We start from the raw sequence: 72,089 nt of genomic DNA on the forward strand, positions 1-72,089 counted from the left end.
CAACACGGCATTCCTGGAAAGATGAGGAGATTATAAGAAAAGCTCATGAGAGATTACAAAGCAATTGGCGGAAGATCAAGAAAAACAATACCTTGTGGAGTGACGAACGAGAACGTCATCCTCCAGGGCTTCAAAGGCCTGACGATCGGCAGGCGAAAGACTGAGAGAGCTCCATTCGGCAGCCTTCTCAGGATCCTGTGTTGCCCGATCGGTCCGTGTCAGCGTCCATTGAGGCATGAAGATCTCCTCGGAGTCTCTATTCTTTTTGGATTTCTTCGAGGCGGAGCATCAGCTAAGTCATGCTTCCTCTTAGTTCGAATGGGAGAGGGGATATCTACCTCTTCCATTGGTTTTTTCCTCTCCCCAAAGCCTCAACCACGGGCTTCAAGTTCCTGATACCCTTGTAGGGTCTGGAGGTGGTGCAGAAGCTACTTGTTCTGCAATCAAGGCTCGAGGAGACCGTTGTTCAATAGTCACAACAACCTTGACAGCCTTTACCCGAAGACTTTCAAGATTCATTCTTGGAGGCACTGCAAAGAAAAACGAGAGTCAGAGTTGAAAGAATTCACAGTATCATCAAGAAAGTGAAACTTGGCGGTTAGGAAGCTCACGTTGAGCCAACCCCCAGTACTGAAGGATGGAGTTGTACTCCATCTCATATCCATGTATCTCTTGATACCATGGAATTGACTTGATCTTCCCGACGGTCGCTCTGTCTTCTTTAGATAAGGAAAGGACTCGGTTACTCTCAGAGTATGAAGTGTATTGCTTCCAAACGATCGGGAAGTTAAGATCTGATTGAGGCGCTCGGCAGAAAAAATACCGCTTGCGCCATCCTTTATGATTGGAAGGGCAGGTTCCTTTGGCAAGAATGCTACCCGTCCAGTCAAGCTCCACTTTATTGCGCTTGGAAAGCACAACCCAACCGAGAAGGATGGGAAATAAAAAGAACATGAAAATGTACAAAAAGAGGAAGAGAAGGCGTGATGCCAAGTTCAAAGCACAAACCCAAGAAGCCGACGATGAGACGCCAGCTATTGGGAAGAAACATTCCAGACAAATGTCCCAATGATTCAGAATGGCTGCAAACAATGGATTGAAGAAAGGAAAGCGAACCCCGCTTTCCAGTGCATCTATATACAGGGAAAACTCACCCGGAAGGGTCGAGTCGACTCTCTCATCAGATTTGGGAGCCCTAAGATGGTACGAAGAAGGAAAGTCAAAACCCTGGATAGCTAAAGGAAGATTTTCCTCATTATAGGAAGAAGCAACAGAATCAAGTCCACCAGCGGATTTGGTAGGTTGTCTTGACTGCCCAGAAGACTCGGCAGTCACCTTAGGAGTCATGGATGGTCCAAACTCAGGAAGGGCAGAAGAAGTCTCAATTTTTTCTTCTACTCTTTTTTGGCTAACTTCTGCGATGTCACGCCAGAGAGCAGTTAGGGTTTTATTGTCACTATCCGACTGCTCAAAGGGGATAGAATCAAAGGCCTCATCACCACTATCGCTTTTACCAGCGCTAGGCACAGGGGAAGTCTCAGAAGAAACCCTACTATCTTCCATTGCTAAAAGGTCTGATGGTGGTTTCCAGAGAAAAAGAAACCTGAAGACAGAAAGTAAACTTTGCAAAGGGATCAGTAAACTTACTGAATCACTAAGGCAAAGAGCTCGAGAACGAGAGAATCGTAAAGGCGCGAAGAAGACAACGAGGTTTCAAAATTCCAAACAAGAAGAATGAAACCTACGAAGACAACGAACCGCTTTTGAGCACCCGCACGAGTGTTCGAGGACATGAACGATCGAGATTAATTCGGCATCAACGATCGAGATTTGAAGACGGTTCGAAAGTTTGAACTCACGAATCCAAAACAGGCTTTCAGAAACCTTCGTTTTGATTGCGTGAGCCACGATAGTTCCGACTGCAAGAGGATGCGTGGTGGCACCCTCACAATGCTCAAGGAAAAAGTGACACAACCGCATTAAATGTGAAATGACATTTAATGGATTATGCAAAGACTATTACTTGACGAAGAACCTAGTTAAAAACCAAGCCCTCGGGATCGATTGAACGCTTGGTCTGGGGGGCTCGTGATATGGAGAAAATATGATCGACCTTGGTTCATTCTTGGTTCGACCCTCGACCCCGGTTGAGACGAAAGGAATCGACTAGCTTCCGAGCGAGCCGGGTTCAGGAGGTAGCTTGCTGAGGAAGAAAACTAAATCAGCCACAAGCACGCCCTAATCCGATACTTTTGGAGTAGGTTAATCAACCTAATGACGGCTAGCAGTTTCCGGCGGCTGTCACTCATCACTATCATATGGATAACCTTTAGATAACAGTCGGGTTATCCTAGGAGTCCTCTACTAGTCCAAACTAGTAGAAGTCTATCACTCAACGGATCTATCTGTTAAGATCCAACGACTATCCGAAGAAGGCTCAAATTCATCCAACGAAGAAGATTCAAAGGTACACTCTATATAAGACATTACCTCCCCACAAAGGAGAGGACGGACGAAAACACTCAGATGCTTACTATCTGAATCGTATTCTTGTTATTCATTCCTTAGCTCTGTGCTCTAGCAGAGCCATTTGTGATTAAGTTCATCAACTGACTTAGCCTTCGGAGGTGGACTCCCGATCCCAGCGGTCGGGCCACATCTGACGCTTTATTTTGCAAGTCATTCTCAAGAGATCTAAGGGCTGAGCAGATTTTGGATGCATCAGAAAGCGAATTTTTTTCTTAAGGAAAGCACCTAAAAGTTCCTTCTTTTACACCTTTACGGAAGAATCAAACAGTTACCTAAAAAGGCATTTGCGACTCGTGAGAGTCACGAATGAGATTTTTCTTTGTGACGGATTCAGAATAGTAAGAGTCAAGCCGGAAGACGACATCTCCCTTGCAATCGCCGTCAAAAAATGGAGAAGTGTTGAGGACAGTGAATTGCAAGCAAAAACATTCTTCCACGACAACCTCACCATTCATGGTGTCTGAAAGCTTCCTGCTCCTCAATTATTCTTTGGCTCACAACTTCTCCCCAAACTGTTCTGTTCAAACTTGAGAGAAGAGGAAACAGAGAAGAAACGTCAGATCATAGATGAGAGAGTGAAAGTGCGACTTCGACTTGTATGTATTTACACAGCAAGTGGCAACACACCCCATGACGGTGGGGGGCGGACCCACTAAGGGGCCGAGTGGCCCCGGATTTTTAACTCTTTTTTTTTTTTAATTCTATTAGTTTTTCACTATTTATATTAATTTTTTTTATTTTTCAGTTTTTTTCTCTTCTCACATGTGAAATGTTATTATTTGGTCCCCCTCAATATTGAGAACAATTTTTAAAGGTAAAATAATGGGTATAATTGTCATCCCTAGTTAAAAACTAACTCCTCATTCCCTATTTATTCTCCCATTTATTCTTTCTCACATCTTTTTTTCTTATTTATTCTCTTCTCTTTCTATATAAACGTCGGTTAAAGAAAAATTTTGAAAAAAAATCTTATTAGAAATTCAAAATGTCATTCTTAATTAGAAACTAAATCCTCAATCCCTATTTATCCTCTCATGTCTCTCCTCTCTCATCTATCATCTTTTCTTCCTATTTATTCTTCTTCCTTTCCTATAAGCATGAGTTAAGGAAAATTTGGAAAAAAAATAATCCACAATTAGGTACTCTTTCTTTTTCTCAATTTATTTATTGTTTATATTTTTTTCATTTATTTACTAGTTATTCTTTATTTGATTTTATATTCTTTGTTTCTTTATTTCTTCTGCAATTTTTTATATTTGATTTTATATTGTAAATAAAATGTTTACAGTTAGTAAGTAATTAACCACCATTGGTTTGCATTTTATTTTTTTTTAATACTGGAAACGAAACGTCGCCGGATGGGTGCAAACTCAAGACCTACCCATGGGAGTCTGGAGCTTTTTAACCGCTTTACTAACCCACCATTGAAGTCATGTGTATTTTTTTTGTACTGATACTTTAATTTACCTATATCTTGTTGAAAAAAATGTATCATTATTAATAATTTACCTATTTTTGTCAAATATGTTTGGGCCCCACAAATATATGTGGGCATTTTCCTTAATATAATAAAATAATTCATAGGTGGGACCCCCAATTGGTCTTATAAGGGCCCACACAATATGTACAGCGAAAAAGCATTTATACTTCCCCAATCTAGCCTTCCATTCTTCGTCCCCCCCCCCCAAATATTCAATCCTGGGTCCGCCCCCACAAAAATTCTCACATCTCGGTAATGCTCCGCATGCAATATTACATGCAATCCACGTGAAATTCTCACCCCTCATTCTCTTCATCCCGCCGGAATGCCGAACCACAAACAGAACAATGGGAGATGGATGATTTTTTATTATTATTTTTTTTTTTTTTGCCATGAATTGAAATGCATTGAATTAGATTAAAATTTCAGTAAGGACAATATTATAAAATTATAAAAAAAATTAGAGAAAAGTAATTAAGGATAATACATTTAATCACAAGACATTAATGGTGATTTAAAAATTATAAATTATTTAACCATGCACAGAATCTACTAACACTGTATCATTGTGCTATTTTAAGAGACAATTTGGAATGTCTTTTGCCAATGTGATGTATTTTTGAAGTGTGATTTTTACCATATATTTTGAGGTGTTCCTGAATTTTTATTTTTTTCTTTCTATTTTATATCATACAAGTCATCACAAAATCAATAATTTAAAATGAATAAGTTAGAAGAAAACCAAAATAAGAAAGGGAATTTGCTGAATTCCCAACCCTAAACTTCATCAGTGGAAGGTAAAAATTTCAACTAGTAACAATATTCATGCCAATGTAAGAGAATCTGTCTTGAAAACTTAATTAGGTGACAACCATGTAAATCTGCCCGAGTCCGTTCGGGAATTCGTAAAAATACCATCTCCAATCCCTCCAAATAGAATTTGGAAGCAGAAAATAAATGCCAATCCAAATCGACTGAGTAGAAATTGTGTTGAATCGTTGAGGTAATCACTTTAGGCATGATTTTGTATTAGTTCGCAGTTCTATCATGATGAATGAACCCTGCCCTGAATTTCTAGTTGAATAATAATAGACGAATGGACAGTGGAACCAGGATTCAATATTGGGGGGGGGCAAGAATAGAAATCCGGATTAGGGAAGCACCAATGTTTTTTCGCCACACATGTTGCGTGGGCCCTTATAAGACCCATTGGGGGTATCACCTATGAATCATATTACAATATTAAGGAATAGGTCCACATATATTTTGTGGGGCCCACACATATTTGACAAAAATAGGTAAATTAAAGCATCACAACACAAAAAATTACACATGATTTCAACCCTAAAAAGTCAGATGCAAACCATTTTTTTTTAAGGTAAGAGATGCAAACTAATGCTTGTTAGTTAATTTACTAATTATAGACATTTTATTCACAATATAAAATCAAATAAAAAAATTGCAGAAAAAATAAAGAAATAGAGAATATAAAATCAAAAAAATATTTAAAAAATGAGAAAAATATAAATAATAAATAAATTGAAAAAGAGAAAGAGTACCCAATTGTGGAGAAGATTTTTTTCCAAAATTTCCTTAACACGTGTTTATAGAAAGAGAAGAATAAATATGCAAAAATAAACTGAAGATAATAAATAGGAAAAAAGAGAGGAGAGAAGAGAGATGAGATATGAGAGAATAAATAGAGATTGAGGAGTTTCTAATTTAAAATGACATTTTAAATATCTATTAAGGTTTTTTTTCAAAAATTTCCTTTAACCCACATTTATAGAAAGATGAGAGAATAAATAGGAAGAAAAAATGTGAGAGAGATAAGAGAGGAGAATAAATAGGAATTGAGGAATTAGTTTTTAGATAGAGATGACATTTATACCCATTATTTTATCTTTAAAATTTATTCTCAATATTGTGGGGGCAAATAGTGAAATTTCATATGTAAGAAGAGAAAAAAACAGGAAAAATAAAGGAAATTAACATAAAAAATGAGAAAATACAGGCAATTATGAAAAAATTTCTAAAAATCCGCCCCTGCGAATGGAACCAACCCTATCTAGTGGAAGCGAAATATTCCATGAGAGCTGAAGGTATTCACTCAAGTTCATATGCCCCATGTCTCTACCTCAAACTTCGGATTACAATGATTTATATCCTGGGCGGCTTACAATGAAAGGGACGCTCATTTGATGACTTTCAGAATGCAAAGGAGGTGATGAAATAAATCCCTTGAGCATTGTATTTAGGCCACAATGCCTGTAACAACCTTGATACTTGACAATGTGATGAGAATAAACAAATACTTTCAGGAACCTGGCTCTCTTGAGATGTCGTCTGGTAGGTAATTTCAAGATTGTGATACTCTATTGCACCCATTAGTATATCAAAACAGAGCAAAGGTATCAAAACTTATGGATAGCATAAAAACTAGGAAAATGACCAAGCTATGCAGATAGGGTATGCCCAATCAACAGTGTTTCTATTATTAACACTTAAAAGTCGATTTGTATTCTCATATGCCCAAATGTTTAACAGAATACTTCAGAAAGTTTTTGCAGAGCCAAATCATTAAGATCATACGCCCTATGAAGAATATCAAGTGGACTGAAGCTCATAGCTGATAATCGTTCAATATTAGCTAGCTAAAGTAAGGTAAGATTCAACATCAAATCGTGGGCATTCGATGCAAGTTTGAGTATATATTATATGTGAACCAAGAAAATTATATGAATTTCTAAAACGCTGGCCGGAAAATCCTTTCAAACAGAAAATTATAGCACAGGACCATTGCAAGGAAGAAACTAAATCCTATAAAATGATTTTTGGTTCTATTTGTCAAGTCATAATATATGATGGCTGAACACCCCTACACTTTTCTACAGGAGGATTACATGCAAGATACCCCCCCCCCTGATGATTCAATCTATTATATTCTCTCTGCGACCTGATAGCATGAAGGGCGTCACTCGGGAGGAGGATTATTATCATTTGAAGCATTCGCAAGAACCATCTGATCAGCCTCGACTGCTTCATTCTGAGAAATAAAATTCAAGTAGGGATAGTGGAGGTTATAAAGAAAACAAGCAAAACTAGAGCAAATTTCAGAAATAAATATAGTCAACAATGAATGGTTGGAGATCATGCATCAAATAGACACCTTACCTCCCCGTTCTGGTTTGATGAAGGATTCTGCACAACTATGGGAGCAGCCTTTGAGAGGTCCCTGAGTGTACCCTGAGAAATAAAATGTTCAGAAAAACAAAAACTAAGGGGCCCAAATAAGTTTTCCACCTTACTCCTTGACAGAAAGACAAATAATAATTGCTACCTTATCCCACCCGTGCATGGGGGTCCACACTATACTAACTGAAGTTTAAAAACTTTAATCAAGCCTTAGTTGTGGTTAAATTACATATTTTATTTCAGAATTCAAACTTTAACCCTAGGTATGCAAACTATATATTTCCAATGTAAAGCCATTATTTTATGTAGCTACATGTGCCTGCTTTCACTAGTGTTGTGCCCCATTGGTTCTGACAAAAACTTGACAAGATTTGCTTATAATAACTGACCGATGGTGCATGACTAAAAGAATGGCCAATAGTTGACAAACTATTAAGTGACCGATTCATAAGCAGTCAACCAACGGTCAGTGAACTGACCGATAAACAGTCACTTAAGTGACCAATAAACATACAGTGCACTGAGCTAATGCATCACCAGATGATGAGCAGTGCAAGGTGGCTTCATAACTACCTAAGAACCACCTAACAATTACCTAAGAACGACCTGAACTACCAAGTTTTGGCAAGAGGATTTAAATTCAATATCAAGGACTCTTCAAGGGCAGACAGTTTGTTTGATGGGATAGAGTGGGGATGGAAAAGAGGAAATTTTTCCACTGAATACCAGAATCTGGGTTGGTTTGTTTAGCTGGGGCAAGATAATGTAGTGCCAACCCTCCATAATTTAGAGGAAATGTTGGCTTATGTAGCAAAGTGACTCTTCCCACCCCACTCTTCTTCAAGGTCCCACCATTTCCTGTAGGACTTTGTGAAAAAGGAGGGGAACAAAAAGAAATGGTATTTTATTTTGACATGGGACCCACATCTTCAACTTTCCATAAAATCCTTCCCTTTGCTCTTTTGTTCCCCCACCCAGTGGGCCTCACCCCCTTTTTCTCTTACAAACACACCGACTGGGAGGAAAAAGTTCGAAAGTGCAGCAATTAGAAGTTTAGATGAGGATGAGGTTTGAATTTTTTGAATTTCAAATGTTAAACTAATTTCCACTACCAATGGTCTCTATAAAAGGTTGGTAAAGATGGAGATTTTGACACACACACAAACGAAAAAAAAAAAAAGTCAAAAATCACACTGACATTGTACAAAGAGTTCGTATCTCTTTTTTTACTTTTTCATTCCATCATCCCTCATTCCTTTGGATGAAGGAGATTTTATTGCTCACAATCTTTTGTATCTTATGTTGAAGAAAAATTCCAACATGTTCTTGAATGCAATCTTAGCATTATAATGCATCCTTGGCTCATCTTTCAAGGAAGTTTTTTCCTGTCTTTTGGAACATGTTTCAAAAGGCAGCCATCACCGCCAGCAAGTTGTAGGCCCAGCAGTTAAGGATCATCACAACCATGAAGGCTACAGTAAACCAGATCAGCCTGGCATGCGAGTCCAGTCAACAGAGGCCTCCAACAAATGGTGGAGAAATCATGTTTCTTTCTCCCTTTCTCTGAAGACTATCCCAACATTATAATGCATTTTTTGCCTGCTTCAAGGAGGCCTATTTTTCAGTCCATGTTTCAGAAGGCAGCCACCATGCAAGAAGGATCAATAGATTTGGTGAAATGAATGTATTTCATGTTAACATGTTTCTTCTTGCCAATAAAATTGGTATTATTTAAAGTCCTTGATATGCCAAGGCATGGAGAAGATCCCAATCCCTAAATAGAATTTGATAAGTTGGTCATCCAGCTTTTTGTGTCCATACAACTCTAGGACGCCCACACAAGATTAATTTGATCAGCCATGACCCATCAACTTGGTCATTCATGACCGATCAATTTGGTCAGCCATGACTGACCACATTTGGTCAAGAGCCAAATGGTGTAATAATATTTTTTGAGCACATCTGCAGAGATGAACCAAGTTTGAATGTTTTCACCGCCAAATTCCGGGGAATCATACTAGTAATACAAGAGATGTGCTCTGGACAATCTTTCATCCTAGTGGAATATTCTTCAAGGTCGTACCATGAACACTCTTAGTTGAATGGTGCCAAGCAAGTCCTTAATTAGGAGATCACCTAAGTCCTTGCAGGAGCGGAGGGCAGAAAGTTAAATAGAATGATGATGAAAGCGAGAGAGTTGCATGGAGGGGACGAGAAAGACAGAGATGGAGTGATATTGCAGGGTTCATGTTGTGCACGCAGGGAACAGAGGGTGGTGTGATTTGGGAGTATCTCAGCAACAGGGAGGCAAATACAAAAGGAGGAAGAGCAGAGCAAGGGGTAATAGGAAGATAAGTGTGAGAGCGAAGAGAGAGGGGGCCTCACTTGACCATCTAACATGTAATCCATGCTTAGGTTATGAAAAACATTATAGACCAAGCATTGAGAACCTCGTCATAATTTCTGGAAACATTACACAGCTTTGATTTAATTATTTACCAATGAAATACTTCGAAAGTTAGTAATGTGGAGACCTTTATTTATCCACATTTCATTGTTGACCAGAGAAATAATAAGGTCCAACTCTAATCAACCACACCCCCCCCCCCAACCCCCTTTTTCCAGCTCTTTTGAATGCAGGTCAAAAAAAGAAAGAAGAAGAAATATAAAAGAATCAAGTAGACAGTATCGGGACCCTTATAGATATAAAGATGATTATATGTCAACATTTAAGCTACATATTGTTCTACAAGGTCTGTCCCCATGAATTTCATCAGTTAAATTCTAGATGGCAATACACGTCATGCAGTGACTAGATAGAATTGTAAATGCGTCACATTAATAGAAACAAAGCTAGGACATCATAAAGGGGTAGCAACAATCTTGCAAGGTACCTTATTTGCCCACATAAGTCCGCAGGCATTGCAGAGAGTCCTTGGTCCTTTAGGTCCACGGCGCATCATTGGAGTAGATTTCTCACTGATGCCACAATGGTGACAGCTGGAAAATTTCAAGGAAAATCAGCAGACATATAGAATACAATGGAATGGTATAAAAATTGGAAGTATGATCCTGCTAATAATGGGTAAGATTACATAGACATTACTGATGAACCAATACTGCAAATCCTGTTGCTTCTCCTAATATATGCCAAAAGAAAATGACCAAGTAACGGCTGCTGAGTTACTTGCATACGAAGACTCAGCCCTAACCCAATTAAATGGAGTCAGCTACATGGATCCTCACTCTTCAATCAGCTCTATTCGTGGCCATACTAGTGTTTTGTTCTTACACTAGACAGTATATGTTCAAAATAGCAGTCATCACAATGTCAGAATTCAGAGATTAAATCCATAACCTCCCCTCAATGAAAAGCGACACCAGCCATTGTTCAAAGGGAGATGACCAAAATTAAACATATGTCATCATGCATGGTAGTAAATGTCGACATGCATCAAAAATCAGAATATCTGATGCTATACTGGAAGCGGCCAATTCAAAATAGAACCGGCATGACTGCCAGTTTAAATCAGAATAAGCTGCCCTTATACAGTGCAACATTAAAGATGCTCAATTGTGATCAAGGGGGTCAACGATTTGGGTTCACAAAAGGCCTCTCTGTGAAAGCATGGTTAAGTCTGCATATTTATGACCTCAGACCTCCAAAGTGGCTGTGAGCCTTGTGCACTGGATGGGCCCATGAATGTTCTTTGGTCTTCAGTTTTTACAATTTTTCAGTCACTAAAATAGCGGGGAAAAACCATAATTCCAAAACAATAAAAAAAAAAAATCAATGAACTTTAATAATCTTTATTATTTTCAATTTTATTTTCTAGAGGTATCCGCTGACATCAATTGATTTAAGGCCATTTCAGATACCATTACAATCAGAATCAATGGAGACTATTTGTGTATTTGGTGTCAGGTATTAATATCTTAGCTACAAGTCTACAAGCTACAAGTCTACAACTGAATAAACTGAGTACTGAAAATCAAACCCTCGAGACCCGGTGATGTAACCCAAATTCTAGGGATATGGTATTTGAGTAATTTACCCTAAAATTAGGGTTACTCCAGGACCCTCTCCTTGTGAACAAAGAACTAATATGGGGAAGCTGGGTTCAAATATGGTAAATAAATTGTAGTTGCAGATTATGTGGGATGGGGTTGGATATCTGTGGTCTTGTCAATCAATAGATGGTAAGCTTTTGGGAGTGACTGAATTAAATGGGAAAATTAGGGTTGTAATCAAATGGGATTGATTGGGAAAATTCGGGTTTTAACAAACACTAAGATGAGATAGATTTTGGGAAGGTTAGTGTTTTGAGGAAAGATTTGGGGAAAGTTCGATTAAGAAAGGAAGGGATTTGGAAAATTAAGATTTTAACAGAACTCCAGTTTTGGATATCCAAAGACATTATAGGTAGGATGGAAGGGGAACAAGAAGCCAGCAGTTGGGTCTTGGGAAAGGTAGCGGATGAACAAATGAAGGTGGACGCTGTCTTGGATTGTTGAAAGAATCTTGGAATATTTCCCTTTCTTTATTCTTTCTTTCTTTTCTTATACTTCTCCTTTTCTTTTCTTTCTTCTCGTCTCTTCTTTCTTTCTTTCCTTTCTGAACTTCTTTTCTGCCGCAAGACCAAGAAGGGAAAGGAAGGGAGAGGGAGGGTGGGTTTTATTGGCGCAAGGAATACGAGAAGTGGGAGCAGTGGGGGCTTGCTGCCGCAAGGATTAGGGGATGGGGGGGGGGGTTCTTGCAATGCGTAGGGAAGGGGATTTGGGTCTGGGAGGGGGCTGGGAGGGGACTTGTTGGGGGAAGGCTGATTTCTGAATTTGAGTTAAGAAGACTGTTACAAAGCTTGCAAAGATGAAAACCCATGCTGAAACTGCAAAATAACTTAATTCCTCAACCCAGGTCATGGGCTAGCGTCCCAGGACTCCAAGTCTTGAATTCTTATTAATCTTCAACTGCCATCAAAGAGGTGGGAGGAGGGGGGGGGGTTTAAGTAGCCTTACACTTGGGAGGAAAAATAGACTTGGACTCAACTAGGGAATCCATTTTGTACTTGGATTCCCTTTACAAGTCAACAATTAATAACAGCCACAAAATTCTTCTAGTAGGAAGAAAAACAACTTGCAAAAATCTTGCTTTAAATTGACTCCACTGGACTCTAACCACTAAATCAATTACAAAACATAAAGTGAATATGGACTCACAAAAATATAAGGAAAATTACTTGACTCTTTTGGAAAAGAAGACCTCCCTCCTGAGGGTTCGGCCAGCCCACTTGGTGCGCCAATGGACTTGGTTCTTGGGCCCAATTTTCTAGTTCAACAATTTTTATTTATTTTTTGGTTGGGGGGGGTGTTGGTTGGTTAGCCCTGCTTACGTCAATTCACCCCCTCTTGAAAGCATTCATCTCTGAAGAATGGGGAATCTTTTGTTTAACTTCATGCTTCCCTTGGGTATGATTTGTTGTAATCTGGATGGGTTTCTTAGTAACCCCACTGGTTTGAGCCAACAAGACTGGGTTACCTTGGTTCGAGTCCTTCTAGTCAGTTCCTAGTGCCTGTCTCTTCTTAGCTTCCTCTGGTAGGTTCAATGGTAGTAATACAATCCTTTGGCCTCTATACCCGAGGACACATTTGTTCTTCCTACAAGTGATTGACATTGTCATCAAAGAGCCAAGGACCTCCCAAGTATGATATCAGATAACTTCATAGGTACCACATCACACCAGATTTCACCTGAGTAGGAATGAAGAGTAATTGGAACTAGGCACCTGATTGTGACATCAAGTCTAGCATTGTTGAGTAGGGAGACCTTGTATGGTTGGGGATGCTTCTCTAGCTTGAGTCCTGCTCTCTGCACAAAACTTTTTGAGACCATGTTGACAATGTTGCCCCTACCTACAATGATCTGGCAACAATCCTCCTCCCTTAAGTCATGGTGTAGAACATGCTGCTTCTGCTCTAGTCTTCTTTCTGTATTTGCAACTAAAATTTTAGACATTACATGCAAATGGACTTCTGGATCATTACGATTCTCATTGTACTCTTCTTCTAGTTTAAGCTCAAGTGGCAGGCACTCCACTTCTTCATCAGGATCCTACCAATTTACATCTAGGACTGCAAGACCTCTTCTTTGGGGGCATTCTTTTGCAAAGTGTCCTCTCTCATGGCAGTAGAAACATTCACCTAAATTATTGCCAAAGACTAGGCCTTTGTTTTCTGTTCTAACTGGGTTCAGCACCTTAACAGGGACTGCAGTAAATGGGCCATAAGGCTTTTTTTTCTGATGGGGTTGTCCCTATAATTTTGACTGGACTACTACTTTTGGGAAAGGAGAAACTCTGCATGTAGAACTTTATCAAATAAATCCCAAAGATTTAGAATATCTGTAACCCTGATAGCCACCTGTATATCATGTTTCAGATGAAGTTTGAACCAAGTCGTGGACTCCAGCTTTCTCTCTCGAGTGCTTTTGTCCTGGAAGCTAGGGAGTCAAACTGCTGTATTTAATCAGCGACTGACATGTCCCCTATTTTGAGTGTATGGAACTGTTCCTGGAGTCTGGTTTTGTAGTGTTTGGGAAGGTAACTCTCAGTCAATTCTCTTCTCATTTGGTACCAAATGATAAGCTCTCTACCCTCACACAGCAGAGTTCCCTTTCCATGGTATTCCACCAATCCTAGGCAGCACCTACAAGTTGAGTTCTAGCTAGCCACATCTTCCCATCCTCTGATAGGTCAATTCAAATCAAAATAGTCACTTAGGGCAGCTCTCCAGTCACAGTTTTTTTTTTATTTTTTTATTTTTTTTTTTCTGGGCAGGAGAGTGTTAAGGAGCCATTGAATTCCTCTAATTCCAGGTTTCCCTTATACTGGTCCACACCCCTTCTGTGATCGTGACCTCCAGTGAAATAGGACTTAACGTGCTCCTCCAAGGTGGTTGGGACTCTACTTTTTTTATGTTGTGGGCTCCCCTCGATATCATACCTCCCATAGATTGGATTGTCACACCTTGATTCCCTGGCATGGTCATTCCTATCCCTATAATCTCTGGTTGCCCGTGGGTTATATGGTCCTCCATCCATCTCATTCTCTGTACTCTGGGCTCCACTGTTGTCTACACGTTGGGGGACATAGATCTGAGTGTTAAGTCTTGGTGGTGGTGGAGTCTGAATGGGTTCTCCATTTCTTACTTGCTTTAGATGGGTTACCCTGGTGTTCAAATCTTGTACTTGGTTGCACGTCCCTCCATTTGTGCCAACATCTCATGCTAGGTCTGCTAAATGTTTGCAAGGTGCTTGGCAATTGCTGGTTAATCCAAAGCTTTGATACCAAATTGATGTAACCCAAATTCTAGTATTATGGCACTTGATTAATTTACCTGAAATCAGGGTTACTTCAGGATCCTCTCCATATGAACCAACAATCAAAGAACTAATCCTAAAGGGAAACTCGGTCCGAATATGGAAAATAACAATTCTAGTTGCAGATTATGTGAGATGGGGTTTGATAATCTAGCCTCTGGGGCCTTTTCAATCAATAGATGGGATAGATTTTTGGAGGGATCCAAATGGAGAAAGTTAGGGTTATAATTAAATGGGATTGGATTGGGAAAATTAGGGTTTTAACAAACACTAAGATGGAATAGATTTTCAGAAGGTTAGGGTTTTGGGGGAAGTCTGATTAACAAAAAAAAGTTGGGTTTTGGTCAAACTAAGAAAGGAAGGGATTTAGAAAATTAGCAATAATAATGCATAGGAAAAAAGAAAAGGAAACTGGACTGCGGAAGCTAACTAAACACATAGATATACATATTTACATTACTTAGATAATTGTACCACCTACACAACTAGAGCTCAACAAGCAAACTACAGAAGTGGGGAACAAAGACCCCTAAAAAATCGAGCTCAAAGAACAAAAGGCACTGTCAATGTTCTGTCACCTATAGGCCATCGATCACAGCCTAGATCTAGCAATCCACATCTACTGTCAACGTCATAGCCTCACCTGGATGCCTACCCCACTCGACCAAAGGGACAAGCAATACAGTCACAGTCTAGTCCAGGACGACCAGGATGGGTGGGCAGCCTCGCATCAGAAGATGGAAATATCGTCGGCCTGTCCAACATTGACTCACAGGGGTCAGCATGGGGAACAACAACATCTGTGGAATCTGAACATCACAAATAGTGAGCCCTACCGAGCCCAATGAGGAGATGACTACACATACAATCACATTATAATGCGATAATATGCCATAAAGCAACATCTATATGCCCTATCAAATAGAATGCCTAGGTCTCATGAGGGCTAAGCTGCTCCGGTCCTACCTTGTTGTCAAAGGTGCCGTTGCAGCTAACACAAACACAATGACACTACTAGACCACTAGGGTGCTCACATTTCCCCTGTGGAGTACTCACATTTCCCCTTGGGCAACCAAGTGGGCAATCATCACATATCACATATAAACATATAATAATTATCATCACAGGGCCCACACTAGTTGGCCAATACCTATACCCTAGTTGGTAAGCGGTGCAGCATCAGGAATGCCCTAGCCATCATTCTACCATGATGACATGCATGGTCTAGAGTCTGACATGTGTCCCATACCATAGGCATACTAGAGACCATGTGTGCAAGAATAATCAAGCCAAATGGATCTCAAGTTCAGTATAAAATGCAATATAATCACAGGGCCGCCTGGACAGTGGGTTCATCTCAAGTACATAAACATCAAGGTTCCAACGACACTGTCACAACATAAACATATAGCCAAAGTGCCCTCAGCACTCACAGATATAACATAGTGGTTTCCCATCCACAAGCCACATCCACTAATCACATAAGTGGTACGCACATTAATACCACCACCCCCACTACCCAGCATCACAAAAGATATAAATGCAAAATGCAAGGTAGTCACAATCATTAATATGCCATGCCATGCATGTCCTAGGCAAGCAATCATTCTAGTACAATGTATGACATAAATGCATGACCAAGGAATGTTACAAAGTCCATGATGCATGTGAGCCTAGAATCTCACTCATTTTCCAATTTTCTTTCATTTCAAAACCTGGACATCAATTCTGGGTCCTCTCTTCGAAACTTGGCCTATACATGATGAGCATGATATTATCTGAACTCATTGATCCAAAACATCTTTAGACCATTTATTCAAGACTTACCCTAGTGAACCAAGTCTAGAAGAAGGCCTTGAAGGTGCTCCTAGGGTTGATTTAGGTATGGAAGCTTCTGGGGCAAATTTGGCCTTGTCTGGAGTGCTCTGGGCACTCCAACGCAACAAGTGGCAATAAGAAGTGGCTGGTCTGCGGAATCAGTTGCTTCCCCTCCTGCTTTGCCTTTGGGAGACCAGGTAGTTCAGCTAAGTTCCTCTCTTAGATCAGATTTTAGGTTCTCATATTAGCCTTGAATCAAGGCCCCAAATAGGGTTATTAGGCTCATGGAGCTACCTTCCTATTTCACTGAGTTTTAGCACCCATCACTGGGCCATTTCCAAAACTATTGGCCAACTGTATAAATCCTAGGGTTTCAACATCTTCCAACACTAATTTGGACCTACCCAACCCTTTAGATCTGACCCATTTACTAATTAGGATGAATACCACAGGTTAGGGCTTTCTGAATCACACCTTTAGTTAGAGATATTCGAAGGAACACCTCATCTCTAACCATGAATTCAACCTCCTTTTTTCTATTATCCACATAGCTTTTTTGCCTCAATTGAGCCGCTTCCAACCTTTCCCTAATAAAATAGACTTTCTTGCATGTCTCTTACACTAATTCAGGTCCTAATATCCTCCTTTCACCTACCTCATACCAACACAGAGGAGTTCGACATTTTCTTCCATACTGAGCTTCAAAAGGGGTCATTCCTATCAAAGTCTGGCAGCTATTGTTATAAGTGAATTTGATGAGTCCTAAATGCTCATCCCAACTTCCTTTCAGATCCAACACAAACACAAACACAAAGCATGTCTTCTAACACTTGGATTGTCCATCCGTCTACAGGTGAAAAGCTTTACTAAATTAAGCTTTAATCCCTTTGCCTTTCAGAAACTTCCCCAGAATTTAAAGGTAAATCTAGGATCTCTACCCAATAAGATGCCGATTGGGATGCCATGCAGTCAAACTACATTATCCATATACAACTTAGCCAACTTATCAAAAGTATATGTGACTTTTCTTGGTATAAAATGAGCTGCTTTTGTCAATCTGCCCACAGTTACCAAATGACATCCACTCCTCACGAAGTATAGGTAACCCTAACATGAAATCCATTTTCATTATCCCACTTCCATCCGGGACAGGTAAAGGCTGTAATAATTTTTCAGGTCTTTGTCTCTCAACTTTCACTTGCTAAGCAGTCAGGCATCTAGGTACTTAGTCCACTACATCATTCTTCAATCCTATCAACCAATAATGCTTCTTCAGATCTCCATACATTTTGGTTCCACCTGGATGCACGAAGTAAGGGGAACCATGTGCTTCAGCTAAATTCGATTTCCTCAATTTCTTGTCATCAAGAAGACAGGAACATAGTCTATTGCTAAACCTTAATATGCTGCTTGAGCCTATCGAGATATCTTGCACCTTTTGACTGCTATCTCTTATCTTTTCTATTACCTAGTTTAACTCTGGATCCATAACTTGCTTTCCCTTAAACCTCTCCATTATTGCTGATTGGATCTTCAAAGATGCCACAATCGCTATCATATCTCCAATTAATAGTTCCAATCCCAGTTTTCTAGCTTCTTCAACTAATCTTTCATTTCTTGTCAAATATCCCAGCGACACTGATTAAGGTTTCCGACTCAATGCCTTGGCTACCACATTGGCCTTACTGGGATGATAATGGATAATACAGTCATAATCGTTGACTCCAACCACCTTCTTTGCCTCATATTTAAATCCTTCTAAGTAAAGAAATACTTGAGACTTTTGTGATCAATGTAAATTTCATTTTTCACTCCAATACTCCACTCAGCTGAAGGAGCAAGTGAGACTGTCACAGTCAGGGCAAGGATGACTAGGATGGCTGGGTAGCCTTGCACTAGAACATGGAAGTACTGTCGATCCGTTTGGCACTGACTCATGGGGGTTGGCATGGGATATGACAGTATTTAGAATCTGAACATTACAAGTGGTGAGCTCAACTGAGCCCAATGAGGAGAAATCTATATAAACAAACACATCACAATGCGATAATATGCCCTGATACAACATCCATTTGCCCTATCAAACAGAATGCCTAGGTCTCATGAGGGTTAAGCCACACCCGTCCCACCTTGTTATCAAAGGTGTCATTGCAGCCAATACAAACACAATAACACCACCACACCGTTGTGGAACTCACATTTTTTCACTGGAGTACTCACATACCTTGGGTCAACCAGTCAACCATTTATCCCATATCACATATAAACATATCATAATCATCATCACAATGCCCACATTGGTTAGCCAACACCTATCCCCCTATTGGCAATGGGTGACATCGGGAATGCCCTAGCCATACATTCTACCATGATGACATGCATAGTCTGGAGTATATCATGTGTTCAAAGCCACAGGTACACAAGAAGCCATGTGTGCAAGCATAATCAAACAAGATGAATGATAGAATCAATATAATATGCAACACAATAGGGCAGCCGCCTGGACAATGGGTTCATCACAAAACATGTATTACAATATACACCCACAATGCCCACAACAAATTACAACATAATAATGTAGCCACAGTGCGTTTGGCTCACACAAATATATCATAGTGGCTTCATATCATTCACAGGCTGCACACACATATCACACAAGTGGTATACTGACCAATACCACCACCCCAACTACCCAGCACCATAAAAGATGTAAATGCATAAATACAAGCATTCATAATCAATAATATGCCATGCCATACATGTCAATAGGCAAGCATCATTATAGTGCACAATATGACATGAATGCATGACCAATGAATGTATACAAAGTCCACGATGCATGTGAGCTTAGAATCTCACTCACCTCTGTTAATTTGCTGATTTTGTTTCGAAACTTGGACTTGAATTCCAAGTCCTCTCTCTAAACTTGGCCATTACATTATAAGCGTGATATTAACTCGTTGTTCCAAAACATCTTTAGAAAATTTATTCAAGACCAAACCCTTCTAAACCAAGAGTGGAATAATGCCTAGAAGGTGATCTTAGGGTTGATTTAGGTATTGGAGCTTCTAGGGCAAATTTGGCCGTGTCTGAGCACTCCAACCCAATAAGAGGCAGCAAGAAGTGGTTGGTCTGCTGAATCACAGTTTGCTCCTGTGATGCCCCGCATCTTTTTTTATTATTCTTTTATTATTGTGTGTGAATGTACTAGTCTTTAAGATTATAAAGGATTTGATGGTTGGTATGATGTTTTAATCAAATGATCTGAGTGCAATTAAAGAATAGCTTAAATGGAATTAGATTCCAATTGATATTTTGGTCGAGGTCAGACATCGCTTGTGGGTCTCACAACAGTGGAATTAAACTGATTTGAAAACGAGGAAATGATCAGTATAAATTTCTAAACCCGGAGGTATGAATATTCGCACCTCTGAGTGGGCCCTGCGTAAGTAATAGAGCGGGCCCACGAGCCCATATATATATATATATATATATAATACGTAAGGTAAAGAGGAGAGAGAAGGAAATTAAAAAAATTGGGAAATGAGGTGAGTGGAGGAGAGAAAGAGGGAGGAGGTAACAACTCCCACTCTCTCTCCCACCTACGTAGCTACGTTTTGCAAAAAGTGGTTGATCTTTTATGTGAAGTGTTAAGAGTGAGATTTAAGATGAAAAATATAACTTTCTTATTACTTTGTGTGTGGGACATAAGAGAAGGGAGAGAAAGAGATGAAAGGAGAGAGAGAAAAAAGAGGGCATGCGTGTAGAGGAGAGAGAAGGAGCTGAGAAAGGAGTTAAGGAGAAGAGAAAGAATTTCAAAATGAAGAATAAAAGAGAAAAACCAGAGAGAGAGAGAAGTACCCATACGGCCATACCCAATTTGCAAAACTAGTAGGAGAGAGAGAAGAGTAGAGTGGAGAGAGAGCAGCATAAAGGGCAGCCATTGAAGGCCTTGAGGAGAGAGAAGTGAAAAAAAGAAAAGAAAGAGAAACAAGAATATCTATGTTTGCAGAACATTAAAGGAAGAGAGAGAAGAAGAATAGAAGAAAGGAGAGAGAAGGAGAGGAGAGAAGGGGAGAGGAGAGAGAAGAGTGGAGAAGAAGTGGAGAGAGAAGAGAAAGACAAGAGAGGAGAGCTAGGAAGACCGTGGGGAGGAGAGAGGAGAGAGAAAATAAATATATAAAAAAAAAAAGGAAAATCACCGTTGGTTCCCGCGTATTCGAAATAGCCATTAATTGTTCAGGATACAAGAGGGATAGCGGATTTTTAACGGAACCAAGGTCAAAACACACACACATGGAATGGGAACAAGTAAATGATATCAACCAACTCATGTATGTCATAAGTAGGTGATTCAATTTAGTAGACAAGTAGCATTCACATGTTAATATATAATTGATTTTATTAATTCACTTAAGCAATTTATGAAAATGCATGATGTATTATCTTGTGAAAACTCATATATGTCATAAGTAGGTGATTCAATTTAGTAGACAGCTAGCATTCACATGTTAATATCGAATTGATTTTATTGACTCACTTATGCAATTTATGAAAATGCATGATATATTGTCTTGTGAATGGAATAGAAATGCATGGGATCGGATGATAGTTAATGACTTGATTGAATTGCTTGAGTTGAAATGTCGATAGTATTCTTGAGATGTTGAATTATGAATGTGGAATGAGATTAAGCTTGTTAAAGGTAGAATTATCATGTTTTCATATTTAAATGATTGAATTGTATGAATTGTGTCTAGTTTTACTCAGCTGAGACTAAATGATGATTGAAATGAAAAATGTACATTGAAATGGACAGAGCACAGTGATGCAATACTGAATTGAAGATAAAAAGAGTAAAAGAAAAGGAAATAAAATGTAATGGCTTCTGTAAGTCCTGGTACTTAACATATCCAAATGGGAGGGCATGAAGCGGCTTCTGTAAGTCCTAGTACTTAGTGTACCCAAATGGGAGGGCATGAAGCAAGACTAAAAAGTGGAAAGATATACTAGACTGATGATGGCCTTCCGTAGAGAACACCTGGCATTGTGCCAAAAGACTGAAAAGAGAATCTCTTGATGAGAACCTCTAAGACTGAGATTGAGACCGATGTCACTTGTGTGGTTTAGACTGATGGTGTTCTCTCTACAAGTAGCGCTTACATCTGGTTTAATAATGAAAAAGGAAAAGGAAAATGAAAGGAAAATTGGAATGCATGATGTTATATGACTTCGATGTGATAATTGATGCATGATGAACTGCCTGACTTACTTACATGGTTGTCTATATTGCTTACTGGGCCGCAAAGCTCACTATTGTAAATGTTGAGAGGTCCTCATACACAGGATAAGGGCAAGGGTGCTACCACCTGACAGTACCTTTAAAGTTGAAGATAGAAACTCTTTTTCTTTTTCTTGCAACTAATGTTTGTTTAACTGGACTGTAGATGTATATATTCCTCTGAGATTGTATTTATTGAACTAGACACTGTTGAAAGGTCAAATGTAAACATAACAAGACTTTAGACTGTGTACATATGTTTATAAGTCAAACGTCAAACAGGTTTGTTTGTTTTGTTCTTAAGAATGTTTAGTTTAACATTTTGTTTTTAGTAGTTATAAACAGGTTGAAAAAGAGAGGAACTGTCACGTGCCCTAGTTGAATGTCCATTAATGTGGGCCCCACCAAGCCTATGAAAACTGGGGTCGTGACACTTCCCCTGCTGCTTGGCCTCTAGGTTGCCTTGGATGTCAACGGAGCTACCCAATTGGGGCTGGTTCAGCTAAGCTTCTCTCTTGGACCTTCTTACAACATTCTCAAGTCTTTGTATCAAATTTTAGGTTCTCATATTGGCCTTAAATCAAGGTCTCAAAATAGTGTTTATTAGGCTCATGGAGGGGCCTTCCAATTTCATGGGTTTTAGCACCATCATTGGGCCATTTCCTAAACCATTGGCCACTAGATAAATCCTAAGGTTCCAGAATGCTTCCAACACTAAAATGGACCTGCCCAGCCCTTCACATATGACCCCTTTACTAGTTTTGGACAAACACCATATGCTAAGGCCTATTTGGCCCAATTTCAAGGCCTAATACAGACCATTGTTCCTTAACAGCACTGGGTATGCTTTCCCACATCAGGAATACACCACATATGACATATTACATACACATAGCTTTGGAATTCATAATTTAGAGGGCACAACATCAATTCCACAAGTCAAGGTTTCAACCCATAACTTGAATTGGGGGTTTTGCCCTAAATCCCAACAAATAAGCCCACTGCTATCCTAATGGGATCAAACCCTTAGGGTTTTACTCAATTAGGCATTTAATAACACAATTATTGCCCTAAACATTGGTTTTATAATCCAGCCTAGAGATTTAGGGCATCACAATATAGGGTCATACCTAGATTTTAGGTTTTCCATTCAATCAAAGACAAATTGGGCATTAAAGCATCATAGGGCAAATTACATATAGACCCCATGGATCTACAATCAATTACGTCTACTATCTCTGAAAAGAAAATCAATTATAAATACCCCCTTACTATTAATATCATCATTCACTTTTACCATTGAACAACAAGGGGGTATTTGTAATTGATTTCTTTTTAGGGGTAGTAGATGTAATTGACTGCAAATCCGGGGGGTCTATATGTAATATGCCCTTAATTAATAAACATACATCAATTACCCTATGCTGGAGGCGATGAAATTAGGGTAACACTAATTCTGATTCGACTTCAAATAGCCTTTAAACAGTGAAATTACATCATTAACTTCATCTCTATCACCATTAACCTTCAATCATGGATTTAACATGCTTTTCAAACCACTTTTGAACCAAATTCAAGCATAGGGTCACTAGACTCGCCACGTACTACATGCATCAAGGGTTGAAGAGAAGACACTCAAAATTAGGAGATTAGAGGCTTACCTTTAATAGAGAATCGAAGCCCTATGGTCTGAGGTCAATTTGAGCCCTAAACCTCTTTGCCTTCTTCTCTTCTTCTTCCTCTTCTCTAACCCTCAAGCTCTCTTTGCATTGTAGGCAAACCCCCAAATTCATGGTCTTTGGTTCCTTAAATCCTGCTTAGGTGGGTCCCTTTGGCCACTATACTTCTAAAAAGACACTTTTACCCTTATGCCTATAATTCCCATTTAGGCATCACTTAAAGGGTTCGTAATTGACACAAGGCATATTCATATGCCTAATTACTGTTTTAAGTCTAATTAGTCACATGGGGTATCATTAGGGCGTTAATTAAGCCTGGGACTACTAAAGGGAATTTTGATCATTTTACCTACTAGGGGCATTGTATTCATTTTCATTTTGTTTTACTTTATTCTTTTATAACATCTTTATATTTACTTAATTAGGCCGCACCACCTACACGAGCCCACGACCACCAATATGGCCCACACATCAGACTTCAGGAAGAAACAACAAGCTTCAGCCACAAACATATGATTTCACGCTTAAGCACTAGGCTTCACGCTCTAGGGTTTCCATCTTTTAAGGTTGTGCTTATGCGTGGTCGTGGGCCCATGTAGGTGGTAGCGGCCTAACTAAGTAAATATAATAATGTTATAAAAGAATGAAGTAAAACAAAAGTGAAAATGACTAAAATGTCCCTAGTAAGCAAAATAACCGAAACACCTTTAGTGGGCCTAGGCTTAACTAAGTCCCTAATGATACCCCATGTGACTAATTAGGCCTAAAATAGTAATTAGACATATAAATATGCTCATGTGTTAATTGAGAACCTTAAGTGATGCCTAAATAAGGATTATAGGCAAAAGGGTAAAAGTGTCTTTTTAGATGTATAATGGGCAAGGGGACCCACCTAAGTTGGATTTAAGGACCCAAAGACCACGAATTTAAGGTTTACCTACAATGCAAAGAGAGGTCGAGGGTTAGAGAAGAGGAGGAAGAATAAAAGAAGGTAAAGAGGTTTAGGGCTCAAATTATTCTCAAACCATAGGGCTTTGATTCTCCATTAAAGGTAAGCCCCTAATCTCCTAATTTTGAGTTTCTTCTCTTGAGACTTTGATGTGTGCAGTATGTGGGGACCCCATGCTCGAATTGGTTCAAAGTTGGTATGAAAAGCATGTTAAAGCCAACAATGATAGAAATGAAGTTTATGTGAAGTTAATTAAATAATTTTACTATTTAAAGGCTATTCGAAGTCAAATTAGAACTCGGGTTACCCTAATTTCATGGCCTTTGTTCCAACATAGTGAAATTGATGTGTGTTTAATAAATTCATATTGCTGCAATGCCCAATTTGTCATTTGATTGAATAAAAAACCTAAAATCTAGGTATGGCCCTATGTTGTGAAAAACCTATAATCCAGATTAAGGGGCTAGAAGAGCTAGGGGTAGACCTAAGATTACCTTAAGAGAAGTGGTGAGAAAAGATATGCATAACTTAGGCCTTGTATCTAGTATGACCTCAAACAGAACTGATTGGAAGGCAAGAATCCATGTAGCCAACCCCATTTAGTTGGGACAAGGCTTATTGTTGTTGTTATTGTAAAGTATTTATATGTAATTAGCAGTTCATAGTCTAGAAATGTTATAAATTTGATTATTGAAGCTTTACTTTGTGTTATTCTCTTCTCCCTTGTATGAGTGATAAGACAAGCGAGGACTTTGCTGTTGAGAGCTAAATACGTAGGCTTGACAAACCAAGCTGAGAGAGTTGAACTACCTCTATCCTCCTTTAATTTTCTGAGTTCTTCCACTGTTGCATCCCTTGTTCGAACTCTGTTGGAACCACCTCTGTTATGCTACCGAATGAAGAACATAGGTTGAAGTTATTCCTTTCACAAGTAATTAAGCTGCTGCTTCTGTACTCCCATTTCAACCAGTGTCTTGTGAAGCTTTAATTGAACTGAAACCATCTACTTTCTTCCCCTCCATCTCACAAACCCTGCTGGGTTTATTAGACCTCCATTCTCTCTCTCCTCCTCTACATTGATCCATCATTCTATCCATCCATTATTTCATTACAACTATTCGATCAAGTTTTTTCTATAATCCAAACTAAGTTTCTATTTTGGTGAAGACCATATCTCTCCATCCAACAACTGTAGTTGACAGAAACTCGCAGTAGTTGGTTACTACCACACAAGCTTCAATTAAACCCAGGGTGAATATACTTCTGAGTATTGGTCTGGTTCAGATCCTAAATTGATTTTTTAAATGCTATTTTCCGATTTTTATGCTGGGTTATTTGGGGCTAAGCTGATCCTAGCCACAGCTTTACACTATAGTTGCTCTGAGGATAACTGATTTGAATCTTATATACATAGACATGAAGGCAGAGAACATGGAAGAATGTAACAACCATGACAATGGTTTCTCTTGAAGTATATGCAAGTCTGGACTATTTTACTGTTCATGTTACTGTTCACATGAACAGTAAATACTGTGTTACTATTCACGTGAACAGTAAAAACTGCATAGTTTCTATTTCTAATGTAGGAGTCTTTCTACATAAGTTTTGATAGTTTCTAAAAAGCATAGTTTCTATTTGGGTGGTAGTTTCTATTTTCATAACTTTCTATTTTAGGAGCTAGGAAGTTACTAAAGCTGTAATTTTTTGTTTCCTTTTTTCTAGAGGACAATTACTTGTCTTTCAAGTTGTATTAGATTCATTAGAAGCTATGAATAAAACGGGCTCTATGATTCTATACTCTTCAAGCAAGAATCACAAGCCTTTTCTACTAGTTCTTCATCTCTCTTCTCTTCTTCTTCTTCTCTCTTTTCTTTGTTCAAGTTCAGCTGCTGTTTTGATTATTTAATGCTTGTTTTCTAACAGTTTCTCTTTCAAGTTTTTAGATTCTCAGACACAGGATACAAAGCCCATTCCTTGTAGGCATTCATTCATTTTCTTCCATGGATGGACACGGAGATGCCGCCTCCTATCAAACTGCAGCGAAATGAGTACTACAGAAACTAGTGTAAAATGGTCAGAGTGAAGTGGTACAGTACGGATGACTGCTCTGGATGAATTAATACAAGAAATATGCAATTCATTGTAGAATCAAAGTGTAGACCCCATAATGAAAGAAAAATACAAAGTTGAAGTAGAGATATCTTATAAAAGTTCAAGAGTATGGTTTTTACAAATAATAGTCAATTTCCACATACAAAAACAATAGATGTATTATACATCTCTGCAGAACAAAAATATATTCATGGAATGTTATAATATTGGGAAAAACATGTAGACTTACGTAGTCGCTTGTTGAGGCCCACTACCATCTGAACTCCAGTACCCGTTACCATCCCAATTTGGTCCACCTGATGAAGAATCATCACGATTTGTCTTTGAAGATGTGAATTGGCCTTTGTTCCTTTGCATCCTTCCATAAGAAATCAACCATAATTATAAATAGAGAGCCAAAAGTACTAAAACAACGTAACTTCAGATAAGTGACACTGTGTTATCCCACCAATGGACAAATTTAAAGAAAATGAATATAAAGTAATGTTAAAGTACAGCAAAATAACAACTGACAACAAATACAAGGCAAGTGTTTATGAATCAGCATTTGATGCAGAATTCCAGCCGAAAAAGAGCCTCTTTTTGAGCTTGGTTCAGGTTTCTAGGTCAAGCTAATTCAAGATTGTTCAAGTTAGAGAATTTCAAGTCCGCTATTAAGTCAAATAGGTCATGGGCTAACTATTTCTGGATTTTCTGTTGCAAGGGACTACTTCTCTACAAATTCAAATATGAGGGACCTCGGGCCTATATGAAACTCAATCTCTACCTCCTCCAGAATAATGCTGCAACAAGAGACATGGTCGAATTGCAGTTGGGTTGATGTGTATTACGTCCTTTATTCAAGAATTTTGGTTTCTAACCACTAATCAGCAAGTCTATGGAAATACATTGTGATAGTTATGATGCTATTTATATAAATAGTAATCCCGTCTTTCACAAGTCCCAAACTTATTTACGTACACTGCCATTTTGTTTGGGTGCAGTCATGAAAAAGTGGTTGTCAATTGTTGTAATCAACTTGAAGCTTAATTAACAAAACCTTGCTTCCAAATGCATTTCTGCAAGGGTGTTGAAAGCAGGACATGGGTGCCCATGCTCTAGCTTGAGAGGATGTGCTAAGTTAGTAGTTACGTATTGGGCTTTAGTTTTTCTGTCCTCAAGTATAAAATACACTTAAAGCTCTAATCTTCAGTTGTGAACCAAGAGTAAACATCCCTGAAATGTTGGATCTCTAAGGGGTAAGAGCCTAGTGCTGGATAGATGTTATAAAGAAAAAATTGATTGATATTGGACAACTACTTCGATACATGGAAGTCAAAAGAACAGAGCTGGAGTTGGCATAGTAATGGTAAAGATCATAAGAATGTACAGGAGGATGTCAAAAGCTTTGGGGATGGAACTATATCCCGTCAAGCTCTATTGGAGAAAAGACTGTTTATCATGGTGGGAGATCTCGCAAGGTCATGCAGAGATCTCGCAAGATATCTCGTTTTTTCACATAGGAGAGACGAGATAGAGGTTGAGAGCAAAGAGTTGGGATATTTCACTTGAGATCTCCCAATTTCTTGCCATATCTCACCCTGGATCTCGCTGGAACTCTCAATTTTTGCCTTTTTTGTGGATTTCGGCTGGATTTTCACTTGCAACTACTCTTCGCTCATCTACAACATCGAAAGAAGATCAATCATTCTCTGCTTGTCATATAAACTGATGATTTAATGATTCATATAGAACTTCTAATGGTTGTATAATTTTATTATTCTATTCTTGAGAATTGAGATTGTGTTACTCATATGGATGGAATTTTGATAACATTTAGGTTACCTGATGCATTTGATACACTTGCTTTTCATTTATATGCCTTAAAGGCTCTATATTACATGTTGTATAACCTTGCATTCCCCTAATCCTACAACATTTCGGTTTCACACTATGGGTAGACTTAGAAACCATACACAAGGTTGTTTTCTAACAAATCCAAGGCCACCAATGTGTTCAAAAGCCTTAAATACGCTAAATACCAAGTTTCAACCCGATTGGGACCCTAAAACCCACCGACATGGGCCACTGAGTTGACACCAAAAAATTGTATATCTTGACCGAGATCTCGCCGAGATGGTCGAGATCTCAATTTTTCAAGGTAGCGAGATCTCGCTCAAGAGCGAGATCTTCTATCATGGGTTATATAAATAGTGCAAGTAGGATCGGATGCTATGTTTTTTTTTCTTGGCAAACAATTGGATGGTAAGTTGCAATGCTAGGAACATATGGATGGATATTAGTACAAGGTGCTAGTCAAAGGGGGAAAAACAACTATAGAGGTGACCTGAAGGCAGAAAAGCTATGAAGAAATACATGTAGTATATGATTTTGGTGAGAGGAATGAGGATGGGATCTCAGCTTACGATTTTCTTGTGGCTTATACGCTGAAAAGTTATTTGAGAAAGAGACGAGCCCACAACAACTTACAAAAGTGAAGTATATCAGCCAAATAGATTTCTTCTGACCAATGGTCTGTACAGGCAGTGAGTTTTTAGTGTGGTAATCATATTATACCTATGAAAGCCTAGCCAAACAATATTGACTGCTGCTTCTGGATATGTGTCTCATGTTGCAAAAACATTAGATTCAGAAAATTGAACTCATGTCAACGTGACACAAGCCTAGGTTATAAATATACCCTTAGGGCAATATAAATAAAACCAAATGGACAATGCTGTCCTTGTACCAATATTAGACCACTATCCCTCAAGTTGGTGCATGGATATGAATAATGTGCAAACTGCCAACATCAGATAGAAAACCTTTAGAGACTGTTTATTTGATGGAATAAAATGGGGTGGACAAAAAGGGGTGGGAGAGGTGTACTATCTCCAGTGAAATCCCAAAAATTGAGCATGTTTGGTTCATTGAGGTGGAAGAGAGAAAACCAAAAAAAATTAGATACAAGGCCTAAACTATGCATATCCTTTCTCACAACTTCTCTTAGGGTTATTTTAAGTATGCCCCTAATTCTCCAATTTCTTCTATCTGGATTAAATACTTCTCCATACAGAAGTATTCAAGGGCCTTCATTGAACATGATCATGCCACCTCAATCGACATTCTCGTAACTCATCACTTGCTGGAGCTACTCTCAAACCAGCTCTAATATGATCATTCTTATCTTATCCATCCTAGTTTTGCTACTCATCCATCTTAGCATCCTGATTTCTCCTTAAATTAAGGGGCTTGTTTGCTGACATGGCACTCATTTTTCCCCCATCCCATGCCTAAAAAAAGTTTTAATCCTTTTTTGAAAGATTTTGTGGAAAAGCATAACATAAGCTTGTAGAGCCCACACATTAGTTTTCCCTCACTTTTCCTTCATTTACTTTTTTGTTCCCTCACCCCACTTCATATAGGTCCCACACTTTTAACTATCCCATCCCTTTTTCTCCTACAAACAAACCGTCTCTTAGTAATCAATCCTTCACGGCTCCACTAAAGACTTCCACTACCTGACTATAAGACGGAACATAGGAAACACAACTACGACTTGTTCAATTTTCTCTGAGATAAAATGATGACAAATCTCTACATGTTTGGCTTTATCATGCTGAACAAGACTGTGGGCAATGCTGATTGTGGACTTACTCCCTAAAGATAGTTGCATGGCTACTTCCACATTAACACAAATAATTTGAAGTAAACCCATCAGCATTGGACCTAGGTACCACCTTTTGCTTCTTGTTTTGCAACATAACTAGGTTACCTCAAACATAGCTACAATATCCTGAAGTAGATCTTTGAATACCTAGATGCCCAGACCAGTCAACATCCATGGAGGATACAACACAAAGGTGGCCGATGAAGAGGTATATCTTTGATCACCTAGATCCCTACTGTGCTTTTTATTCTGCAATTTTGAGAATCTTACCAGGTGTATTGGTGCTGCTCCTGTTAGTTACTAATGACTGATCAGACAATCTCAGGACGAAGGATTACACCTTCAATGACTGATCTATTCTAATGCCGGTCTGCAATGGGAATATATACCTGATCAATATTTTTTTTTTTATGTTGCTGCCTTTGTGCTGCTGCTCTATCTGATGCACTGCTTGCTGCTAAAACTTATCCCAGAGACACTTGGTAACCAACCCAACCTGGCCCATTGACACCCCTATTTCTTCCTTTGGGGCAAGACCGCATAGGAAAACTGCCCCCCAGACTCTGCTTGTTTGGAAGCCCTTTCCTTTGGAAAAGAGATCCATAGAGCAGAGTAAGAATATTTTATGCCCAGAAAATATCTCAATTTTTCCATATCCTTTGACTTGAATTTTGTCCCAAAAAAGAGTCTTCAAAGAATGACATTTCAGCAGATGTGATGACAATCTTACCAACATGACAATCAATAGGGTGATATAAGCATCCATATTCTTCGTAAACAAACTTTCTGTATTACTTTGTGATATAATAACAGGAACTTGAAATTGGCCCTGAAGAAATAAGAAACAAAGAGACAAACAAGAAGAGAAAAGAGAGATAAAGAATCATGGGAAGAGAATGTGATCAGAATAGAATACTTTAATCACAGATTCTGCACACTTATGCATATTCGCTTTCTAATAGGTATAAAAATTTTAGGGAAAAAAAATCCTCGTACAAGTACATAAACACCCTTGCACCCCTGGCACAAAAAAAAACTAGGAAAAACTAAGATCACAGCTAATATACCCTTAAAACTTTGTACTTCCTCACAAGGTGAAGCATATATGTCATCAATGTGCTCAGCTCATTACAGAGCAAATGAAAACCAGAAGCAAATGAGGACTTAATGAAGACATCAGCAACTTGACTCACTGAAGGAATGAAAGTTGTCTCAACAACCCTCTTATGCACAGTAACCTTTAAATGTTTGTTCTTTTGTTCAGCCACTCCATCTTGTTATGGGTAAAGGAACAAGTAGTTTGATGAGTAATCCTATGGGGCACAGAGGGATGAAATATCATTTTTTGAACATATTCCAACGCATTGTGATGTGAGCAGGGTTGAACCACCCCAGCCAAAACCCTAAAGTGGGCCCATCTAGAGCTGGCCGAACCCTAAGTTGGTATTTTGGTCAAAACCAGCCCTAAACAATTCCAGGATTATCTTTTGCAGAATTTTCTTTAATTTTTCTGAAGAGTTTTAGTCAGTTAAGAAGTTTAGTTTGAGTTAAAGAGGAGTTCTTGAGTCTTGGGACTCTTCTTTTAAGATAAGACTTTTAACAGTCTTTAATTACAAGAAGAGTTCCTTCAGTGTTTTAAGTCTTCGGGGGATTCTATTTTCAAGGATATTCTATTAGACCTTTTATTATTTATTTGGATGGTTTAGATTAATTGTATATTTATTTGCACTTATAATGGATAAATTAACCAAAGAGATTCAAGACGATGTTCCTTGGTGTATGCTTTTTGTGGATGATATTATGTTGGTAGATGAGACTCAAGTAGGGATTAATACCAAGTTAGAATAATGGAGAGCAGCCTTGGAATCAAAGGGCTTTAAACTAAGTAGAACGAAGAAAAAACATGTAGTTTGTAACTTAGGTCATGATGGGACGGATGATGAACAGATTAAGTGGGGAAACTTGATGATAAGAAGATTTCTCAGAGCAATTGCTTTAGGTATCTTGGTTTAATTATAAATAAAAAAAAGTGGTATAGAGGACAATGTTCCCCCAAGAATTAACATAGGGTGGATGAAATATAGAGGTGCATATGGGGTCTTGTGTGATTGACATAATCTATTAAAGCTCAAAGGAAAATTCTATAGGACCGTCGTTTGACCAACTATAATGCATGGTGCAGAGTGTTGGACTATTAAAAAACATTACGTAAATAAACTCAATGTAGCAAAAATGAGGATGCTAAGATGGATGAGTGGCAAAATAAGGAAGGATAAGCAACGATCATATTAGGGTTAGTCTGGGAGTAGCTCCAATATATAATAAGCTTCGAGAAAGTCGTTTAAGGTGACACAAACACGTTCAGAGGAGGCCTGTAAATGCCCTTGTACGGATAAGTGATATAATTCAGATTAAAGGAATTATAAGAACTAAGGGAAGGTAACCTTAAAAGAAGTGGTGAGAAAGGATATGCATAGTTTAGGCCTTGTATCTAGCATGGCCTCAAGTTGAAAGGCAAGGATCCATGTAACCAACCCCATTATAGTTGGGACAAGGCTTAATGATGATGAGATTAATTGTCATGGGATCCTAATCTATAAAGGAGTCCCACTTAAGTTTAGAGTCTTTAGTAGGCTATGGATAGCCTATTCTTTCTTTGTAAAAGTTAAGTCTCATTATTGAATAAAATTGAGTTGAGTTAAGGATGGCTTTTGTTGAGGCGGCCACGGTTAAGTAATTGAGAAATCTTATTCAAGATCTGCATCTCTTTCATGTTTCCATCTTTCATCTCCCAATCTCCAGCATCTACAATCATTTAGGCACTCTTCTTCAAGATACTACAGCAGCCTACAATTACCTACAGCAGTCAAAGCCCCTTCCCCATTCTCCCCAGCCATCGCAAGTGTCCCTCACCTCTTACACCCATCGCTCCTCTTCCCCAGCCCCTTCCCTTCATGCGCTAGAGCCCTTGCTGTCATACCCCCAGCAGCAGCTCCCCCAACCCTGACAACCCTTAATCCCCTTCCACAGCCCCCTGCAACCCTTCTTGGTCACTCCCTCACCCCTCCCCTACCTTGCTGCCCTTTCTTTCCCTCTCTTCTCTTCATCACACCCTCCCCCCCCCCCCTCTTTTCTTCCTTGCAGCAGAATCCCCCACAAAAAATAAATAAATAAATAGAGGAAAAGAAAAAGAAAAGACAAAGAAAGAAGACGAAAGAAGGAAAGAAGAAAAGAAGAAAGGGAAGATCAAGGAAGAAATAGAAGAGATCCTTTTCCCCTCCAAAAATCCATCATAAGATCCCTTCTCGAACCCAATTCTATTTTGAAACCTTAATTTTATCCTTTTTCCCATTTAGATTTGTGAACTATTTAGGTTTCCCATCATCTCATACGAACCCATCTATTGTTCCCTAGTGTTTCCCTCCAACTCCCATCTATCTCAGAGCAACCCATAGGCTTCCCATAAAATTTTTGGTATTTTTGCCGGAAGATTTTGGGCAAACCCTAAATTTAGGAAATTCATCTTACAAACCCAAACTCTAACCCTAAAATTGGGTTTCATATCAAATTGTCAAAACAATATTGTAATGTTAGTAAACTGATTTTGGTTTCATGATAAAAAATTTGAAAGATATGGTGATATGCAAAATCTGTGAACAATCCTCAGCATGTACAACCAGGTAAGACAAGTGTGATCATCAACAAAAATAACAAGATACCAAAAACCATGCTTGTTACAAACCATGGTGGGAGATCTCGCGAAATATCTCGTTTTTTCACCTTGGCGAGACGAGATGGAGGTCGAGATCTGCGAGTTGGGATTTATCGCTCGAGATCTCGCCAAATCTCGCCAAATCTCGCCATATCTCGCTATATCTCGCCATATCTCGCTATATCTCACCCTGGATCTCGCTGGAACTCTCAATTTTTGCCTTTTTTTGTAGATTTTGGCTGATTTTCCTTGCCTACTCTTAGCACTCTCAACAAGAAAGATCAATCATTCTCTACTTGTCTTATGAATTTATGATTGAATGACTTATATAGAACTTCTAATGGTTGTATAATTATTTTATTCTTGAAAATTGAGATTGTGATACTCATATGGATGGAATTTTGATAACATTTAAGTTAGTTGATGCATTTGATATACTTGCTTTTCATTTATATGCTTTAAAGGTTCTATATTACATGTTGTATAACATTGCATTCCCTAATCCTACTACATTTCGGTTTCACACTATGGGTAGATTAGAAATCATCCATAGGGTTGGTTATGACTATCCAAGGCCACCACGTGTTCAAGGCCTTAAATAGCTAAATACCAAGTTTCACCCAATTGGGACCCTAAACCCACCGAGTGGGCCACCGGTTGCGCCAAATTGTATATCTCGCCGGATCTCACCGAGTGGTCGAGATCTCTCTTTTTCAAGGTGGCGAGATCTCTCTCGAGAGCGAGATCTTCTACCATGTTACCAACAAGACAAGAACCACAAATATCACAATGTTCCAAAGAATGTAAGGACGAACTACAAGCAATAGGACGAGAAGTTAATGTAGCATGATGATGCTTACCCAACTAGAATCGCTCAAACTCTAGCTTATCTGATGACTTAAATTGTGGAAATAAAAGTTTCAATGCAACCCAAGTACAAATGTTCTAACCTACAATGCCACTGGAAGTTGGACACCAACCAACACCGGTAGTGAAAACGGAAGCAAAGCTACTAGCATTATTGACGTAGTACAGTCCATCTGTCTCACAACCTTCCTAATTGTCGTCCTTGTATGAAGATCGAGAAAGACACAACAAGAATGGAAAGAGGTTCCTGGAAAATTATGAGCTCTAGTCAATTGACTAACAGATACTAAATATAATGTGATTCAGTCTCATCAGACTGGTTCAGTCGATTCCAGTCCAAACTGTTCCTATTGGGTTTGGTTCAACAAGAGTTGGACTTCAATTAAATAAATAGTTCAGTTTTAATTTGTCTTTTAATTGTTTTAGAATTTAGTATATCCTACGTAAAAATTAGACTTTGGTTTGAACTTTGTTTTTGAAGTTTCATATTTCAACTAGGTTTTGTGCTCTTTTCCTTTAAATAGCTTATAGTAGGATGGAGTTTCGGATCAAATAGAGACAAACTAATTGTTATTTGACTGTGAGATTTCATTTCCCTGTCTCTACTTCCCACTCCTTCCCCTTCCTATTCTTCTAAATCCCCTCCCATGAAAGCCACCATAGCAGGGAACTCCCAGGCCTGCATTATAGTGTAAATTATGGAACACGCAGCACAAAGGAAAGAGTAAGACATGAATCGCTTGAGCCCACGATAGATAATTGGAGCCCTTAATCTTTACAGAAAAAATCTGGGCATTCGGTGTCTGTAGAAGTCTTGGTCTCAGCCATAACAAGTATACAAGCAGAGAGCCCATAAAAAAATTAAGGAAGCAGAAGTTCTAGAAAACATCCAGGTATCGACTTTGTAGCAGGTCTGGCACTAGAAGCAGTCAAACAATACATTTAACAAGGAGCTGGGAGAAAAAGTTAACCAGCAACAGGGGAATACAATCGTATCAAGAGCCGACATCATGGAGATGGATAGTTACAAGCAGACAGGAAGTTATAAACTGCAAAGGACCATTACCAGGAGACATCTAAGGCAAACAAAAAAAGAAGAAGAATGAAAAGCACTGAGCAATTTTCCAGGATTTTCTTCCAAAGCAGGTCTGGAAAACAATAGATCTACAACTCAGCAGCAGGATACAATGGATAACCAAACAACCAGACACCGAGTATGCAGCAAAGGTGGCTGCACACCCAGAATGAACACTGATTAAGTGAAAAGGAGAACCCAGAGGAGAAAGCCCAAAAAAGATTTCCAGATGCAAGAGCTGTGTGCCACTTTAAAATACCAGGACCTTGTATTCAAACCTGAAGAAATAAACAGGGAGAAACAAAGAAGAAGAAAAGGAGACATGGGAGAAGATAGTAATTAGAATAGGATGCTCTAGTCACAGATTCTGCCCACCTATCTATGCATATTAACATTATAATAATAAGTAAACACACAAAAGACAAAATTGCACAAGTATATAAATACCACCGTACCCCAGACACTTAACCTTGTATATACTATGATTAAGACTATGGCTCTCTTTGGTATAGTTTAAATTTATTATTTCTTGACCTATAAACATAAATGGATGTATTTGGTAAGTTTAACGACCCCTGTTTCTCATTAAAATAAATCAATTTGAACATACATTCATAAATAGATGAAGAGCTATTTATGATTTATCACCATAAACTTTTAATTTTTATTTCTGCAGGAACCCTTAATGAACATGTGCAGAATTATTATTCAAGTAGGGATAGAAAGGTAAAATTATGAAAGAAAAAAAGCAGCTCATTTTTCTTGCTCTCCAACCTCCACATTGCTCCCATCTCCACTTTAACAATATTTTAGGGATGTTAAAACTAACCAAAACCAATAAAGCAAACCAAAACCAAAACTAAAGTCGATATATATTTTACAAAGTAAACCAAAACCCAACAGATGATACATAATATATTATTCATCCAATGGCACCAAACCTATTTCTAGTTTATATTATCTCTAGTAGTAACCAAACGAAAATTGTTTATCACTCATAACCTATAATCATAATTGATCATTCATATATAGGTTATAAACATAAATACAGATGATGCCAAACACAGAGCCAAAAATAACCTCTTAATTTAAGTTGCTTCTAGCAGACAGAGATCAGGGCTTGATGAATCTTTCATACCAAGTTCTAGGAGATTGCTTTAGCCCATATAAAGAACAACTAAGTCTGCAATCCCTTCCCTTAGTTTCCATGGAAGCAAATCGAGTGGGAATGGGGGATATCCATGTATAACTCCTGTTGGAGTTCTCCATGAAGCAATGCACTCTTAACAGTTAACTATTGGAGATCTCATCTTTGATTTACTGCATAAGAGAGAATAGCTCGTAGCATAATCATCTTGGCTTTAGTGAAAAAGTTCCCTGGTAATCAATTAGATATGATTCTGCACACCCTCATTCAACCAATCTAGTCTTGTATCAGTCTACTGTATCATCAGCATTATTCTTATACCCTAACACCCATTTGCACACTATAACCCTCTTTCCAACAGCCTATACGTAGATGAACCAGTTCCCATGTTTTGTTCTACCCCAAAGTTCTAGTGCCTTCATTCATTGCCTCTTTCTAATGAGAGTGAGATAAAGCCTCCTGCCAAGGGTTCAGATTAGATACAAAAGACAGAAGACAATAGGAAGGATTGGAAAGCAGGAGATAGGGCATCATATGACACTACATCTGAAATACGATGTTGGGTGCATTTCGTATGAGATTTTCAAGTAGCAGTTGGTATATTCAAGTAAAGATAGGTATTGGTAGGAGACTCATCAAGCAATGGAACAAGTGTGGGGCTTGGAACCAGTAAGTCCAATCGGTCAAGAGTGACTAATGTAACCCTGGGTTCTAGGGTTAGATACAGGATCTTCTGGGATCGGTCCAGCACTTAATTAGGAGTTTTAGGGTAAACTAAGGTTTCGGCTGGGGTTTAAGATGGGCCTAGGGTTGCTGGTTCTGTAGATTAGAGATGCTGTTTGTTGGTATTCAATAATCTAGAATTGACGTAGAAAGGAAGGGGTGGGGTTAGGGATGTTTTAGAAATTACTGGAAATTTTCAGAATTCTGCAACTTCTCAACAAAAAAGATTTAAGTGCAAGAAATTTTCAAATCCAGAAACAGGGTAGCTTTGGGAAATTTGGGATTAGGACTTCAGTCTAGGGTTAAGGGCGGCCCAAAGGGAGTGAAAGGGGAGGAAAGGGGCTGGCGTTTTGAGTTCTGCAGGGTGGGGTAACCTGCTGTATCACAGGGACGCAGGGGATGAAGGGGAAGGGCCACAGAAGCTTAGGGTGGCTAGGTTTGGTCTGTAACTAACGGGGAAGGCAGGGGAAGGATTTGCAATGGGGTTAGGGCTGTTCCTAAGGTCTGAAAGTGAGGGGAGGGGGCTGTGAAGGCTGCGGACAGAGATTGGGGGGGTTAGGGTTTGGGAGGGGGTATTCCACTTACTTGAAATTGAAGAACTGCAGAAAACTCTGTGGTTGAATGCTTGAAGCAGTGAAGAAAGTCCTGAAGTTGAAGAAACAATGCACAATACCTAGCTGCAGGGTGTCCCTGAGGATCCCAAGACTCCTCAAGCCAGTTCTCAAGACTCTAGTTTATTCAATAATCAAGATACATAGATGGCAAGACTATTTATAGCCATCAATACCCAGCTAGACTCAACTACTCTTTCCTAATTTGAAACAACTCCAAATAAGTTTCCTTAAAGGAAACAACATTTTCCTAATTGAAAACAACTTAAGAAAAAACTCCTTAAAAGCTATTTCCTAATTTAAAACAACCCAACAAGACTCTTGCCAATCTAAAATTTCAAACCAAAAAGGAAACAAACAAACTACCTAAATTAGGACCCTAAAAATGGAAATTAAAGCCCTATCACACCAACAAACAAATACCAAAACTATTCAACTACTAAGACTCCAAATTAGGAAACACAAACAGAATTAAAATTCAGAAATAAAAGTGGACTCGCTCAACTAGTTAAGCTCAATCCAGGGTAAGAAAATGACCATTCTACCCCTGGATAGAATTTGGCCCCCTTTGGTTTGGCCCAACATCCGGATGGGCTTGGGCCCCTTTCTAGGCTCTTTTAAGCTGACTGGGGGCTGGATACAGATGAATGTGCTTTTCTAGCTCTCCTGGGTCAATGCCCTAGAAGTCCTCGGTGTGAATTCTTCCTCACATCTTGCAGTGGGGAGGAAGTGGAAGGTGTGTTGCTGCTTGCACCTTTCCTTGACAGTACCTTGGTAGACTTGGGCTAGTGGTAATGTAGTCTTCAATCTCAGGTGCCTGAGTGTTAGGAGCCCTAAGAGGAAGGATGGAGTCGATGGTCATGCCTTTAGAGCCCTTTTCTGTTTGCGCTTTGATCATCACTGTTGCTATGGTTCGTAGAAGGTTTATAGTATTTCATTCAAGAAGTGGGAGACTCAAGGGAGGTCCAGTCTCACTAGGAATGGGTGTTGGAATGGATCTAATATCTATGGGCAGCAACGCTCTTCCTGTACTGTAAAGAACCCCTGGAGGAATGGGTGCCTTGGCTCCTTCCTTAGTTGCTATGACCTTGTCAGGCCCTTCTATCACCTTCTTTGTAAGAAACTGTTGGATTGGTGAAGAGGGTTCACCATCTAGTTGTGGAGCCTTAAGAGTGGATGGTGGTCTCCTGGTTGATCTCTTGACTGGGTACTTCAGCTTTGGATCCACCAAGTGTTGTGTTTTAGAATTGCAGTCGTTCTGACTTCTGAATTGCTTTGAGGGCTTACTTCTTGATCTCTGCTGGTAGATTCAAGGGTAATAGTACAATCTTCTAACCTTTGTGCCTGAATTTACACCTCCCCATGATGGTTACATTGTTCATCATACAACCACGTTCTCTCTAAAGTAATGTCAGTCAATCTCATGGGTACTACATCACACCATATCTCCTCTGAGTAACAATGGAGCCTAATGGGAACTAGACACCACCTATGAGTGACTTCTAACTCTTCATTGTCTACAAGGGAAAGTCTATAGGGTTGGGAATGCCTCTCACTTTTAATATCAGCCCTCTTTACAAATTCTTCTAACACCACATTTAAGTTACTACCACAGTCAACAGTCACCAAAGTTTTGTGCCCACCTGATTGGACTAATGGACTCTAGTGTGGTAAGGGGCAACTCCTCCTCCAATCTTCTTCTCCTTCTGGCTCTGCTGAAAGGATATTACAGTTGACATTGTGGGAGGGGCTGCAATAGAAGTCTTCCATGGTGCTTGTAGCTTTGATAACAATGACGATATAAAACTCTCAGGAGTTGCAAGATCCGATAGCTTTGATACCACTGATGTTAACCCTAGGTTCTGGGGTTAGATATCCAAGATCTTCTGGGATAGTTCCAACACTTTTTTTTGGATGAGTAAATAATTTAATAAACGAAAAAGGAACAAACAAAAGCTGTCTTTATGAGGAAGACCGAAAAGAAGTGTTAAGACCCCAGGAGACAACAATAAGCCTATTCCTTGGGAATCATCAATCAGGGGATGGGGAGAAACAAGAAGTCTAGAAGAAACATCAAAGTAGATGGCATTCCAAATCATATCTTTGGAGCAGAATTTGGAGTCCATCTTCAAAGATTGCACTCCCACCAAAGATAATGGGATAGTAGCACAAAACACGAGCTTACCAACTCGATCACAAATAGAAGAACTTGAAAAGTTTTTCAAAATCCAAGAACAATCACTAGCAAAACCAAAGGAGCACCTCGAGCGGGGCCAAATGAAAGATAGGGTTTTCTCCTAGATAGATCTGAAAAATGGCAAGAAAATAAGAGGTGATCAAGGTCCTCCAAACCATTCCAACAAATGATGCAATTTGGGATTGCATGGTGGGAGATCTTGCTCTCGAGCGAGATCTCGCCACTCCAAAATAGTGAGATCTTGACCGAGATGGCGAGATCTTGGTCGAGATCTACCAAAATTTTGGCGTAATCTCGGTGACCCATCTCGGTGGGTTTTAGGGCCCGGTTGGGCTGAAATTTGGTTTTTAGCCTATTTAAGGCCTTTTGAACACATTGGTGGCCTTAGATTTGTGAGAAAATAACCCTAAGTATGTCTTCTAAGTCAACCCTATGTGTAAAATCAAAGTGTTGTGAAATGCAAGGTTAGACAACATGTAATGTAGAGATATCAAGTAATTCATGATATCAACTATAAAGTATCAAATACATTACACATCAAACTATCAAAGAACTTAAATGTCTTCAAAATTTTACAACCATAAGAAGTTTTAGACTTCTAGTAAGTCATAAATCATAATCCATAAGTTCACAATCACAAGAGTATGTGAGTAATAAGATTACAAGACTACAAGATAGCAAGAGTATCACTCAGCATTTTGCATCAACTAATTCTGAACGGTGGCCACATATGACTCCCAAGTCAACTCATCATTATAGTATGTCATATATCGGTTTAAATGTCACATTAAATTGGTTTCCATGAAAGTGTAGATCAAAGCTTGTGGATCAACATATATTTACATTAGACTTACACACCCATTGTAGAACATTCTATTTGAAAAAAAAATTCAAATTTTGGGGAAAATCTTACCTTTGATGAAAATCTAGTTGAAATAAGCTTGAATGATGATAATTTGATGTTGTAGATGTCTTAAAGATGTTTAGAAGTTGAATCCCCAACAAATGCCGGCCAAAAATCAAGTTTCTGGCAAGTTTTTATGGTTGCAGCGAGAGAGAGGCGAGATCTCGCCGAGATATGGTGAGATCTCGGCGAGATCTCGCCTCTCCTCGCGTCTCGCTATCTCAAAATAGCGAGATATTTCGCGAGATCTCGCGAGATCTCCCACCATGACAAGGATATGGCAGCCAATAAGGAAAGATTGGGTGGGGAGGGCAAGGTTAACGGCCCTCCAAAGGGTAAGGGAGTGCCGGGGAATGTGGTCTTTGAACCAAACCAAGGGAGGCCAAGGGGATTTAGGGTTGTGGGCACGAAGATGGTTCCCGGCTGAAGAGGTGGAGAAGGTTTTGGTAGGGGATGGAAGCCAAATGGCAAGGTCACGGAGGGAGTTGGAAAGGGTCTAGCACTTAATTAGGGGTTTTAGGATAAACTAGGGTTTCGACTGGGGTTTAGGATGGGTCTAGGTTTGCTGGTTTATGCAGATTAGAGGTGGTGGTGTTGGTATTCTGTAATCTAGAACAGATTTAGAAAGGTAGGGGTGGGGTTTGGGATGTTTTAGAAATTTCTGGAAAATTTCACAATTCTGCAGCTTCTCAACAAAGAAGATGAAGTGCAGGAAATTTTCTACTCCAGAAACAGGGCAGCTTGGGGAAATTTGGGATGTTAAGGGCGACCCAAAGGGAGTGAAAATGGGGAGGAAAGGGGCTGGAGTTTGAGTTCTGCAGGGTGGGGTAACCTGCCGTATAGCAGGGAGGCAAGGGATGAAGGGGAAGGGCCACAACAGCTTAGGGTGGGCTAGGTTTGACCTGTAACTAAAGGGGAAGGCAGGGGAAGGCAGCGGAAGGCAGCGGAAGGATTTGTGATGGCGTTAGGGCTGTTCCTAAGGTCTGAAAGTGGGGGCAGAAAACTATGTGGTTGAATGCTTGAAGCAGTCAAGAGAGCCCTAAAGTTGAAGAAACAATGCACAATACCCAGCGGCAGAGTGTCCCTGAGGATCCCACAACTCCTCAAGCCAGTTCTCGAAACTCTGGTTTAATCAAATAATCAAGACTGCCTGCTGCTTGGCTTGCTCTCTGGCTATCGGGCTATGCTTGCTGCGCAGAAGGCAATTTCCTTGACTGTTTAGGAGTGCAATTCGGGGTTAGAAACCTAAGTCAGATTCAGATTGGCGGCCTGACTTCTCTTTCTGCTGATGAGAGACGGCCAAGAACTAAAAAATCCGAGGGGTTGACCTTTCATGAACGTCACAACCGATGACCTATATAGCCTTTATTAAAAAACTATATGGTAATTGAAAGACTACAGCACAAAGTATGAACGTCAAGGAAGTTAGTTGCAAAGGGAAAGGGATTTCCGAACAACCCTACAATCATAGAGGATGTCAGGATAAGAGGTAAGGAATCGATAGCAGCCTTGAGATACATAGAGGACAAGGCTATATATAGCCACTCAATACCCAGCTAGACTCAACTACTCTGTCCTAATTTGAAACAACGCCAAATAAGTTTCCTTAAAGGAAACAACTTTTTCCTAACTGAAAACAATGCAAGATAAGACTCCTTAAAAGGAAATAGCTCTTTCCTAGTTTAAAACAACCCAACAAGACTCTTGCCAATCTGGAAGTTCAAGCCAAAAAGGAAACAAACAAACAACCTAAATTAGGACTCTAAAACAGGAAATTAAAGCCCTATTGCACCAACAAACAAGTACAAAAATTATTCAACTACTAAGACTTCAGATTAGGAAATAAAAACAGAAGTAAAATTCAGAAATGAAAGTGGACTCTGTCAACTAGTTAAGCTCGACCCAGGGGTAGGAAAATGACCATTTTACCCCTGGATAGAATTCAGCCCCCATTGGTTTGGCCCAACTTCTGAATGGGATTGGGCCCCTTTCTTGACTCTTTTAGGCTGGCTGGGGGCTGGATACATCAGAGACTGGTGTGCCTAAGAACTTGCTTCTTTACCTTCTTTGGAGTACAAGGAAAGAACTTTGAGAGAAGACTGGATTATTCCCCTAAACAAGGGCCGTTGTTCCTGTACAGTGACAATATTCAGGTTTTGCATCTTCAATGGAAACATTTATAGGAACTTCCATGGGGAGCGATTAATGACAGAAACTCTTCACTGGAACCACTGCCCCGTGAAGAGGTGGATCAGACGAGTAGAAAGGTGTGCTCCTGAAAAAACCATATCCATCATAACAGACAACTCATATAAAGCAAGGTAATAGAACTTCTACCCAAGTCTTAAAGTATCGGCATCAAGTATCCTATCATCAAGTAATTGTAAAAAAACGTATCATATTGTACTGTAATTGAATATATGTATCAGAAAATGCAGAAACGTATGGAAACACACTCTTGAAACAATATACAATATACAAAAAGTACCAAGCATAAATGTTAAAATGGACAATAATGTATAACCAAACAAGGGAATTAAACTGACATTGTTCTAAAGGACAAAGTTTCTTACATGTACAGATATTTTCTAGCTATGACGAGTATTGGATGATACAAAGGATCTTCACTAAAAAAAGGAAACAAGGAGAAAGGGAGTGTGAAGGCAATGGTGGATGCGGGAAGGGGCGAGTGAGAAAGGTGTAGATGGGTGTGAGAGGCAGAAAAAAAGGGGGGGGACAGAGATAGCACCATCCAATGCCTGTGGCACTAAAGCTTTAAAACTTCACATACATAGGAGCACAAATCACAAATCAATTATTTCTCTGACCCATGAAGAATATTTTTGGAGTTCGAAGTTATCTCTATGTGACACAAGCCCACTTTATTGTATTAAGAGTGGAGAGCGCAAGCTAGAAATATACTCTTAGGACAACGCGAATAAAACCCTATGGAAATTCTACCTGTGGATCCATATTGCAACAATCTCCTTTCCTTCCTTTCCTTTCCTTTCCTTCCTTTCTTACTTTTCATTTTATGATAAGCTAAGAGAAAGTCGTTGAGGTGGCACGACCATGTTCAATGGAAAGCTTTATAGCCCCAGAATGTAGGACTAATTTAATCAGAATGAACTAAAAGAGCTAGGACCAGACCTAAACTTAGAAATCGTGAGAAAAGACACACATGGCTTAGGCCTTATATCCAATATGACCTCAAATAGGCCAATTGGAAAGCATGGATCCATGTAGTCACCCCATTTAGTTGAGATAAGGCTGAGTTGCTGTTAGTGTTATTTGTAAAATTCAATTTCTAATGAACTCTGATCTATTTTCTTTTATTGCTTCATCTTTGTTTCTGTTGGTATTCTTTACTCTCGGTTCTGATGAGACCAGTATCAAATTCTGTTCTTAGGTCGGTATATTAGTTCTATTTTCTCCGCTATAAGCTTCACAGTCATTATTCTCTATGCTACAATGTAGTCCTGTTCTTCATAATCCGTCAAGCCACTGCATAACCATCACATCTATCTCCTGTGTCTGTTCTGCTATTGAACTTCTGAAACTACTAAAAAGTTGTCTGAAACCATAGTGCCTAACTGCATAAAAAACAAATTTTAAAGATTAACAAATCAAACAATCTTCTTACAAGTCAATGAAATATCCAGTCTCATGCCTAAAGTAATTTCTCGCAACAGCATTAAACTAATGATATATTTAATCCCCTTAAAAAATATGGAGAAGGCCAGAATTTTTTTTTTTTTTTTTTTTTTTTGGGGGGGGGGGAGGAGAGGGGGAAAAAGGATTTGTCTATTTCCTTCAAGTTTACATATCAGATACCATATAAACAAAAGTAAAAGAGCGATGCAGAAAACAACCAGTTGTCTTAGGTTGTCTTAGTATAGCTCACCTAAGGGCTACCTCCTTTCGAACATTATAACGGATTTTCTTATCAAAATTTCTTTCTTTCTTCTTCTCCCGGAATCGAATCAATGAAGCCAATCTATGGGGAACGTTCAACCGTGAAGAGACATCAGATATAACCTGGTTGATTTTGTTAGTGAACAGAGTGTAGAAAAGAGAAGATCCACAAAGTTAACAGCTATGCTTATAAAAGACACAAATTGATACCCCATTTGTAGTGTTGTTAGCATTGTTTTGGTTGGGAGTCGCTAGAGGAGTAGGAACAGTAGGAGAAACTTCACGACCCCCCAATAATAGAAGTACAGCTTGGACCTGCAAAAACAAGAAAGCTAACTTAGGTTCAAGCAAATCCAAGACTACACTATTCATCCCAAAAAAAAAAGAAAAATCCAAGACCATACTTGCACACATTATGTGGAAGCATATGACAAATGCTATAGCAAGACTACAACATGGGAATCCTATTTGGTGCATACATTGAATACCATGTTTAAACTGAAGAATGATGTTCTCGTAGTCGCAAATATACTACCCTTTTGTTATTTGAACATTCTTAATGGCTATTGAAGTTGTTTTACATGAAATCCTGCATAGGGGTGCAAGTTTGGCCCTGACCCGCCCTAGGCCCTGACCTAAGCCTGTCCTGATGAGCCCGAATTGGGCTTGGGCTCAAGATTTTGGCCCTAAGGGCGGGTCAGGGCCAAAATATTCTGGCCCTGAGGGCGGGTCGGGGCCAAAATAGGGCGGGTCTAGGATTACTCTTTGGCCCATCGGGCCTGTCCCAACCCGTGATTTTTTACCCTGACCCTAGCCCTGATTTTGGCCCTAATCCCGGCCCTAATTTTGTCCCTGATGCTTGATCTCAATGAATTAGGAACAGGGACAAGTATAGAGCCAATCTAGGCCAAGGCCAAGTATAGAGCCAATCAGAGCTAGGCTAGGGCCAAGGATAGAGCCAATTAGGGCTAGCGACAGGGCCAATCAAGGCGGGAATGGGCTTGGCTTGTTATTGTAGGGCTTAAGAGTCAGGGACAATAATCCTTGGCCCTGAATTAGGGTCAAGGGGGGAATGGGGTTAGATTAGAATATATAGGGCTGGGCTTGGGATCGCAAAAGCCCAGCCGAGCCCGGCCTTCTTGCAGCCCTAGAAAGCATGATTTACTTTTGATGTGTAGAATTCGGTATTTTAGACTTCTAGTTCATCATAGCACTTACTACCTATGGTCTCAAGTCAAGCTTGTAATTGGACTTAGTTTTTTCAAACCTGATAGAGTCAGTGTCAAAAGGCCCATACTAGATTATATAGCAAGTTCCAAATCTATCCCTATCAAAAATTCACCGAGATGGCCAACCAAGTTGGCAACAAAATTAATCCCAACTTGGCAGTCCAACTTGGTATTTTGGACCACCAAGTTGGTCTCAAAGACCGAGTTCACAAACCTTGATTTTGGAAGTATCTAAGGGCTTGGTTGAAGGACAGACTCAGGATATATTTTGAGGCATAAACATGTAACAACCATTAGATTCAGTAAACGTCCCACATAGGAGACTACCAAGGACAGAAATTAGTTCGGCAATGTTAAAATACGACCCATATGTACCATTGGAAAACATATTTTGTTGTGTGTATATATTAGCAGAAATTAGTTCAACATCAACACATATTTATTGAGACAACCATGATCTGATCCCAACATAATAGGGTTATTTATAACATCCAGAAATTAGTTTAACAAAGTTAAAATATGACCCACATGTACCAAGGAAACATATTCTATTTTGCATATATATTAGCAGAAATTAGTTCAGCATTAACATATATTTATTGATAGACAACCATAACATTATCCCAATTTAATTGGGTTGGCTATACGGATCCTATAGAATTAATGAAACTAATAGAAATAAGATCACTAAAAGTAAATAACCATAGAAAACAGAAACAAAATACATAAATGAAGAAGTCAAAGCATTAGTCAAATCTGCATCTCCAAAATATTCCCCTATGAATGGTCAACTACCCAGCTCCTTGTCCTTCAAACAAATCTATCACATGAATATCCTTTTTGCTACTCCTACAGTCATTTTAGACCTGCCCCTACCTCTTTTAGCATCATCATAATGGATATGGTCACTCTTCCTTACAGATGTACTCATAGGTCCTCACTAGACATGACCATACCACCTCAAACAGCTTCAACGAAGTTTACAGTTGACTGTTACAACTTACAACCCTAATTTAATTCTTTCCTTACTCTCTCTCATTCTTGCCACACTCCTCCTCAACATTCTCATCACCACTACATTCATCTTATTTTGTTACTCTTCTTAACTACCAATATTATGCCCCATATTTCATAGCTGATCTTGTTATAGTCCTATAGGATTTCCCCTTAAGCTTAACAGATATGTATCTGTCACATAACACTCCGATGCACCTCTCCACTTCATTATCCAACTGTAACTCTGTGAGACTATATTAACCTCTTTGCTAATGGTTGAGTGGACCACTGGTATCTAAATCATTCACTTTGTTGTAGCTCTCACCCTTCAAGTTTCACCACTTTATCACCTCTCATTGTTTGACTGACATTACACATCATATATTGCCTTTGTTCTGCTAAGTTTAACACATGTGATGAGATATATAGACTTCATTATGTGTATGTATATGGCAGGTAGGCATGTTGGTCAGTTATATTTTATTTTAACATTGTTTCGTAGTAATTAGGAAGAGAATAGCTTCTACTGCTTACCTCTATTCTGTAAATTGTTGCTCACAGAAACACAATAAGGGGGAAGCTGAGAGTAATGAGTATGCTTTTCCATGGCAATCTCGCCTTCTTCTCCCTCAATTCTCTTCCTCTTTGTTCCCTTCTTCCTATATGGCTAGTCCTGTTTCCAGTTTCTGATACTGTTACAAGCATGACAAGACTACTTGATGTGTAAAAGTCTCCAAATTATTACATCGAAATACAGAATGTTTCTGGTGAATCCATTAGATTCCAACTTGAGGTCATCCAAATCAAATACATAAGCAATATCCAGAGGCCAAGCATCTAAACTTTTAGTTTGTTCTGGAATTTGTAAGATTCACTAACTCTCATACTCCTGTCCTACCCTAGCAGGAACCATCTAGATAAACAATCTAACCCAAATCAGCATGCATTTAATAAAAACAAACTCACTTAGAGAGAAAAGCTCTAGATTTAGGCCCATGATTACTCATGAACTTCCACATTGCTAATTATCAAAGAGAGAAGCCAATGCTATTTTATTTTAATTACAGAAGAAACAACATAAAAATATTGGAAGGCACGCAAGCTAACCATTAAGCTGCCATTAAATCAACTTGCAGAGGTTATTCTTTGTCTTCAAGTAACAACAATTATTTCCCCATACAGAGTATGGATGAAGTCATTGTTGACTCATTCATGAATGTAGTCACATTAATTAAACATTTGCTTGAAGAGAATACGCATTACTCAAACACTGTATGGGTTCATTCCACAAAAGGGAAAATGGACTAACATGACCATTTGATGCTTCATTCACCTGGCAATAACACATCAGTACACGACCACCACTGTCACCAAGAATGTTATTCCAGATAAGTATAGGGACTGCATGAAGGAGCTAGCATGCACGAAACTATTTAACCAAAAAAAAAAAAAAAAAAAAAAAAAAACAAGCACGAAACTACAGCTTCACAAGAAATGACGGAATATAACAGCAGAAATTCTTAAAATTTAATGGCTAGGACCCCAATATAGGCTAATCCAATAACAGAAATTCGACAAAGAAAAGTTAATCACCTTTTCTGCAGTCACAGAGTCGAAGACATAGACCTCACCCTGGAAGGAGAGGGTGAGCTGGTTTCCTCCCTGGACCTGGAGCGGCCTTGGACCATGTTGGTCTGATAAATTTCCATGATCAGATGGGGCGTCCCCTACCATACCCTCGCCACCGTCACCGTCGTCCTGATCATTATCAATGGCATTCCCATTGTTATGGTGATGAGGATTCTCATGCTCTTGCATGTAATGCATGTCCATTGGCTGCGATTCTGCAACGTGAAGAGGTGGATTATGTCCGTGGACGTCGTCGATCTGTCCAGAAATATGCATTACCATTTTTATCACAAACCCCAAAGAAGTCTTCTTTCTATAGAAATCTCTAACTGATTCACCTTCACATCAAAGCTATCAGTTATATTAACACGGAACTGAAAGATCAAAACCCCAATTGATCAGGCTACAATCAGAGAGTCCACGACTACAGATTATCGAATATTCGAGGTCAGAAATCTCATAAATCCAAATGTTGAGTTCACATTCGCAACTAAACATCCAGAATTCCACCCTGATCCATATGAAAGCGTCCTTGTACAATGATCGATACTTGAGCTCGAAAGATAGGACTTGTCGAGGGCTTCAAAAACAGCCGGAGGAGATTCCAAATAAGAACTATTTCTTCCTAACAAATCAAAATTTTTTATTTTATTGATCTTCCTCGGTGAAAACGTGAGATGTAGGTAACGCAGCAGTGATTGAAGTCGATCGAGGTAGGTTTTCGATCAGAAGTTTATCTGTCTAGAGTTTGGGTGAAGCTTCAAACAGAATAGACTCTTCGGCAACCGAAAACCAACCAGTTCTAGGGTTTTGACGAGCCGATGATCACTGTGAACAGAGCAGTTTACTTCTGACAAAGATTTTATTTGGTTTCAGCTTTCACACGGAGAAGAAGGAGAAGAAGGACAGGGGAGAGGGTTTAGAAATACAATATGAGTGGAACAAACAGCACCCCCAGTGAGGTAACGCGCTCCTGCGAGGGCACTAACGGTGGGGCCAAATGGTGGCACGTGTATCTCACGTGATGCAACATGAACAAGATTTCCAAATAGTTGAATGAAAGGTTTATTTTTTATTTTTTTTTTAAAAAGGAATGAAAGGTTCTTGTTCTGGTAGAATTTGAATTAAGGTTCCACATGTTACCGGGGGAAAAAAGAAAAAAATTAAGGTTTTCAGTTTCAACAAAAGGAAAATTGCTTAGGCTGTGTTTGTTTGCAAAGGTGGGTGGGAAAAAAGGGGTGAGAAAAAAAAATATGTGGGTCCCATGTGTAATGGGGTGAGGGAGAAGGAAAGGAAAGGGTTTTGTGGAAAAATGATAGGGGTGAGTCCCACTTTTTACTTTTCCCAACTTTTCCACAAAGTCCCACCAAATATGTGGGGTTTTAAAATAGCATGGGGGTGGGCCCACTTTCCCACCCCAAGCAACAAAACAATCTACCATTTTGGGATTTAAAGGAAAAGTAAGAAATCTACACTTTTTTCAAGAATTTTCGCACCCCACCTTTATTCACCCCACCTTTATTCCAGCAAACAAACGCAGCCTAGCTGATTTTCTTGCCTGGGCTCGTTGTTTTCAGTTGTTTTAGGTTTGGTGGGGTCTTGCCTATGTTTCTTGGTCGGGTTTTTTTCAATTAAACAGATTTCAACATTTGTCCCAGAAAAAGAAATAATTAGGGCATGTTTGATAATGTTCTTGAAAAATGTTTCTTGCAGCTTCTATTCTTTGAGAATGAAAGAACGGGTAAGAGGCATTTGATAAAACCATTCATTCTTCCATTCTCTAAGGGCCTGTTTGGTTACATGAGTCTGAAGATTTCAAATATCTAGAGTTTCAAATCTATAGATTTCAAATCTATGGAATCATAATTTATAAAACTAAATGTTTGGTTGTGGAATGAAATATGTGGATTCATCCTAAAAAACTATTTGATCCACGTGATTTTTGTGAATGTGCAAATAGTTTTTTTGAAATCTCTGGATTTCACCCCTTACCCATAAATCTACATATTCACGTTTTTAGTGTAAAAAGGTGAATCTCTAGATTTCATGAATCTAGAGATTTTTACAACCAAACGGGTATAATTCTCAAATTCATGAATCCAGAGATTTGAAATCTCTGGGATTCATGTAACCAAACAGCCCTAAGAACGAACCGGTAGAAAAATCATCTCAAGAATACCTTTAGTAGAACATTTAAACATTTTCTTACAAAAGAACAAAAATAGAAATGATAACATTCGTCTCGATAAAACTTACATTTAATATTCACATAAGAACCAAGAGGAAGAAGAAAGCCTCAAGCTCTAGAAATCCAACATCTCCTCTATGGTAAGCTTCTGATGGTGGTGGTTCTTCTCTCATTACATTCTAGGAATTCCTAGTTCCTTGTTTGCTACGCTCCTCGTCTATCCTCCATTCTTAATGTGAAACAAAGGAGAGTCGAAAAGGGGTAGGGTTCATCGTGTTATCAAGGTAACGTGTTATTTCCTTTTCCTTTTGTTTGTAAGACTTTTTCGACCTTTGCTAGTTCTTTCTGTAATTAATTTTTATACAATTTCTCTAAATGTATGTAATGTTTGGTTTGTATGTAACATCTCAATCTCATTCAATCAATATAGATGTTTGCTATTGTAAAGATTTCCCTAATATCAAAGATGGATCTTATGTTCTTGGTATTCAATTCATGAAAATTAATTTTCAATGCTATTTTGAGTTTGACAAGGGATTGTTTATATTATTTGATCATTGGTTTTCTTTTGCATTTGTTTATTTCTTTTACCTTGTTTTTTCATTTCAATGTGCTGTATTATTCACCTATTAATTTGATTGTTATCTTTAGAACTACTTAATTTAAAATGTCATCTATGTCAGAAATGTGCTCCCCCCCCCCGCGACGTCATTTTGTTGGAAGAATTTCATATACTGGAATACTTGAATCCACTGCCTTGGACTACATATTTTTCGTGATAGATGTATCAAACACCAACTTCTTCTGATGGTGTTTTGGAATTATTTTTTGAATAAGTTTATCAAACTCTAATTTCCAAGCAAAAAAGGTCTCTCAACACAGAAACTGATGGGAGGCTAAACAATATGCTAGTGTAAATTAAAGTAACAAACACAGCACTAATGGATCAAACATTCAACAAGCAAACCACAACTGACACACAATAATTTTTAACGTGGAAAAACCTACAAGGGAAAAAACCACGAACATGTTATCGAAATTCACCCAAACTTCCACTATCACTAATAATGGGCATACAATCAATATTTTATTTTTAGATAACACTAGAGGAACACAAAGTCACAAACCATATCATCAAAGAAATGGAAATCAAAGGAAATGGAGAGAAGTCACTAGAGATGCTTCTTGAGAACTGTGGTAGAATGATATTCTGACCGTTGGATATGAAGAGCTAAGTGCCACAATCATTCCCTTCAAATCTCACTTCATTCCGGCAATGTTTCACTGTCAGATTTGCCGGAGAAACCAGAAAATACCCACTTTCTTTCAAATCTCCCGTTTCTGTTCTCTCTCTCTCTCCTCTTGCTCGACTTTTTCTTTTTCTCTCTCCTATTTCAGTTGCGTGGCTACTACTTCATTGAGGCAACAATGGGTTTTTCTTTGAAAAACCCTATTTGCTTTGATTCACTTAAAAAATCATGGGCCCCACATGGGCCGGACCCAACAAATCTCCCCCTCCGTGCCCATAAAGACTCTTCTTTAACTTGCATACCAAGTGCTCCTTTACTTTGACTTCAAATCCTTCTGGTTGCATCATATAAATTTATTCGCTTAAGTCACCATGAAGAAGTGCAGTTTTCACATCTAACTGCTCAAGCTTAAGATCCATGCTAGCTACTAAACTCAAAATGACTCAAATGGATGTCAATTCTACAACTAGAGAGAAGATCTCATCAAAGTCAATGCCCTTCTTCTGTCCGAACCCTTTCACCACCCAACGAGCCTTGTGCTTCACTACCTTCCCAGATGCATATCTCTTTCTTGTATACCCATTTGTTCTTCAATGCTTTTCTACCTTTAGAAAGTTTTACCAACTCATAAGTATGGTTCTTATGCAAGGAACTCATCTCTTTTTGCATAGCTTTCAGCCAACTAATTTTATCACTGTGGATCACTGCTTCCTGAAAGATTTCGAGCTCCCCCTCATCAGTAAGAAGAATGTACTCAGAACTGGGATACTTTTGTGTTGGTCTATGCTCTCTTGTGGACAGTCTCACTTGAGATTCTACAACCTCTTCTTTTGGGGGTTGATCCCCCTGTTCAATATCCTCATGATCCATAGAATCATCTGTCACAATCTCTGGATCATTAAGGTCAACATGTTCTTCATGAGTAGGTTCTCCTCCTGGAACGGATGTAGGATCAAACATAACATTCTTAACATGAGTAGGCTTTTTAGACTTTTCAAAGTGTGTAATATTTTCAGCTTCACGAAATATCACATCTCTACTTCTAAAAGTCTTCTTCTTTTCTAGACACCATAATTTGTAGCCAAACTCTTCATTTCCATATCCCAAGAATATGCAAAGAACCGCCTTGTCATCAAGCTTTGATCTTTGCTTCTTTGGTATATGTGTAAATGCCTTGCACCCAAACACCTTCAGATGAGAGTAGGAGGCATCCTTCCCTCTCCACGCCCTTTGGAATATCAGACTCTAAAAGAGCTGATGGAGACCTGTTTATCAGATAACAAGCAGTGTTGACTGTTTCTCCCCAAAATGGTTTTGGCAGCCATCTTCTACATGCATCTCATTTTCTCAACAATGGTCCGGTTGTATCTCTCTACTATCCCATTGTGTTGAGGGGTTCTAGGAACTGTTTTCTTATGTCTGATGTCATATCTAGAACAATAGATCTTGAACTCTTTTGATGTGTACTCTCCTCCATTGTCAGTGCAGAGACACTTCAAAGATTTTCTTGTTTCTCTTTCGGCCATGACATGGAACTGCTGAAAATAATAGAGTGTCTGGTCTTTAGATTTCAACAAAAACAACCACACCTTTCGTGATGCATCATCAATGAAAGTAATAAAATATCTATTACCTCCTAATGATGGAACCTCAAATGGACCACAAATATCAGAATGTACCAATTCTAATAAATTTGATTTCCTACCATGATGCTTTTGAAATGAAACTTTATGTTGTTTACCAAACAAATAATAATCACAAGGATTTAAAAACATACATTTGGCAAGAGGAATCAAGGACTTCTTTGCCAGAACCTACAGCCCCTTGTCACTTATGTGACCCAGTCTCCTATGCCATAGATCAGGTAAGGAATCATCTTCTGCTACATTCAATCCACCTTCACATATTCTCACTCTTGTCTTATACAAAGAGCAACAGACATCTCCCCTTGGCGAGCTTCCATCTTTCATTACTGAAGGTACTCTCAAATCCTTTTTTATCCAAAGCAATCTCCAAGATCAAATTGAGACGCAAATCAGGAACATGTCGTATATCTTCCAAAGTGAGCGTGTAGCCCATGTTTGTCACTATATAAACATTACCAATACTCACAATATTGCAAGCACTAGTGTTCCCCATCTTCAAAGTTCCAAAGTCTCCTGCTTTGTATTTAGTGAAGGACGCCCTAATAGGAATAGCATGATAAGAAGCTCCTGTGTTAATAATCCACTCAATTGGTGATTTGACACATGCAAACATTGATCTTCACCAAAAGGAAGAAGAACTAGAGCATATTAGATACTATAGAGGCGGTGTTATTATCATCATCTTTCTTCTGACTGCTCTCTTCATTTTGCTCTCTTTTCCAAATTCTACAATTTCTTTTCATATGCCCCTCTTTGCCACAATGGTAACACTTGAATTTTTCTCTAGATTTTGATCTATCTTTTGATTTACCACGACTCTTGGCTTTATCACGACATTTGTTGAACTTGTCTTTGCTCCTCCCCTTGTTCTCTGTGAAAAATGCTTGTGCATCATTTGAACCCATGGACTTCTTTCTTGTCTCTTCATTCAATAATGCACTGATAACCATACTCATTGATAGTTTACCTTCTGAAGCAGAATTGCTAACTGATACAACCAAAGTCTCCCAAGAATCTGGTAAGGAACTCAATAACAATAAAGCTTGAAACTCATCTTCAAGCTTCAACCTCATTGTGCTCAACTGATTCACTATGTTTTGATATTCATTCAAGTATTCAGTAACTAAAGTATTTTACTTCAATTTCATATTAACAAGCTTTCTCATCAGAAAAGCTTTATTCCCAACTGTCTTCCTTTCATAGAGATTCGCTAACTTTTTCCAAAGTTCTTCCGCCGATGTCTCATTTGCAACATGATGGAAAACGCTAATGTCCAACCACTGTCGGATTGTGCCAACAGTTTTCTTATTTAATTTGGTCCACTCAGCTTCAGATATCTCTAATGGTCGATTAATATCACCCACGGTCCGACATGTAGGTTGGTGTTGCCGTGTCGGTGGTCGGTGACACCACTGACATGGCGACTTTAGTCGACATGTCAGACAATTTTTGAGGGGTTAAACACTTAAACTTAAAATATGGGTTTTGATTTGAGAATTGAAATAATTAAGCTTTAAAAGGGTTAACAGGGGTTCAGTTGAGATTTTTGCAGAAAGAGAGATTTGCAGTGGGAGAGACCAAGTGGTGTAGAGAGTCTAGAGACTAGAGAGAGATCTGTAATGGGAGAGACCGAGAGATCAGAGAAAGAGAGCGGGAGAGAGTCATGACGGTGTAGAGAGAGAAGAGATCAGAGTGAGATCGCAGGGATCAGAGAGAGCACGACATTTAATGGCTTTTTCAGGTCATCGTCCGCGGTCCGCCATGGTTTCCGCCGGCTTCCTATTCTGTAGAGAAAGAGAAAGAGAAAGTAGATGGTTTCTGTCGGCTTCCTCGAAGTTATTGGCCATCGCATAGATATTTTAGGTTTTTAACATTTTTAGATGAGAGAGAGAGAGAGAGAGAGAGTAGTTAATGCGATTTTTTAAAATTTTAAATTTTAAAATTTTTCGATATTTTGAGAATTTATCGCGATATATTGACCTTTTGGAGATATATCGCGATATTTTGACGATTTTTATAAAAAATCGTATTGCTGGGGGGTTTCGTGTTGCCCCCCAGCGACACGGTGAAAAGTCGCCCCATGTCGGAGATTTATCGCCGATACAAGGTACCATGATATCACCTTCAAGAGGTTCATATAAGTTTCTACAAAATAAGAGAATCTTTCATCATAGGCTTTTAAATCAATCAATTTGATCCATTAAGCTTAATCATAGTATTTGAGGTACTTTTCATTTTAATTTACGTAGCTATCAACCAAGCTCTAATACCACTTTTAATGGGAGGCTAAACAATATGCTAGTGTAAATTAAAGTAACAAACACAACACTAATGGATCAAGCATTCAACAAGCAAACCACAACAAACACACAAGAATTTTTAACGTGAAAAAACTTGCAAGGGAACAAACCACATGACCGTTACGGAGTCCACCCAAACTTCCACTATCACTAATAATGGGCATACAATCAATATTTCATCTCTAGATAACACTAGAGGAACACAAAGTCACCAATCACATCATCAAAGAAATGGAAATCAGAGGGAATGGAGAAAAGTCATTAGAGAGGCTTCCCGAGAACTGTGGTAGAATGATATTTTGACCGTTGGATATGAAGAGCTAAGTGCCAATCTCATTCCCTTCAAATCTCACTTCATTCCGGCAATGTTTCACCGTCAGATTCGCCGATAAACCAGAAAAATACCCACTTTCTTTCAAACCTCCTGTTTCTGTTCTCTCTCTCTCCTCATGCTCGACTTTTTCTTTTTCTCTCTCTTGTTTCAGTTGTGCGGCTACTTCATTGAGGCAGCAATGGGTTTTTCAAAAAGAAAATCCCTATTTGCTTTGATTCACTTAAAAAATCCTGGGCCCCACATGGGCTTAATGAGCCAGACCCAATAGAAACATGTAAAAACGGTTTTACATTAGAATTGGTCCCCCAAAAGGGAAACGTTACCACAAGCATGCTTAGGATCAAGGTCTGAATGATCGTTTCATGTCGCCGTGTCGGTGGCTGGCGAAACCACCGACTCGGCGACATTTTGCGATATGTCGACCGAAATAAAACCCTAGGTCATTGCTATTTCCATCGATTGTTACCGGTTATTCCACGGGAGTTAGAAGGGCGGTTAGCTTGTTGCAGGTGTGAGTTTGAGAGACAGAGAGAGAACGGCAAAGAGGAGATCGCAGAGATGAGACCGGCGCTGTGGCAGAGAGATCGCAGAGATGAGAGAGATAAGAAGAGAGATTGCAGAGATAAAAAAAACACGAAATTCTTCTTCAAATCTCCAACTCCGTCACCGTCACCACCAAGGTTTCAGTCACCAGTCACCACTCACCACTCTCGTTTCTCTATCATTGCCATAGTTTCTTTCCTCTCTCAAGTCTTTCGATCTGTGGTGTGGTTCAGATGTGAGAGAGAGGCACGAATAACCGACCTCATTTTTCTCCCCCACTCATTCTCTCTCTTCGATATTTTGAATATTTTAAAATTTTAAAATTTTAAACTTTTGATATTTTCGGTTTTATCGCGATATATCGATTTTTTAAATATATCGCAATATTCCAACGATTTATTGTAAATTTCGTATCGATGCTATGTCGTGTCGGATCCTTCCGATAGGGCGATATATCGCCCCGTATTGGCGATATATCGCCGATTCTTTTTTCTATGCTTAGGATGCATTTGGTAACGTTCTTGAAGATTGGATTTAGCATTTATCTATTCTTCAAGAACAAAAGGATAGGTGACAGGTGTTTGTTTAAACTACTTATTCTTTTGTTCTTTGAGAACAAACTGGTGTGATGAATGGTTTTACAGAATATTGTAAGACACATTTTGTTGGGAAAACAAAAACTTGATAAAATGGTCCCAACGGTAAAAGTCTTTCAAGACCACCACCCCCTTACTCACAAGCCCCTTTAACTTGCTCTCACGCCTTACGTCTTTGCTTGAAAATTAGATTTTTCATATCATGCGCCCAACTCAAAATAACCCGAAAAGGGTTTATCATACGCTTAAAACAAAAGTCAATTTCTTAGAGAGAGAAGAAGAAAGACAGGAAAGCGGAACAGAGGTGGTGCACGCCGACAGGAGGTAGGGGAACTGCAATTGTGGAAGAACTGGATCAAATCAGGCGGAGATAAAAATATCAAACAAAGGTCGGGCGATGAAGTTCCCTTGAATCCTTAGCTATATAGAACCTATGCTGAGATGTTGGCTGGTATGCAGGTGAATTCGAAGAAGGATCCGTCCATGGAGGATGGTGCATAGCACATATTAAGTAATTACATTTTATAATAAGGTAATTTTTCTATAAAACCATGTCTCAAAACAATAGCACTAACTTCATAATTTTTGTGTGCTCTTTGGCTTGAGCATGAGTCATACCAGCTTCTGTGGACTATACTAGGCCTCCGGTGGGGGCTCTATTGACGGGGCCAGTGCTTGCGCTGGTAGTGCACAAGGCTAATGCTTGCATAGGTCGCACTCGATAAAAAGTCCGAACATTGCGTAGCGAGGGGGCGCTAGATCACCGCTACTGCATCCCCTCTTTTATTTACCAAAAAATGCTTCATAATTCGATTCTGGTCCCAAATATTCCTAATCTCAGTATCAAATAGCGGATGCGATAATGGGTAACATTGTGGTCATGACTAAAGAAAGATAGTTCACATTATTTTATTTTATTTATTTTTTTTGGATGAGGTAACATTGTGGTCCATGATCTACCTCAGAATAGATAGTATCACATGCCGCCATTGGTCTAGCTTCACTTGAACTTTTAACCATTGGTAACCTAAAGAGTTAGTATTCGTACCATAGTAAAAGTTTCTTCTCAAGTATAGACTGACACGTGTCCCTTCCTTTCATAACTAGTAGTGTGACATGTAGGAATTAACAAGGTTAAAGTCTTCCAAGCGTTTCTCAGTGTAACGTCCAACCCAACACCAATTAGAGAATTAACTGCTCTTAGAAGCAATTTGGTTTGGACCACAGCCCACTTTCTTAAGTTGAACTCAGATGCATCACCATATAGTGAGAAATATGATAATGTTATGAATCAAGGGATTTTAAATTTCTAGATTCATAAAATCTAGAGATTCATGTTTTTACATTAAAAACGTGAATCGGTAGATTGATGGGTATGAAATGTCACCCGATAGGGCCCATACCATAAAAGCACTAAATATTTACGCATTCGCAAAAATCACATCGACCAAACAGTTTTTCATAGTGAAATTTATACAAATTCAAGTTAATCAAACAGTTAACTTTATCAATTTTGACTCTATAGATTTGAAATCTTAGAGCGTCAAAATTTGAAATCTTTAGACTCATGTAACTAAACAGGCCTTTTTAAAATTTATAATTCCCAGAATAAAGTCATCTCACTAAAGATGACCTTAACTAAACTTACATTGTAGACGTTTTCTCCAATATATTTCGTCAAGTGACTAAATTTGACCAGAGCTGCCTCTTTCTTTTTTAAGCTCTAACGCTCTCTTAGAGAGAAATCAGCTGGGCTCCATCTTAGTGTTGTTGGGAAGATTGATTTTCACCATGCCAGATATTCTAGGATCCATTTGAGGGTTTAAATGCATTCAGATGACCCTTTTCAATGTTAGTTATCATTAGGTAGTCACAGATCTCGTTTAGAATTTTGAGTTCTTTGAAATGATTGGTTGTGGGCCCTAAATCGTTTGGAGGTCCTGTATTATTGTTTTTGACATCAGGATATTTTGGTCATTTTTCTTGAAGTAGGGTTTTTGATCTATAACTAATTATAGTCTTTAGTAGTGTAGAAAAGGGTTAAAAAAGAGAGGGTAATTTTTATCTGAACCCCCTGAGGTTTGGTTTATGTCATTTTTAGTCCAAAAAAATTGAGACTTTGCATCTGCCTCCCTTGAACTATAAAAAAAGTCAATTGAAGGACAAATTATCACTTCTATGACGAATTTGCCCTTTTTTAATTTAAAATTTTTTATTTTTACATTTTAAGGGGTTAAAGTTTATTAATTTACAAAATCAGACCCTCTTTCATTACCCAATTTGAGCGTAATCTCCAACTAGAGGTTGCATCCCTTTTAGAAAAAACAAATTGAGAGTTATATACAAGTATAAGTTGAAAGATGCACAATTTAGCCTTTCTTAGCGTTACAACTCGCTAGTTAAGGCGAAAAACTGAAGCAACGATGCAGAGAGAACCATAGAGAAAGATAGTTGGACATGCCCAGAGCTGCACAGCTTGTCGGTGCAAGGAGGAGAGCAAGGAAAGATAGCGACCCAAGAAGCGAATCACTTCCAATTCCATTGCAAGTTCTAGTTTTTTCATCTGGGTTTTCTAGTTTTGGAATTAAATGCGGCTTTCGTCAAAACCCATCTCGAGCCCAGGTCGTGCAGACAAGTTTCCGCCTCCATTAACAGGGTTTCTGAGAAGCAATGTTGGGAGTAGAAGCAGGGGAAGGTCTCGTTCAAGCCTTATATTTGTGCGAAAAAAGAATGCTTTAGCAGGTGTCAAAACCCAAGAACCCTCTTCTCCTAAGGTCACTTGTATTGGGCAAGTTCGAGTTCGAAGATCCAAGCAAGCTGAGGTTAAGCCCAGTCGTAGCAGAACCACCGCCCCTAAACGGCGATTCCGGTGGATCCATTAGGGTTCGCATCCCTTTCTCCAAGAACTTACGATTACGTTTAATCGTAGAAGTAGATATTCTCTAGAGTGATGGATAATCCTTTGTTTAATCACTATTCTTAGGATAGAAACTTGCGTCTCAGATTCTGTAGGCTTAAAGGCTAACAAATTAAATTGTAAATGAGGGTCTCGGGTCTCTAATGAAATTTCAAATAGGTGGAAGAACTGAAGAGCATTTAGGTTTGAATGAATACCTGAAATGGAGGACTTGTGAAGAGCAAACAACATCAGCAGTAGTAGAAATCGTAAGTACCTTAATTCCATCTTTTGGGCTCTCTTCTCTCTTTGACCCCAAAACTCAAACAGCTCTTGCTCACGAGTTGGAGATTACGTTTCACCCATTAATTTTCATTTCCTAATCTTCAACTAGGATTTGGAAAATAAGGATTTATAATTGGTAGAACCAGAGATTTGGGAATTTGATAATGAAGGAGGATCTGATTTTGTAAATTAATAAACTTTAATCCTTTAAATTGTAAAAATAAAAAAATTAAATGAAAAAAATAATAATGGCAAATTCGTCATAGAAGTGATAATTTGTCCTTAAATTGACTTTTTCTATAGTACAGGGGAGGTAGATGCAAAGTCCCAATTTTTTTGGACTAAAAATGACATAAAGCAAACCTTAGGGGTCCATATGAAAATTACCAAAAAAAAAACGGCTACTTTGTAACTCTTCTTCTTCCTTTGAGTGAAACACGATATCTATTTAGATGTGGGTATAATCTTTAGGTGGATCATGTATAATTGTCTTTTGTGTATGCTATTGTTTTGTTTTTTCTTAACACTTGGGATTATAAAACAAAAGAGAATTTAATCTAGGGAGTGATCTCACTCAATCATGTGCCAAATCCAAGGACCTCTCTATAATCCATGGGGTGGCTTATAGACTTTTCTCTTAGAAGGCCAACAGACAATCCTTTGCAGGTGTGTTAATATAGTAAGTCTTAAGCTCTATCCTGACTTTCTTAATGGTTGATTTCCCTTTTTTTTTTTTCTTGTTAACATTTGCAGGGTATTAGAATCTACATGCAGGAAATTCTAGTTTGGCAGTTCATTGGAAGAGAAGAAAAACAACCTTCTTGCTACAAGAAGTTATTTGAATCCATCTCATCTTCAGTTTTTGCCATTGAACTCTAGTATATTTGGATTGTTGACTTGCAGGGGTTGTGGATTGGAGACTCCAACCCATTAGAACAACAGAAGAATTTCATAATGATCTTCGTCGACAATCTCTCCCATTTGTCCAAATTACGTATTTGGGTCTTTCATACTATTCCATTTAAAGTTTTCTATGTTAAATCTGTGACCTCTTCATCAAGAGGTGCTAGTCATTACCAACTAAACAATCCTTCGATAGTGCACCTCCCTAAAGTTTATTATAATACTAATATCCCTTGTGCCTAATTCTGTTAGATTTAAATAAAGAAAATACACTACCCTTGCTGAAAATTTTTTAATAAGTGATTTTTTTTTTGTTTCACCTTATTCTCCCTTTTTTCTTTTTCCTCTCGAAGATCGCAACAAGTTTAAAGGTAAAAGGGAATGATATGCGAATTTTGAAAATATAGTACGCACAGAGTCATCACTTAGTCTCTAACACTAATGACCAATCGATATATAAATTGAAACATAAGAGATACAAGTGTAATAGAATAAATTTCAGGAGTGTAAAAATAATAATTTGCAAATCCAAGAATGGAATATGTATTTTGCTCCAATTTTTCATGGATCCTTGTATTGATGAGCGGCTTGCAACAAGAGTGCTTTAGGACCTATTTGGTTACTTGAGTTTGGAGATTTCAAAAATCTAGAAATTTCAAATCTATGGAGTCATGATTCATAAAATTAACTGTTTGGTTAGCTTGCATCTTTGGAATGAAATCTATAGATTCATCCTTAAAAAAATATTTATGGAAGCATGGCTCAAATTTTAATGCTTTTATAGTAGGGAATGAAATCTCTAGATTTTACCTTAACCCATAAATCTACATATTCATGTTTCTAGTGTAAAAAGGTAAATCTCTAGATTTCATGAATCCAGAGATTCACACAACTAAACGGGTATAAATTTCCCATTTAGGAATTTGTCTTCGGAGTCTACTCACCTAGACTCTGTATAGTTCGAAAACAGGTTTTGTACGGGCCCACTTCTCCGGCAACGGTGTTTGGAGGCATTTCACTGGTGGATGGTGAGGCAGTTAACATGAAAATTCTCTGAGCTTCTTGAAGTTGGCAGGTCCTACTCAAAGCCTATACTGGGGGAGAGGAGGTCTTAACCAGAGGCTTGAAGGCAAGAACCTCTTTGTAACAATCCGCTTCCACTCACCATATGCTACCAACCAAGTGCACAAGGCAATGTTGGAACTTGGATGTCTTGCCACATATCAACATGAGAAAGCAGTGAAGATCTGCTCCAACCCACTTTTCCAAAACTTCTAACCACAAGAAGGAAATGTTTTGTTATAAAGGAGTAACAGTAACTTGGTGCAAGTATGCCAAGCCTCACAAGAGACAGTAGGGGAAGATATGGGAATTGGATGCCAGAGTATTAGAATTCTGATTTCATCTATTCAAATGTAAGAGTACAAGTGCTTATATAAAGGGATATACAATGATTTACCTAAAATACCCTATAGTGAATATCCTAGTCACCAATATAGAGGATCAAGAGGGTGGTGGAAGGGGTTTAGAGCACTTGTTGGTATTTGATCTTACAATAAAAAGGTTTCTCTTTCTTCTAAGATGGCCATCATAAGCAAAAATTGAAAAAGAGAAATCATTCTTCCACACGGAAAAGAAATAACTTAGCATGGAAAGGGCAGGTTGTTATTGAGATTGAAGTTTAGACTGTTACAGTGAACTCATACTCCATATACAGGTATTAGGGCCATAAATGCCCCAAGAATCCCCAACCCAATTGGTTAAAAGGTTTAACTAACAGTAACTGCCATGTTCTTAATTGTAGTTCTTACACTAATTTTATCTATTCCTTTATTTATTTATTTTGGGTAAGAACACATTTTCTTTATAAAAGGAACAAAACAATAGCAAGGAAGGAAAGCTTATGGTTGACGACTGACTCAAGGCTCTGTTTGTTTTCGATGCAAAGCAGTCCCCATGGTCTCCCAGGCTGACAGAACTGGTCGATGCTGCCGTGCCAATTGCTGAGGTGTGGGAAGCGCTTCCCACTCCGGCGTACTGAACCTCCTCCCAATGATTAGTTATAGAGCTTCAATTATCACGAGTTAAGTAAACATAAATCGCAGAAAGTTTAAAAACAGATATTTCCATTCATGCTGCTTTTGTGCAATTTAGTCAGCACAAACAGAGGCTTAAATATAACAAAACATATAATACAGAACAAAGAATGTTAATGACCAGCCAAGGATATACTTATAAATATGTAGCAGCGAGAGTAGAATTAGAACGTGAATGATGGATCAGCTCATAAATACAGGGACCACCAACTCCTTCATATCGGCACTCAACACAACTTCTATACAATCAGTAGAGATATCTTCAATGCAACAACTATAACTGCAAGTCCTGACCACCTGCATATGCACCACATAGACATGCTGAAGTGTGATAAAACAGAAAACAAGCATTTGAAGTTCTGCAATATTTAGGATAAAATAGGGTACCTCAAGAATTCCAACCAGCATCACCCTGGATGAAAGGTGTCACAAGACGAAGAACTGTAGAGATGCTCTCTACAAATAATGCACTGCCTATCTAGTTTTCTGTACACCTTCAGATTCAACATCCTTTACAGCATCAACAACATACTGGATCTTCTTTGAGAGACTCTCTGTGTGTTCATCAATGTGCTTGAACAGCAGTTCAAGATATTTTTTGTACGTTGCAGATCTCCGTTTCTCAAGTAGTATTTGTTGGGAGAGTTCCCTGATCTTCTCATTGTCACTCTATAAGCCATAAAACAAGGAATTCAACTGGATATCATTTACAACTTGTAATAGAATCCAAAGTATTGAGTATGGCTTTTAGTTTCAGGAACAACAAATTAATGCATAAAGGCATGTGAATACAAATGGACCACAAGAATTCAACCTAAAAGGGTTGCTTAGTTACACATTAACGGGGCTGAATTTTGAAGGTTAGGATGCAATTAACATTCAAATATATTGAAGAGAATTAGTTTCTCAGTTGGCTGGTGCCTTGCCGTAGGTTAAGACTTGCAGGAGGTCATGAATTTGATTCTCCTGTCTCCATCTTGTTCCCCAGGTCCCCATTTTACTCCCTTCTCTTGTAGCTGTAGCCAAAATCCCATCTATCAGCTAGATAACCAGGTTAAAAAAAAAAAAGGTCAACTCCTTTGTTCATTTTTTAAATCATTTTGACTACCACTGTGACCTTGGTTTCTTGTCTTACCAGCTGCTGATTGAGATTGTGGCTTTCACGGTAACAGGTGATTAGGTGAATATTTGCCTTGGAATAGTCATATACAGTAAAGTTTGATTTCTTCCTACCCAAAAAACAAGTTAGATTTCTTTTTCCAATAGCAGGCATACTCAACCATGTAAAAATTTTGAGTTAACCAAATTATTATATTATAATTTAATAAAAGTATGCATGGAAAATCTTGTCACTTAAAAAGCTACAAAAATAAAAGATATGTATATAATGACTTTAAAATGTTAAATTTCTAGAAAAAGAAGAAACTAACGGACTTGTGTACAATGGATTAGACTCATCAGACAACCCACACAAAGCCAAGGTCCAACAATTTAACACAGGCCCAACCACCTCCTTCAGAAGTTTTCCAAGGTGAAACAATTAATCACTTCGTAAAATCATCTGCTGGTCTAGGACCATTGATATGAGAAATTCCTGAAGGCAACTACTTACCAGGCATGTCTAAAATATGGAAGAGTTTCCTATTATCTTTTTTTCATGCAACCATCATAACACTGGATGAATCCTTACCACTGACACCTGTTTGCTCCCTCTATCTAAACTATTTTAACCTAGCAGAGGTTGACAGAATCTCAGACCTACAGTAGTCTACCAGCAACCATCAATGAGCACCCAAAGCCAATGTTTGAACCAAAATTTCAGTGAAAACAGAGATCTATTTTAGCTTTGCAAGATGACCTTGATATATAAGCTGCAATGGTCTTGCCAATGATCTGACAGAGGGAAAAATGGCCTAAAACAGACAAGTGAACCTTCTCAGATGAAGACTAGACAAGTCAACTTTAATGCACACCCCAAGGGTTTTTTTTTTCTTCCCATTTTCTAAAATTTTAACCACTTTTAGTTTAGGAAGTCTTATTTAAGTGTGATTCTCCTTCACTAAAGGAGTCCTAGTTAGTTGTTAGCAGTCTTTTATTATTTTAATTTTAATTTTAAATTGAAATTAGTTGAGTAGGAGTCTGAGTTAAAGTCTAAGTTCTAGGTCTTTCAAGAGTGGAACACCCTAGCATTAAGTTCTACTTGGAGTCCCTTATTTTTGGCTATAAATTCAAGGCCCTGGAATGCAACATATCAGTTTTGAAATCAATAAAGATTGCTGAGAGTTATATAGCCAAGGGGGTTCAAATAGGTTGGTTTACAGTTCCCTCCTCTGTGGCAGCTTTGAGTGTTCATCTTCTTCATTGATTCTTCTACAGCAGTAGCAGCAGCAGCAGCAATCCTTCTTCACATTCTCCTTGTAAGACCAGCAAGTGTGCTATTCCCAGCCCCAAACTCAGCCCTACCTTCCCCCACCTCTCCTCTTCTTCCCCTAACCCAACAGCAAGTTTCTGGGTTCTTCTGTTGGTGTAATTCCAGAAAATCTCAGTCCTTTTCCTCTAAGATCTAAATCTATGGCACCGTTTGTTTGTTGGAATAAAGGTGGGGTGGGAAAAAGTTTGAAAAAACAAACTTTTCCATAAAATCCCAAAGTGTGGCTTGTTTGGTTCACTGGAGTGGGAAAGTTGGCAGACAAGCTTCCTTAATTTAAGGAAGCTTGTCTGCTGAGGTGGCATGCTAGCTTTTCTACCCCATGCCTTTTCAAAACCCACAAAATAAGTGAAATTTTGTGAAAAATTGTGAAAAATAACAAAGTGAGACCCACATATAACACTTTTCCACAAAATCCCTTCTTTTCTTTGCCTTTCTCCCTCACCCCATTACATATGTAGCTCACATGTTTATTTTTTCCACCCCCTTTTTTCCCACCCCACCTTTGCAAACAAAAGCAGCCTATAGGAATAGCCTCCCCAATACCCCTATACCCTTTGGTTGTGAACAACAGCCCCACTGCACCCCCTGGAAACCCTAGAACAGCCTCCCCAACTGATGTGAACAACAAGAAGTCCCCAAACAGAAGCCGCAAGAGGGCCTGGGGGCCCCTAGTAGTATTTTTGCCTCTTTTTGGACTTTACTTTTACGTTTCTATGCATTTTAGTTGGGTTCTAATCAGTTCCCGAATCCTTAGAGCTTTTATTTCAGTTGCATAAAGTCTTATTCTGAATCTTTGTAAAGGCAATAAATTCGCATGCCCAAAGCTGTAGCAAATCAGTTTTTGATGAATAAAGAATGAAGGGTTTACAGCCAAGGAGCTATCAAGCAGGATCCTTTTGACAGGGTCCCTGCGGTCATCCAAGAAAGCTCCCAGAAACCTGCAATCTGATCAGTAAGCCATTCCAGCCTATTCCTCCATCAAGAAACTGCAATCAAATGAGTACAAACCCCTCCCCCACCTTCAAACTCCCATAAACAGCCCCGACACTCTTCCGCAACCACAAAAAGAAGAAAAAAGGAAAGAAAGAAAGAAAAGAAAGGAAGAGAAGAAAATAGAAAGGTTGGCCAAGAAATTCCCCTACCGCAAGCTTCCGTAGCCCATTCACTGAATTTTGAACCCTTTCCCAATCCCATCCCAATTTGATAAAACCCTGCAACTTTTTCCTTCTCAAACCCATCAAGCTAACCATTCAACAACTCATAATCAACCTAATCAGAGAATCCAATGGCCTATCAAACCCATCGTTCCCCCTAAAGTGTTCCAGGGTTTGATGGTTTTATACCAAACGAATCCCATCCTCCTTGGTTTTCATCACCAACCTTGTGCAACCCTAACCCTAACCTGGAAAATTTTGAATAGAAAATTGAGAAATCAGAATTAAAAGAAAGGAAGTTCAATTAGAAAACCCCTGGACAGCAACCTCTTTCACTTCCTATCAATCCTAGACCAATCTAACACCCTAAACCCTAGCGGCAAGCCTAAAATCTAGATTCCCTTCGCCACAAGCCTTGAAAACCTAGAAAAGTGCTGCATCTACTACAGCATCAAGATCAGTCTTTCACCTCATTGGTTTACATCAGTGGGGATGATCAATTAAGAAATGACAAATAAGAGCTGAATTGGTCCCCAGAAACCTCAAATTTCAATCTTAGATCTACACCAATATGACAATTAAAACCATCCCAAACTTAAGGGATCATTCCCATATATCATTACTTGATTTCCCTAAGTTTCACCCTACTTTAATAACTTTCCATCTCATATCTCAAGAACCTGTCCCATTTATCCATACACCCCATTAACTTGAATCTCTCCAGAGCTATCCAACCACCATAGCCTATGTTATTGTGTATCTCAATCAACTAATCCAAAATGTTAAGACCCTAAAACCTTACTTTTTGAGTTGAGATCCTGGGAAGCTGGCCTCTACTTGAACCACATCAATTTTGAGCTATGTCACTTCTTCTCTGCCGGTTCTGGTTTTCTTAAGGTTGCAGCTGTCGCATGGTACCAAAGCAGTAATCTCATCCTACTTGAAGTTTTTAGTTTTGCTACTTTGACTGTTCTTTTCAGTATCTCCTTCTTCCTAACTCTGCCTTATTTCCTGCTGTTTATGAAGGCTTGAACCTTCTCAGTTTGATCAGTGATTTCTTAGACCTATGGTAGAGTTTTCACAATTTTTTCCAGCTTTCCGGAATCTGGATTCCTAATGCAATGGAGCTTTTCACCCTTTGCTGCCTTCTGCTGTGTTGCTATCTTAAGGTTGAACTTATGATGCAGTTTCAGATCCATTCAATTGGTTCTGGTCCAAACCCAGGAGAACCGGTCCCATGAGGTTTGGTCCAAGAAAGAGTTGGACTTTAACAAGTATTTTACTTCAATTTTAGTTTTAGTAATCCCATATGAGGTTTTAGACATTGTTTCAGATTTTATCTTGGACTTTTTATTTCAATTAGGATTTGCATTTTATTTCCTTTAAATACATTATATTAGGATACAATTTTCAGATTGAAAAGGTTGAAGAGTTTCATTTGTTATTGCGACATTGCCTTCCCCCTATTCTACATCCCCCTTCCCCCTCCCTATTCTCCTACTTCTCGTTCCATTACAGCCCACCATTGCAGCCCTATACCAGCCTGCATCAACTTACAAAGACTACTAGATCCCTATTTGAGGGATTTCTCTTAGCTTGATTTTTCTCCTTGATTAGCACTTAAACTACTGTGGAAGCTCTGTTTTCCTAAGTACCCTGTGGTCTGCAAATACTTTACCAGCTCAATTATCTAATGTGTGCTTCTTTGAGGTTTTATTTCCCTAATATAAACAATCCTTAAGCCTTGCTTATTGAAAGAATGCAAAGAAAAACTCTAATTTTGATAAGTAGGTTGCTTACCTTGATGGGTAAGTCTTATGTATTTATAAATAAACATGGCTGTTGTACAAGATTCGTTACAATATTTAAATTTGAATTCAAAATTAAAAACTTGAATTCAAATTTAAAAACTTGAATTCAAAAACTTGAATTCAAACCATAACAGATCCGTTATGGTCTTTCATCCCCCCTCAAACTCTGCATTGGCAGGTGCAAGAGTTTGTCTCTATGCTTGAAGAAAGCTTGTGATGTTAAGCCCTTAGTAAACACATCTGCAATTTGATCATCTGACCAAACAAAGTGCACTTTTATGGTGCTGTTCTGAACCAAGTCTCGGACAAAATGATAGTCCACTTCTATATGTTTTGTGCGAGCATGTAGCACTAGATTTGCAGCCATTTGTGTTGCAGACACATTATCACAATAAATGTCCATTCCTCTTGGAAGTTGTACTTGCAAATCACGTAGAACATAAGAAATCCATAGTAATTCAAATGCTGTGACAGCAAGGGATTTGTACTCAGCTTCCGTACTTGATCTAGATACTGTAGGTTGTTTCTTGGAAGACCATGATAACAAATTATCCCCAAGAAAAGTGCAAAACCCACTAGTTGATCAGCGTGTGTCTGGACATCCTGCCCAATCTGCATCGAGATAAGTAGCTATGAAAGAAAGTTGGGTTGGTTTCAAGAGAACACCAAAGCACCAATAGTGTGCTTGACATAACGTAAAATACGTTTTTGCTGCTTGTAGATGATCTTCTGTGGGAAATTGCATGAACTGACACACTTGATTGACTGCATAGGAGATATCTGGTCTAGTGATCGTCAGATATTGTAAGGCTCCTACTAATTGTCTGTATGGTGTTGGATTAGGTAGGGGATAACCTGTTGTTGATGATAACTTTGTTCCAACAACAATTGGGGTTGTGCATGGCTTTGAAGTCTCCATTCCTGTAGACGTTAATAAATTAATGGAGTATTTAATTTGAGTGAGTAAAAGACCATCTGAACTTCGATTAGCCTCAATTCCCAAGAAGTAATGCAAGTGTCCCAAATCTGTCATTGCAAATTCTTTGCTCAGGCTTTGAATAACCTCTTGAATTGCAGCTTCATTGGCTCCTGTCAATATTATATCATCTATATATAACAGCAATACTATCATTGTACCTTGGGTTTTGCGTGTAAACATGGAAGAATCTGCCACGCTTTGCTTGAAACCTTCTCCTTGTAGGTATGTTTTGAATCTGTGAAACCAAGCTCGTGGAGCTTGCTTGAGACCATAAATTGCTTTTCGTAGATGACAAACATGGGTTGGTTTAGATGTGGAAACATACCCCTGTGGTTGTTCCATGTAAACATCTTCTACTAAGTTGCCATTCAAGAAGGCATTTTTCACATCAAGTTGATGTACTGGCCATGACTTTGAGAGTGCAACGGTTAATACTGTCCGAATGGTGGCTGGCTTTACAACTGGACTAAATGTTTCATGAAAGTCCACTCCTGCCTGCTGGTTGAACCCCTTGGCAACTAAGCATGCCTTATATCTCTCAATGGAACCATCACTTTTTGTCTTGATCCTGTACACCCACTTACAGCCTACAATATTCATACCCTTGGAATAAGGCACCAAGTTCCAAGTCTGATTGTCTATCAAGGCTTTGTATTCTTTTTGCATTGCATCAATCCACTTTGGGTCTTTTGAGGCTGATTTGTAGGTTTTAGGTTCAGTTGGGATGTTGGAGATGGTGGTAAGAAAAGGTTTGAGGTATTGGGTGTCTAATAGTGAGTAAAGAGAGAGGGGGTTTTGGTTTGGCGGAATTGGTTTTACTCCTAGTAATCATAGGATGAGATGGTTGGGGCTGTGGTTGGTCTATTGTTGGTGAGGATTGATTAACATCGTGGGTTGGATTTTCCATTGATATGGCTGGTGATGATGTTGTAGGGGTTGTTTGTGATGGTTGGTTGCTTGAAATAGGTGAAGAAGAATGTGAAGTGAGTGGAGGCACATTTGGTGGGGTGTGTGGGATGAAAATAGGTAGAGAAATAAGTTCGATTGGTGGTTTGTTTGATGATTGATGTGATGGGGGATTTGAAAAGGGAAATTCCTTTTCTTCAAAAATAACATGTCTGGATAAATATACCTTGCCAGTGTCCCTATCTAAGCATCTATAACCCTTGTGATAGAGACTCAGTAACCAAGAAAGACACAAGCCTTAGACTTTGGCGATAATTTGTCTTCTCTCGTAGGGTGTCAAGTTGGGGTAACAAAGGCAGCCAAAAACTCTCAATAAACAATAATCTGGTTTGAAGCCAAACAGTGCTTCATGAGGAGATTTTCTCTACAATACTGGTGTTGGTAACCGGTTTATTAAATAGACAAGCAATAAAGGCTTCTAACCAATATGCTTTGGGCATGTGAGCTTGGAATAGAAGGGATAAACCCATCTCTGTAATATGTCTGTGTTTTCTTTCTGAAACTCCATTTTGTTTTGGAGTATGAGGACATGAAATCCTCGGATACAATGCCACATTCATCAAGATAGTTTTTGAAAGCTCCCCTTGTTAACTCTAAGGCTCCATCACTTTGAAAAAATTTAATAGAAGTAGAAAGCA

The 72,089-nt window shown here is 38.8% G+C and overlaps 1 protein-coding gene across 2 annotated transcripts; it reads right to left on the reverse strand.

The window, feature by feature from the left end:
• Positions 1-6,114: 6,114 nt before the first annotated feature.
• Positions 6,115-49,998, reverse strand: LOC149018828 (GATA transcription factor 28-like). 2 transcript variants are annotated; one of them, XM_089152960.1, is made up of 8 exons: positions 49,412-49,998; positions 49,038-49,331; positions 45,430-45,534; positions 45,209-45,342; positions 26,649-26,777; positions 10,099-10,204; positions 7,184-7,255; positions 6,115-7,055 (listed from the first exon to the last, which is right to left on the reverse strand). In XM_089152960.1, exons 2-8 carry the CDS (start codon positions 49,275-49,277, stop codon positions 6,984-6,986), a joined length of 858 nt encoding a protein of 285 aa, XP_089009086.1. In that variant the 5' UTR covers positions 49,278-49,331; positions 49,412-49,998; the 3' UTR covers positions 6,115-6,983. The 2 variants fall into 2 exon arrangements, with proteins under 2 accessions (XP_089009086.1, XP_089009085.1); XM_089152959.1 differs by having other exon boundaries at positions 6,116-7,055; positions 49,038-49,998.
• Between the last annotated feature and the right edge of the window lie 22,091 nt (positions 49,999-72,089).

Source organism: Hakea prostrata, chromosome 4, assembly GCF_041222555.1.
Source record: "Hakea prostrata isolate BN-2017 chromosome 4, UWA_Hpros_2, whole genome shotgun sequence".
NCBI classification, from domain to species: domain Eukaryota; kingdom Viridiplantae; phylum Streptophyta; class Magnoliopsida; order Proteales; family Proteaceae; genus Hakea; species Hakea prostrata.

Bases quoted from the DNA above. Each gene is read 5' to 3' on its own strand.
- LOC149018828 (XM_089152959.1), bottom strand. From the start codon at position 49,355: ATGGTAATGCATATTTCTGGACAGATCGACGACGTCCACGGACATAAT. The intron at 26,778-45,208 runs GTGAGCTATACT...TTCTTATGGAAG, and splicing joins CGAAAGGAGGTAGCCCTTAG to GATGCAAAGGAACAAAGGCC. The intron at 10,205-26,648 runs GTAAGTCTACAT...GAAATTTTCCAG, and splicing joins GGGCCTCAACAAGCGACTAC to CTGTCACCATTGTGGCATCA.